This window comes from Nicotiana tabacum, chromosome 20 (assembly GCF_000715075.1).
Source record: "Nicotiana tabacum cultivar K326 chromosome 20, ASM71507v2, whole genome shotgun sequence".
Lineage (NCBI taxonomy): Eukaryota > Viridiplantae > Streptophyta > Magnoliopsida > Solanales > Solanaceae > Nicotiana > Nicotiana tabacum.
The window spans coordinates 165,876,489-165,948,577 of NC_134099.1; the positions used below are offsets into that span (position 1 = coordinate 165,876,489).

The window sequence follows — 72,089 nt, forward strand, 5'->3', positions numbered from 1 at the left end:
TCTCGGTTCTTACTCCCCAGCAGAGTCGCCAGAGCTGTCACACATCCTTTTTACCCGAAAGGGATTGGGGGTTTTTGCAATTAAAGTGACATTAATCGACATGAGATTATTTATTTAATTTCAGCGTCGCCACTTGGGATATTTGTTATGGTGTCCAAAGTCACTAGTTTATTTTAAATCTCAAATCGAGGAAATTGACTCTTATTTATGGTCCATGAATGCCGAAGACCGGGTAAGGAATTCTGTTAACTCGGGAGAAGGTGTTAGGCATTTCCTAGTTCCGTGGTATTAGCACGGTCGCTTAACTATGACCTAATTATCTAACTTCTTATGTGTTTTAAACCTATTGTGCATTTTTAACTTTATAACCGCTTTTATTTATTTATGGAATTATTTTCGGAACAAGTCACGATGTCGTACACTTGTCGTTTCGGTGCACATTGCAAACCGCATCACATGAAATGCACCCGCGATTTACAACATGTTTATTTTATTAGTATTTGAAGTTATGGTCGAGTCACGTGAAACGCACACTCGAATTTGAGGATTACGTATCATGACTATGCCACGGGAACCGTATACATAATCACGATGATTCATTTACGCGCCTAAAAATTTGCCTACCCAAGCGCGGGTGATGTAATATATAAAATGAAAGTAGTAAAATATTTATGGTCCTATTTCAATTTCAAGTTCGATTTCATCTCTCACTATCCGATATCCATCATTCATAATATAGCCAAATTAAACAAAATAACAACCCCCATACCACTGTAGCATCCAAGACTCATTGAGAAACGAAAAATAAAAAAAAATATTGAAATGAAATGACCTATTGAATTAAACTAATGTACTATTGGAAAGATGAATTAAAGCCTCGTAGTAAACCTATTGAAATTCCAAACAGTGTTATAGTCTTATAGGCTGTTTGTCAAGCTTTTCTCAAGATAAAAAAAGTATTTTTTTTTCAAAAGCACTTTTTCCCCTAATTTGAGGTGTTTGGCCAAGCTTAATTGGGAAAAAAAGTATTTTTGGGAAGAAGCAGAAACAGTTTTAGAGAAGCAGAAAAAAGTAGCTTCTTTCCAAAAGCAGAAGCAGTTTTGGCTTTTTTTCTTACCTAAAATACCCTTAACAAAATATAGTATATACCAAAATAACCCTTAAACCTAATACTTAGGATATTGTTTTATAAATATTTCTTCTTATTTTTAGGAAACTTTCTAATATATAGTGACTTTAGGGGTGAATGCTTTTATATTTGTTGAAAGAATTTTAATATATTTAACCTATATTAAAAGAATTAAGTACTTTTTAATTTTATTTTCATATTTTACTTAAATAAAATGATTTTTTTTAATTATTGCATGTAATAACAAAATTTTGATATTATTTATTTACTTATAATATTAATTATTAAGTAAATCTATTCATGTCCTTATTCGTAATTTGACACTTAAAAGCACTTTCTAAAAAGCTTGGCCAAACACAAATTATTTCTCAAAAGTGCTTTTCAGACTGACTAGCCAAACACAAACTGATTCTCTTCAAAAATATTTTTTTTAAAAGCACTTCTCAAAAGAAGTTGATTTCTCCGGCTTGGCCAAACGAGCTATTATTATCTTTATAGCATTCAATGAGTGAGCTTTAACCAATTTTTTGTTCAATAACAAGTTAAATCCAACATCCAAGAAATTAACCCCTTAGAGTAAAACTTAGTGAATAAATATTGACACTAACACATAGATGGCCAACTAAGATTTTGAGAGAGACATGTTGATATCTCAACTAAGGAAGATAAACACACACTAACAAGACACACAAATGGAAATAAAATCAAATAAACTAGGAGAACAAGCAAGTACCATATTTCAATCACACATAATCAGATATTAAAAGAAAGAGACAAATCGACCCTCCCCACTTAGACCGGAATACTCGATAAACTAGAACATCAACCCAAGCTTAAAATAAAATCGAGCCATTCACTAAAAATATTCGAACAACCACCCACATCGACTAAATCGACTAAAACTTATGGGCCATAATTTTTACTCTAGTAGCTACGATTCTACTTTTCAATTTACAAAAGGGAAACAAAAATGAAACTAGACAAAGTGAACTAAACATTTTTGGTGATTTTCTTGGTAAAGTATTTAGAGTAGTTTAATTTGGTAAAAGAAGATGAGAGCTTAAAGGTGAAAATGAGCAACGAGGTTATGGCTGAAGAGGAAGGTGAAGTGCGGCGGACATGGATTTTCGCCGGAAAAGATGGAGGGACTGATGGGTCTTTGGTGGAGCAGCTAGAATTAAGTGGAGAAGAGATTGAGTTTTTTTTTTCCTTTTGTATCAACCAAATAAAAATCTGATTTTTCAGAGCAAAGCTTGGCTCCAAGAATGACGAGAGAGAACGAGTCCAAGGTTAGGGTCTTCTGCAGGTTGTGAAAAATGAAGAAGAACGGGGGTGGGGGGGGGGGGGGGGGTCTCCTGTTTTGGGTTCTACGGCTGATCTCTCTCCTCTCGGTTAGGTTTTTTTTTTTAGGGTTATTTTGGGACGTTTCTCGGCGAAAACGACAGCAATTCGAGATGTTGTTTCTATGCGGAGAGGTGGCTGTTTTTTTGTGTTTTATCCAGAGGTGTTGTTTTGATCGTTTTTAGCTGATTTGGGGGCTGGATTGGACTGATTTTCGGAGTGTTTTTAGAGTGTTTTCAATGGTGATTAGCGGCTGGATTTTGGCCCTTTCTTCAGCTCGTTTTGGTCTGATTTTTGGGAAGTTCGGGGGCGGCAGTAGTGGTCGATTGTGCTCAAGGGTCTGTTGCTACGTTAGAGGATTTGCCGCTCTCCCTTAGCTTTTGGAATTTAGGTTATTTTGGGCTATCTAATGCGGATCTTTCCAACCTAAAATCTTAATTTTTTTCTACAAATAATGTAATATCTATACTATAAAATACATAACTAACTTTAATTAATTAAAACAAATAATATTATATTGTGAAACTATTTTTGATATTTTTCAAGATTATATAAAAATAAAAATAGATAAAAATAGGTGAAAATAGTATTACTACATTAAGTACTAATTAACCTTAAATTAAATAGACTTGAAATTCTTTTTGTGTTTTTGATTTTTTTAAATACTAAATAACAATAAAATTAGTATATTAGAATTCTAGAAAAATTCAAATAAATATATAAAATATGTGAAACTGCTAATATAGCTTGAAGACGTAGCAGGTCAAAAATTACATGTTTACAGCAATATCATACACGAGTGGATGTAAAGGAACTTAAGATATATGTTTCAAGCTGAATCGATGTCGCACGACAAAGAATGAAAGAAGTGGAATTTCCTAATAGTTTTCGTAGCCTCTGGAAGATAAGTACAGATATTTCCGTACCGATCCGCAAGACTCTACTAAACTTGCTTATGACTCGTAGCACCTATGAACCTAGGGCTCTGATACCAACTTGTCACAACCCAAATTTTTCCTCTGTTGGGTGTCGTGATGGAACCTAGTCTTAGGGACTAGGTAAGCTAACATTTATTGAGAACAACAATAATAAGTAAAATCTAACAGTCTCGAAAGAGGAATTTGTACAAAATTTACAATTTCTCAAAACCGGTAGTACAAGTCATAAGCCTTTCTAGAAGTAGTTATACATAATGAATATATCACTGTTTCAGAACAAAGGAAACAATGGAAATGAATACAATAGAAGGTGACTCTGAGGCCTGCAAACGCAGCAGCAGGTTTACCTTGAGTCTCCACGGCAATAATCCGCACAACTACTAATGACCGAATACCTGGATCTGTACAAAAAAAATACAGAAGTGTAGTATGAGCACACCACAGCGGTGCCAAGTAAGTATCAAGATTAACCTCGGTGGAGTAGTGACGAGGAACAGTCAAGATACCTACTGGTCTAATAAACTAATCAGGATATGACATACAATTACAAGATAAAGATAACAAAGTAATGCCAATAATAGAAAGAAATTAAATCACAAATAGTAGAGACGATAAGGGGAAAATACGGATGGTTACAAAAAAAAGAACCAAGCAATTACACACCAACACTGTTGGGATACGTGCAAGTAAAAATGTGCTCAAATATTGAAAGCGATGTTAATTCAACCAATCGCATCGTTTTTAATACACAAATTCCAACCATCCCAATCCTCATAACCTCATATCAAATCACATTTTCCAAACCTTTAATACACATGGCACCTTGTGTCCATATATTTCGATCTCACTTTGCACGACAAAATCCACGTGCTACTCAGTACATAATATCCGTAACAAACGCAAATTAAGATATTCAAGAGTCCCATTTATATATCATAAAGTAAATATATGGTTTCTAGGTCCAATGGGAAATCAACGAGAAAAGATGAAGTTATTTTTAGAAATCATTTGAGTGAAGAAAATAACCCTTTTAAATAAAAATACGACATCGAATAAGATATTACCTTTAATATTTATTAAGTTAAAACATAATAACATTCCTATTTAAATAAAATAGAAGAAAACCTTAGGCAAATGAAGAAGATGAAGCTGAGGAAGCAATTGAAATAAAATATAATGATTATTAGAAATAATAGATACTAAAATATACGAAGATTTCTAACTTAAAGGCACACAAGCAAGCATGATATTAATTCCTTCATTTTAAATCAAGATATTATGAACGACTCAGCATGGCAGGAGGAAATGACTCAACATAGTAAATTCACTTTAAAAATTAATTCACCAGAATAATAGTATTAGGAAAAGAACTCAGAAAATGACGGCAAGTCAATAAGTCAATGACAATAACTCGATCCTCAAAACTCAGTAAAAACCAAAAATACAAATTTTCAAAGTCCTGCACGAAGGAACTAAAGTCAATACAGCAAAATAGGGGATACCAAAATACAAGATATGGTGCGGCGGGCAACCCGATCCCACCATATAATATCAATTCACCTTTATTCCTACTCAATATATTACCCTTATTCCTCTTGTTGTGGCGTGCAACCCAATCCCACCATAAAATATCAATATCATAACAATAAACATAATACGTTGTGGCGCACAACCCGATCCCACCATATACTATCAATTCAACATTATTTCTCCTCAATATATCACCCTTATTCCTCCAGTTGCGGCGTGCAACCCGATCCCACCGTATATAATTTAAATCAACAACAACAACAAATCAATAACTCAATTACAAGAATTTCTACCACCAAGAGTATGGCACACGACGATAAGAGAATCACGTAAAAATCAAAAGAATAGAACAACCTTTACAAAAAAAAACAATACATGTCAGGCACGTGATAACTACACGGCCAACCACAACAATTTGGACATGTAGCATATATGCACAAAGTCACAAATGTAACGACCCGACTGGTCGTTTTGAAAAATTGAGCCCCGTTCGGCAGTATGAGGTCAAGAGAAGCTTCACATTATGTATATCGACTTGTGTGCATGGTTGGATTCAGTTTTCGGATGAATCGGAGTCGAATTGGAGAGAAGGAATATAGTTCTAGAAGCTTAAGCAGAGAGAATTTGACCGGAATTTGACTTTTGAGTAAACGACTCCGGAATGAGTTTTGGATGATGTCAGTAGCTTCTTATGGTGATTTTGGACTTGGGCGTGTGTTCGGATTTGGGTTTGGAGGCCCGTAGGGTCATTTGTGGCATTTTGGTGAAAGTTGGAAAAGTTGAAGTTTAGAAAATGGAGAGGTTTGACCCATAGTTGACTTTTATGTTATCAAGGTCAGAATACGATTTCGAAAGTTGAAACAACTTCGTCATGTCATTTGGGACTTGCCTGCAAAATTTGCTGTCGTTTGGAGTTGATTTGATATGGTTCGGACGCTTGGTTGCAATTATAGAGGTTCTTGAAGTTCATAGTGATGTTCATGCGTTTGGGCATCTGATTCGTGGTCTTAGCGATGTTTGAAGTGATTTGAGAGTGGGTCTAAGTTCGTATGATGTTATGGGATGTGTTGGTACATTTAGTTGAGGTTCTAGGGGCCTTGAATGAGTTTCGGGGTGAGCTTTGAGCGAGTTCGGACATTTCAGCACTCGAAAATTGTTACGGATTGTGGGGGGTGGGGGGTGGACAGCGTTAAATCATTACCCCAGTAGCCAGAAGGACCGCCGTCAGCAGTGATATTTCGCTGCAGCAGTGGAATTTTCGCTGTAGCGAAAATGGTCCGCGGTGAGGAAGGATTCGCAGGTTCAGTGGTCTGACTTCGGAAGCCTATATCTTTTGATATACAAGGAATTTTGAGATTATTCCTAAACGAGAGTTTTATTCCTTCGTGGCTAGTTTCTAGAAAGATAAAGAAATCACAATTTGGACATTCGTAGAGAAAGTTATGGCCAAAATACTAAAGCATGTCACTGTAGTCAATATTTTTTCCGCTGTAGCGGTGGATTTACTGCGGTCGGCGGTGGTTTTTCCGTGGTCATCAGTGAAGGAAATCTGGGAGGTGCACTATAAATATGAGGTTTAGGGTTTTATTTCATATTTTTACCTAGAGTGCTCGGATCTTGGCGATTTTTCGAAGGTTTTGGCTAGAATACATGAATATATCATTGAATTCATCATTTGATTCGTTATTTGGGAAAAATTTGTGAAATCTTTCAAAAATGTAAAATGATGATTTGAAGGATCAAATGGTATCGAAATTTGATAATTTTTGTATGAGTGAACTCATATCGGAATGAGTATTCAGTTTTTGTAAATTTTGTCAGGTTCCGATGTGTGGTCCTGGGGAGTTGACTTTTGTTTATTTTTTGCAAATTATATAAGAATCATAGTTTTGTTAATTGGAATTGTTTTCTCTTGCATTGTTAGATGTATTCAAGTCATTTTTGGCTAGATTGAGCCGAGCATTGATAAATTGGTATAGGAAAAGCTAAATTGAGTATTTAATTGGGTCGGATTGAGGTAAGTATCTTGACTAACCTTGTGTGGGGGACTTCCTCTTAGGATTTGAGTCTTCTATGCTAATTGTAGTCCGTGCATGCGAGGTGACGAGTGTGTTCTCGGACTTATTTGTGGGAAATTTGCCTCTAGGGTTCTTAGGTCCTTATGTTCATTATATGGGAAGTATTCTATTATTATTGAGTTATCTAATTGCATAATTTACCTCTATACGTTCCATACGATGTTGTTAGCCTTCCTCTAACTCTTACCAATAACCTGGCCTTATTTGCATTAATTGAATTAATTGTTCTCCTTGTTGTTTTGTTATATCTTAATTGTAAATTCCTCTATGACCCCATGTATATATGCTATGTGTCCAAAATGTTGTGATTGTCAGTGTAGTTAGCACGTGCTTCTTATGTCTTGTTATTTTGTTAAGGTTATTGTGCTTTTTGGTTTCTCCGTGATTCTCTTGTTGCTATGAAATCATACTCTTGGTGGTGGAATTTCCTTGTGATTGGATTGTTGGATTGTTGTGATTCCCTTGTGGGGATTTTATAGTTCATATTGTTGATTCCCTTGCCGGGATGTATTGTTTCTATTGTTTGGGTGAGGATACCAAGAGATCCTCGGGATACCAGGAGATTCCCAGCACATATATTAAGGATACTAAGAGATCTCTAGCACATATATTGAGGATACTAAGAGATTCTCGGGATACCAAGGGATCCCTAGCACATATATTGAGGATACCAAGAGATCCTCGGGATACCAGGAGATCCCCAGCACATATATTGAGGATACCAATAGATCCTCGGTATACTAGGAGATCCCCGGAACATATATTGAGGATACAAAGAGATCCTTGGGATACCAAGAGATCTCCAGCACATATATTGAAGATACCAAGAGATCCCTAGCTCCTATAATGAGGATACTGAGAGATCCCCGAGTATTTACGTTTGGGACTACGAGACAGGATCCCGGGAGATCTTCTGTCGATATTCTGTGAGTGTAAAAGCACGAAGTGTGATGTCGTGCACTTTCTATTTGTTGTGTTTATTTGTTGTTATCAATTCAAGTGTTTTAACGGTTTAGATTCCCTTACTGCTGTGATTCTTTGTGTTGGAACCCATAGTATTGTCAATACCTTGCCGTATATATATATATATTTCAGTACCTCAAACTTCATAATTTCTACATTTTTGGTTCAATTAGTTTTCAATTAAAATTTTCCTAAATCGTCGGAGGTTGTATTCTACTTATAAAGGAATTTCTACAAAGTTGTAATTTATTAAATCCCATGGTAAAGGTAATAATTCATTCGATGTTGTATTCTAATTGAAAATGGTACTTTTTCATTCGATGTTGTATTCTAATAGAAAATGGTACTTTATTTATTCAAATGATTTCTAAAAATAATTTCATCTTTTCTTGATGAGTTCCTAATTACCTTAGAAGTTGTAATCTACTTTATGTTACGTAAATGAGACTCCTTGAACATCTTAATTGCATTGGTTATAGAACCTATATACTGAGTAACAATGAGAACGTTGTTGTGCAAAGAGAGATAGAAATATGTGGGCACAAGGTGTCAGGTGTGCTAAAAGCTTGGTAATTGAGGTTATGATATGAGACATCGAGTTTGAGATGGCTGGAATTGTGCATCAGAAATGATATGATTTATTGAGCTGACACCGCCTTCCTTGTTTGAGTACATTTTTACTTGTCTGTGTTCCAGCTATGTTGGTGTTAATTTATTTGGTTATCTTTCGTTTTCATCCTTGTTTCTCTTTATTGTTTCTACTGATTGTAGTTTGTTCTTTCCCTACTGTTGAAATTACTTTGTTATTTTTAGGTTGATAGTTTATTATCAAATCCTGTTCAATTTATTTGACCAGTAGGTGCCTGGACTGTTCCTCGTCACTACCCCACCGAGGTTAGTCTTGATAATTACTAGGCACCGTTGTGGTGTGCTCATACTATACTTCTATATATTTTTGTGTACAGATCCAGGTATTTGGTCGGTAGTATCTGGGCGGGTCGTTGCGGTGGAGACTTAAGGTAAATCTACTACAGCGTTCGCAGGCCTCAGAGTCACCTTCATTTGTACTTAATTCCATTTGTTCCTTTTCTTTCGGAACAATGATGTATTTATTTTTGTATAACTACTCTTAGAAATGCTTATGACTTGTACTACCGGTTTTGGGAATTAGAATTTGTTAAGAGTTATTTAATTTAAAGTTAGCAAATATCACTGTTATCTTAGTTAATGTTAGGCTTACCTAGTTTAGAGACTAGGTGCTATCACGACTCCTTCGGAGAGATTTTCGGGTCGTGACAAGTTGGTATCAGAGCTCTAGGTTCATAGGTGCTACGAGTCATAAGCAAGTTTAGTAAAGTCTTGTGGATCGGTACGAAGACGTTTGTACTTATCTTCTAGATGCTACAGAACTATTAGGATAATCTCACATCCTTCATTCCTTATCGTGCGATATTGATTCAACTCGAAGCATAAAACTTATGTTCCTTTACATCCACTCATGTGTAATATTACGCTCTCGGTGTCCACTATGCGCTAGTGGTTTGTGATACTACAGACATGCTACGAGGGAGTCAGGGATGCTCAGACATTTTCTCAACGTGTCATCTAGACTGGAGGTACAAAGGTATTGAGAGACTATTCAGTTGTTTATATGGAGGCGCAGTGGAAGCATGGTGGGTGTTGACTGAGGATAGTTGGAGGTATTGGAGTAACTTGTGATTTGTGTTGTACGAGCTGTGAAGGTTAGCTCTACGGATCATCATACATTGTTTTCTATGGATTCACGCCAAGTGGATGAGTCCATCAGTGGCATTCAGATTGCATAGTCAGACTTACGTCAGTTTTGGCATGAGGTATATGTATGTGTGGTATTGGTAGGTTCCCGGAATTTGTATATGCCTAAGGTCTGAGATCTTGTGTGGGACGATGTTGGGACTTTGATTAAGATTACTGTATATCAACTATCCGAAGAAATGAGTCAGCTCAGTAGTGTTGGGTCAGCATAATAATGGACGTAATTGGTCCTTTTGAATGGAAATTCTCTACAAGCATTTGTGGCAGCACTCTGGTATTGGAAGGTTTGTGTGACTTGATTGAGTTGGGGAGATATGGTCCTAGTGGCTTAGTTACGTGCGGGTGGATCTCGGTGAGTTCTCAATGGTTTGGCAACGACTTGAGTTGGCTGTCTACTATGGACATAAGGAATATGTGGTACATTGTAGCTTTCCCCTGAATAGGTATCAGAAATTAATAGAGAGTTGACCTTTTTGTCTATCATATGTGAAGAATGTGCATTTTTTTAAAAGGACCTTAGTTTTGGTTTGCGGGTGCGTGGCTAGTAGCATGGTGATTACTAGGTTTCGAGGCTTTCGAGGTTCATATTTTGTTATGTGGCCAGAAATCCTATATGGGTGCCTCAGCAGAATGATAGGATGTGAGTGAGATATCGGCCATTTGATTTGGTTAGTTGAGTCGGGTATGAAAATTTTGGTATTCCTAAGGTTTGGGGTTAGATGCCCTCATATATGGACTATTTCCTGTTTGTGGATTTTGAAGAAATGTTGAGAATGGCATGATTAATAGCTTGTATTATTGACGAGTTGTTGTGGATCCTTTTGAAGCATATTTATCTAGTTAGGAAAGATCAAAATCTGGTTTAGACAATGTGAAAGCTCAATGAGAATATGTATCTTGTATCAGGTTAAGTTTGTTTGCTCCTGTGGAATTGCCATTTTGGTTATGTTATCGGGCAGAATGGATATTATTTGTGCCTCTAGCCTATGTTATGTGCTGCTCCCTTATGTTGTGATGAGTTGTGAGGCAGTATGATTATTCTCCACGGATGTTGTAATTCTGTTCAGGCCTTATGGCGATGTGAGTAAGATAGCCCTCGTGATGTTAATTGCTCATTGCACCTCAGCTGTGCCTATTTTTTATGTCTTATTACTTCTATTCACTTTTCCCATAGTCTTATTTGTGCACTCTATTGTACTTGATATCAATATTCATATGATCTGTGAGCCCGAGCATTTGCCTTGATGAGTATTTAGGAGCGGGCTGCACGCCGTAGCGGATGTTGTATGGGATACCCTTTCCTTGTGTTTATCTGGTGTTGTGTTTTCCCTTTGTGGGACGATTTACTTTTGTTGTCATACATGTTGTACTTGTTATATAATTCTTATACTATGCTTTTCTTTATTTGTGTTGTATGATTGAGTCATTACCGATTTGGTGTACAAATTGTGTAGTGTGAGAATCCGTGATGAGTTGTTAGTTGGGCTGATTGTATTGGCTGAGATGAGGTTCTGAAACCTGAGATTTGTACTATGGTATTGAGGGTGATGAATGTTTGGAAGTAAGAGGGTGTTTCTGCTAAGATTTGGGTAATTGCCCTTGGCGGGCGAGAGAAATTTCTTGTCTTGTTGACTTCATGGGCGACTATGAGTTTCCGTATGTTTCCTTATCATGGGCAGTGTTGTGGAAGTACGGAACAAGGTTGTTTTCAATGCGAAGTGTATTTCCGGCATCCAGGATGTCATTTGAGCAGCTATGTGGTCAGAGGTTATTGCTTCGAGTATGTGAGTTGTGTGGAACAACATATGATTGTATCCTGGATTGGAATTTTTGGCTCGATTCATCTTGTTCGGGTGTAATCAGTGTGATGATGTGGAATTTGGATTCTATGACGAATTTCAGATGTTGAGGTTTGGGTTCTGTTCTAAGGTTATGGACTAAGGAGGAGATGAGACCTTCAGTTAAGTGGCATTGTCAGTACTGCATAGGTTGGGTGATGGGGAAACACCCCCGGGTGTATGTATAAGGAGCTCATGCAGTGGTTCGATGGCTTTGGAACTACTCTGGGCACATTCGAAGATGAAAGTATGTTTAAGTGGAGGAGGATGTAAAGACCCGACTGGTCATTTTGAGAAATTGCGCTCGGTTGGACAGTTTGAGGTCAAGAGCAGCTTCACATTATGTATATCGACTTGTGTGCATGGTTGGATTCAGTTTTCAGATGAATCAGAGTCGAATTGGAAAGAAGGAATATAGTTCTGGAAGCTTAAGCGGAGAGAATTTGACCGAAATTTGACTTTTGAGTAAACGGCTCTAGGATGAGTTTTGGATGATGTCAGTAGCTTCGTATGGTGATTTTGGACTTGGGTGTTTGTTCGAATTTGGGTTTGGAGGACCGTAGGGTAATTTGTGGCATTTTGGTGAATGTTGGAAAAGTTGAAGTTTGAAAAATGGAGAGGTTTGACCCATAGTTGAATTTTATGTTATCAAGGTTGGAATGCGATTTCGAAAGTTGGAACAGGTCCGTCATGTCATTTGGGACTTGCCTGCAAAATTTGGTGTCGTTTGGAGTTGATTTGATATGGTTCGAACGCTTGGTTGCAATTCTAGAGGTTCTTGAAGTTCATAGAGATTTTCATGCGTTTGCGCATCTGATTCGTGGTCTTAGTGATGGTTGAATTGATTTGAGAGTGGGGATAAGTTCGTATGATATTATGGGATGTGTTGGTACATTTGGTTGAGGTTCTAGCGGCCTTAGATGAGTTTCGGGGTTAGTTTTGAGCAAGTTCGGACATTTCAGCACTCGAAAATCGTTATGGATCAAGGGGGGGGGGGGGGGGGACGGACAACAGTAAATCATCACCCCAGCAGCCAGAAGGACCGCTGTCAACGGTGATATTTCGCTGCAGTAGTGGAATTTTTGCTGTAGCGGAAAATAGTCTGCGGTCCGCGGTGAGGAAGGATCCGCAGGTTCACTGGTCTGACTTTGGAAGCCTATGTCTTTTGATCTACAAGGAATGTTGAACTAATTCAAAAAGTAAATTAGTAGTCCTTCGTGTCTAGTTTCCATAAAGGTAAAGAAATCACAATTTGGACATCTATAGAGAAAGTTATGGCCAAAATACTACAGCATGTCACTGCATTCAACATTTTTTTCGCTGTAGCGGTGGATTTACCGCGGTCAGCGGTGATTTTTCCGCGGTCAACAGTGAAGGAAATCTGGGAGGTGCACTATAAATATGAGGTTTAGGGTTTTATTTTATATTTTGACCTATAGAGCGCGGATCTTGGCGATTGTTCAAACGTTTTTCAAGAAATTCATCGGGGTAAGTGATTCTAACTCGGATTTGGATTGAATACATGAATCTATCATTGAATTCATCATTTGATTCGTGATTTGGGATAGAATTTAGGAAAAATTGTGAAATCTTTCAAAAATATAAATGATGATTTGAAGGACCAAATGGTATCGGAATTGGATAATTTTTGTATGGGTGAACTCATATCGGAATAGGTATTCGGTTTTTTAAAATTTTATCGGGTTCCGAGGTGCGGGCCTGGGGAGTTGACTTTTGTTGACTTTTTGTAAATTGTATAAGAATCATAGTTTTATTAATTGGAATTGTTTTCTCTTGCATTGTTATATGTATTCAAGTCGTTTTTGGCTATATTGAGTCGAGCGTTAATGAATTGGTAAAGGAAAAGCTAAATTGATTATTTAATTGGCCGGATTGAGGTAAGTATCTTGTCTAACCTTGTGTGGGGGTTTTTCCCTTAGGATTTGAGTCTTCTACGTTAATTGTAGTTCGTGCATGAGAGGTGACGAGTGTGTGCTCGGACTTATTTGTGGAAAATTTGCTTCTAAGGTTCTTAGGTCCTTATGTTCATTATATTGGAAGTATTCTGTTATGATTGGGTTATCTAATTGCATAATTTACCTCTATACGCTCCATACGATATTGTTAGCCTTCCTCTAACTCTTACCTGTTACTTGGCCTTATTTGCATTAATTGAATTAACTGTTCTCCTTGTTGTTTTGTTATCTCTTAATTGAAAATTCCTCTATGACCCCGTGTATATATGCTATGTGTCCAAAAAGTTGTGATTGTCGGTGTAGTTATCACGTACTTATTATGTCTTGTTATTTTGTTAAGGTTATTGTACTTCTTGGTTTCTCCGTGATTCTCTTGTTGCTATGTAATCATACTCCTGGGGGTCAAATTTCCTTGTGATTGGATTGTTGGATTTTTGTGATTCCCTTGCCAGGATGTTATTGTTCATATTGTTGATTCCCTTCCGGGGATGTATTGTTTCTTTTTTTTTGTGAGGATACCAAGAGATCCTCGGGATACAAGGAGATCCCCCAACACATATATTGAGGATACTAAGAGATCCCCATCACATATATTGAGGATACCAAGATATCCCCAACATATATATTGAGGATACCAAGAGATCCTCGGGATACCAAGGGATCACCAGCACATATATTGAGGATACCAAGAGACCCTCAGGGTACCAGGAGATCCCCAACACATATATTGAGGATACCAATAGATCCTCGGTATACTAGGAGATCCCCAGAACATATATTGAGGATACAAAGAGATCCTTGGGATACCAAGAGATCTCCAGCACATGTATTGAAGATACCAAGAGATCCCTAGCTCCTATAATGAGGATACTGAGAGATCCCCGAGTATTTACGTTTGGGACTACGGGACGGGATCTCGGGAGATCCCCTGTCTATATTTTGTGAGTGTAAAAGTCCGAAGTGTGATGCCGTGTACTTTCTGTTTGCTTTGTTTATTTGTTGTTATCAATTAAAGTGTTTTGACCGTTTAGATTCCCTTACTGCTGTGATTCTTTGTGTTGGAACCTGTTGTGTTGTCAATACCTCGCCGTATATATATATTTCAATACCTCAAATATCAATAATTTCTACATTTTTGATTTAATTAATTTCTCAATTAATATTTTCCTAAATCGTCGGAAGTTGTATTCTACTTAAAAAGGAATTTCTACTAAATTGTAATTTATTAAATCCCACGGTAAAGGTAATAATTCAGTCCACACTGTATTCTAATTAAAAATGATACTTTCTTTATTCAAATGATTTCTCAAAATAATTTCATCTTTTCTTGCTGAGTTCCTAATTAACTTAGAAGTTGTACTTTACTTTATGTTATGTAAACGAGACTCCTTGAACATCTTAATTGCATTGGTTATGGACCCTATTTACTGAGTAACAATGAGAACGTTGTTGTGCAAAGAGAGATAGAAATATGTGGGCACAAGGTTCCGGGTGTGCTAAAAGTTTGATAATTGAGGTTATGATATGAGACATCGAGTTTAAGATGGCTGGAATTGTGCATCAGAAATGATATGATTTATTGAGCTGACACCGCTTTCCTTATTTGAGTACATTTTTACTTGTCTGTCTTCCAGCTATGTTGGTGTTAATTTATTTGGTTATCTTTCATTTCCATCCGTGTTTCTCTTTATTATTTTTACTGATTGTAGTTTGTTATTTCCCTACTGTTGGTATTACTTTGTAATTTTTAGGTTGATAGTTTATTATCAAATCCTGTTTAATTTATTTGACCAGTAGGTATCTAGATTGTTCCTCGTCACTACCCCACCGAGGTTAGTCTTGATACTTACTGGGAACCATTGTGGTGTGCTCATACTACACTTCCGTACATTTTTGTATACAAATCCAGGTATTTGGTCAGTAGTAGCTGGGCGGGTCGTTGCAGTGGAGACTCAAGGTAAACCTGTTGCCGCGTTCGCAGGCCTCAGAGTCACCTTCATTTGTACTTAATTCCATTTGTTCCTTTTGTTTCGGAACATTGATGAATTTATTTTTGTATAACTACTCTTAGAAAGACTTATGACTTGTACCACCAGTTTTGGGAATTGGAATTTGTTAAGAGTTATTTAATTTAAAGTTAGCAAATATCACTATTATGTCAGTTAATGTTAGGCTTACCTAGTTTAGAGATTAGGTGTCATCACGACTCATTCGGAGGGATTTTCGGGTCGTGACAATAGAGGAACTCACAATTAAGAAGTAACAAAAACAATAAGGAAGGCAATCACTTTAATTAAGGCAAATAAGGGCCAAATAACAAGTAAGAGGTAAAGAAGTCCTAACAACATCGTATTGAGCATGTAGAGGTGAAACTAGTAAATAGGAAACTCAATCATATCAGAACAACTTCCCACTTAGTGAATATAAGGACCTAAGAACCCTAAGGCAAAATTTTCACAAATAAGCCCGAGCACGCACTCGTCACCTCGCGTACACGAACTACAATTAGCATAAAAGACTTAAATCCTAAGGGGAAGTCCCCCACACAAGGTTAGGCAAGATACTTACCTCAATTCGGCCAACTCAATACTCAATTTAGCTTTTTCTTTATCAATTCACCATCGCTCGACCCAATCTAGCTAAAAAAGACTTAAATACATAAAAAATGTAAGAAAAAATAATTTCAATTAAAAAAGCTATGATCCTTATACAATTTGTAAAAAGTCAACAAAAGTCAACTCCCCGAGCCCGCACCTCGAAACCCGACAAAATTTACAAAACCCAAACATCCATTCAATTACGATTCCAACCATACTAGTTTCACTCAAATCCGACTTCGAATCGATATTCAAAACTCAAAATTTACTTTATGAAATTATAAACAAAACCCTCAAATTTCACTTTGAAATCATCAATCAAATTCCTAAAACGAAAATAGATTTATGAAATATAACCAAAATAGAGTATAGAACACTTACCCCAACCCATATAGTGAAAATCACCTTCAAAAATAGTCCAAATCCGAGCTCCCTAACTCAAAATATGACCAAATGAACACACTTTCGATATTAAGTATTTCTGCCCAGCTATTCTTCCTCGTTTTGCTTGCCAAACGATTCCGAAACTCGCTTTTGATGCCTTCAATGGATTCCTTGTGAAATTTCAGACAAGTGAGACTTTTGAACCACTCCATTTTACCTTATCATAAAGGAAATATAGTGGTTTCAATATTTGGAAATAGTGCAGATTTTTAAATACGAGGTCAGTGGCAATTTCGTAATTAATCTGAAAAATCTGGCAGCCCAATTCTTAGTAAAATGACCATAAAATCCTTATGCGATGTCCAAATTTGACGATTCTTTTTTATATGGCTTCTTAATTACGATACAGATCTAATGGTTTAATCAAAGCAGTAATCGGAACTCATTTGTTTAATGTGGTACCATTTATGCTTGAAGAAACGACATCAAACATAAAAAAACGAGCGCAACACAACCCAAACCTATATCCGTCGGGACCCCGTACGAACATACCAACAAGTCCCATAACCTATCACGGAATCGCTCCAGGTCTCAAATCACATCAAACAACGCCGAAACAACGAATCACGCCATGAATCGAACTTATGAACTTTCCAAACTCCCAACTTCTAAAACTCGTGCCGAAACCTATCAAACCAATCCGAAATGACGTTAAATTTTGCAGGCAAGTACCAAATGAAATAACGGAGCTGTTCCAACTCTCGAAATCGTACTCCGACCCTGATATCACAAAATCCAACTATTGGTCAAACTCTTCCATCTTCCAAATTTCAACTTTTCCAACTTTCACCAAATTGCGTCAATTCAACCCACGGACCTCCAAATTCAAATTCAGACGTATTCCTAAGTCCAAAATCACAACCCGAGCCTATCGGAATTATCGAAACTCCAATCTGAGGTCAAATGCTCAAAAGTCAAATCTTGGTCAATTCTTCGACCTCAAGCTTCTCAAATGAAAGTCACACCTAAAAATCCTTTCCGAACTTCTCAAAAACCCGAACCGATAAGGCACGAAAGTCATAATACATGGTGTGAAGCTACTTGTGGCCTCAAACTGTCGAACCGGATGCAGTTGCTCAAAACGACCAGTCGAGTCATTACACTAAAAGGCAAACATAACCTGTGAATGCTAGGCAAAAATGTTAAGTTGATAGAGTATTTTAGGGAATAATCTAAAATTACTTGGTTTTGTTTTGTCAATTCACTTAAACCGGAAGTTCCTCCCGATTCCCATTTCTAATGGGTACTGATCACGCCCAACTTTAGTCCTAAAAAGGATAAGAGGTCGCTGCAAATATAATCCGAAGTCCGGAGTCGAATCCCACAAAGAATTAAGGCTTAGCTATATCTATTTAATATCACTAAAAGACAAGTTTGGACAATTTTCTAACTTATAGATATTAAGATTCTTGTGTTTAAATAACTAACTAACAAATTAAAATAATAAAAATACTAGAGGTTGGTGAAAAGATTAAGGAGGTCTAGAATTATGATTTCCCTAATTGTTGGAATCCTTCTAGACAATTTTGCCAATGTATTCTCTACTGATCGTGAGCACTTTAGGTGTCGTAATTATCTCTCGAGCAACTACAATAATTTACTAGACATATTCTCTCGAACTACGCTAATTGTCTTTATCTAACCGCTCATTATGACCATGTCAAGGCTTTGTTGTTTCTAAACCTGCCTTTAAACCCACGGAATTGATTTCTCACATACGCTAGGAGTGATGTTGTTCAACAACTACTTAAATATGTACTCTATCTCGAGAACTACACACTAAATAGGTACAGTCAATTGATGGCCATTCAATCAACAACAACAAATACGTAGATGAACAAGTAGAGAAATCCAACGGCTCAATTATATAAAAACATAACAAGAATTTATCCTACAAAAGGTTCTATCAAAACCCTAGATAACAAATTAGCTATTCATAATAGTATGTAAAACTACAATACTAAAAGTCATAACCAACAATGAAAAAATAGGAAGAGGAAGGAAAAACTCGTAGAAGAATTCTCCGCCTTGCTCCTATTGTGTCTCTGTCTCCTTAGGTCGAATCTGTGTCAAATATTGGTCTCTTCCGCCTCCTTAGGTCTAAATTATATATACCAAGTAGGGTCAGACCCAAATAATTATACCTTCTCCTATGCGAAAAAGGATAATTTTTCACGTCTGGGCGGCCGCGGCCGCGGTCAACCGCGGTACGGGCGCGGTACAGTGCAAGGCTACTGTTTCAGTCCGCGTCAAGTTCGCGGTCGCAGTTTCGACCGCGTTTTTCACCCTGTTCCATTTGGAATTTGGGAAATCGTAAAACATGCAAGTTGTATCCCTTTGAGTTAGCTTTCCAACTATATATTGTAGATCCCAAATGGAATTCTTACAAAAAGTTATGTGCATTTTACTAGACAGTGCGCAATATGCCTACTCGATTCTTCGTTTTGTTGCTCTATCATCCGTTGATCCCCGAATACGATCCCGTCTTAATTCCTTAGGCTTTTACTCAGACTTCAAAGCTCTAAATCACTTGAATTCATTCCATGACATCTATATAGCTTGGAATAACCCCTACAAGGCATAAAATACACCGTTAGTGCAAAACACTAGCGATTAAAGCACAAACTCAACTAAAGTGCAGTAAATTTGAGTATAATAAGCGACTAAAATACGTAATTATAGCCTATCATCATGTACTAATAAATAAAATAAGCTAATTAATATTGACTAACAGTCCAAAATTCTGGGAAATCTTACCCTTGACCACCTGGATGTTTTACATTGAAAAGTCCTAATGGATTGTAAACATGCATGTGTTTCAAGTGGAAACCGACATATAATGGATTTAGCTATTTCTATGTTCACTTTTAAGCTTTCTTTCATAAAACATGTTTCTCATTTTTCTTTACATTTGTTTTTCTTTCTTTCTTATTAGCTTGATATTTTTTCCTAAGTTCAAATTCTCAATTTTGAATGTCTCATTACATAATTCTAAAAAGAAGACAACAGCTCCAATTATTTTGTTCATAATTTCACACCAAACCGACAAGGATAAATCAAGGATAATTATGTGACTTGGCACGTATTGTCCGCTTTGGGTGTAGACCCTCACGAATTTGTCTTTCGGACTACGTCACATCGAGCCAAAATTAAAAGCGCGCATACCATATTAACTTGTGTTGTCATCACTTCTAAAGCATTACTTCACTTTTCTCTCCCATTTCGGCGTAGGATTTGCTATGGTGACACGTGCACCCGACACGAATAAATCAAGCAAATTTATCCCTTTTATGTGGCATTAAAGTATAAAATGTCAACTATCTTCCACTAATGTTTGTTGAAGTCCGTGTATGATTGTGTTTTCTGGAACTTTTGTGAGTGTGTAAAGAGTGACTGTGTGTGTCGTTATTGGGATGAGTGGTGTAGAATGCTCTTCAACAAAAATCTGAACATTCTGAATAGCAAAATGACAAATTATTAAACTTTTTGCTACGGTGTATTTAACGTCTATACCCTGCACCAAGTTCATCGATCAAAAACCAAAATAATCCAACTCAACATATATCTATCGTTTAGCAATATATGATAATGGTTCCCAAAAAATTTTCTCTTCTTCAGTTTTTCATTCTCTTATATCTCTTTACATTTACTTTTGCTGCTTCCTCTGAGGAAGCAATTGCTCTCCTAAAATGGAAAGCAACTTTCAAGAACCAGAATAATTCCTTATTGGCTTCATGGACAGACATTAGTTCTGATACATGCAGGGATTGGTATGGGGTTATATGCTTTAATGGTAGGGTAAATAGGTTGAATATTACAAATGCTAGTGTTATTGGTACGCTCTGTGATTTTCCGTTTTCATCTCTCCCTTTTCTTGAATATGTTGATCTTAGCATGAACAATCTCTCTGGCACCATCCCACCTGAAATTGGAAAACTCGCTAATCTTGTCTATCTTGACTTGTCGCTCAATCAGATTTCAGGGACAATCCCACCACAAATCGGTTCACTTGCCAAGCTTCAGACCCTCCACATAAGGAACAACTATTTAAATGGATCCATTCCAGGAGAAATAGGTCACCTAAGGTCTCTTACTGAGCTAGTTTTGTATACTAACTTTCTTGCTGGTTCTATTCCTGCTTCATTGGGGAATTTAAGCAGCTTGTCTTTTTGCTTCTTTATGAGAATCGCCTTTCCGGCCCCATTCCTGAAGAAATAGGTAACCTAAGGTCTCTTACTGTGTTAAATTTGAGTAATAACACTCTAAATGATTCTATTCCTGCTTCATTGGGGAATTTGACCAACTTGTCCCTTTTGTATCTTTATAAAAATCATCTTTTCGGCTCCATTCCTAAAGAAATAGGTAACTTAAGGTCTCTTACTGACCTAGAATTGGCTACTAACTTTCTTAATGGTTCTATTCCTGCTTCAATGGGGAATTTGGCCAACTTGTCCTTTTTGTCTCTTGATGACAACTATCTTTCCGGCCCCATTCCAGGAGAAATAGGTCACCTAAGGTCTCTTACTAAGTTAAATTTGAGTTATAATACTCTAGATGGTTCTATTCCTGCTTCATTAGGGAATTTGACCAACTTGTCTCATTTGTATCTTTATAGGAATCATTTTTCCGGCCCCATTCCTGAAGAAATAGGTAACCTAAGGTCTCTTACTGAGCTAGATTTGAGTAATAATACTCTAGATGGTTCTATTCCTGCTTCATTAGGGAATTTGACCAACTTGTCTCATTTGTATCTTTATAGGAATCATTTTTCCGGCCCCATTCCTGAAGAAATAGGTAACCTAAGGTCTCTTACTGAGCTAGATTTGAGTAATAATACTCTAGATGGTTCTATTCCTGCTTCATTGGGGAATTTGAACAACTTGACCTTGTTGTCTCTTTTTGATAATCACCTTTCTGGATCCATTCCTAAAGAAATAGGTTACCTAAGGTCTCTTACTGTACTAGCTTTGAGTACTAACTTTCTTAATGGTTCTATTCCTGCTTCGTTAGGGAATTTGAATAACTTGACCTTGTTGTCTCTTTTTGATAATCACCTTTCTGGCTCCATTTCTGAAGAAATAGGTAACTTAAGGTCTCTTACTTTGCTAGATTTGAGTAATAACACTCTAAGTGATTCAATTCCTACATCAATGGGGAATTTGATCAACTTGTCTGAGTTGTATTTTTATATGAATCACCTTTCTGGCTCCATCCCTTCAGAAATAGGTTACTTAAAGTCTCTTAATGAGATAGTTTTGCATTCTAACTTTCTTAATGGTTTTATTCCTGCTTCATTAGGGAATTTGAATAACTGACCTTTTTGTCTCTTGTTGGGAATTACCGTTCTGGCTCCATTCCTGAAGAAATAGGTTACTTATCGTCTCTTATACAACTAGATTTGGGTATTAACTTTCTTAATGGTTCTATTCCTACTTCATTGGGGATTTGAGAAACTTACAAACTCTATCTCTCCATAGCAACAATCTCACTGAGGAAATTCCTTCATCTATTTGTAATTTGACATTATTGAAAAATTTATATTTGGAGAGCAACAACCTGAAGGGAAAAATTCTACAATGTTTAAGTAATATCAGTAGCCTTTATGTTTTGATGATGTCACAAAATAATCTTAGTGGAGAGATTCCTTCGTCCATTTGCAATTTAACATCACTACAAATTCTAGATTTGGGTAGAAACAATCTGAAGGGAGAAATTTCACAATGTTTTAGCAACATGATTGGTTATCTTGAGGTTTTTGATATGCACTACAACAATCTTTCTGGGACTCTTCCAACAAGTTTTAGCACTAGAGGTGTACTCAGAAGCTTCAACTTGCATGGCAATGAACTAGAGGGAGAAATCCCTCGATCTTTGGCCAATTGCAAAGAGTTGCAAGTTCTTGATTTAGGAGATAATCACCTCAACGACACATTTCCGATGTGGTTGGGAACTTTGCCGAAGCTGCAAGTTTTAAGCTTGAGATCGAATAAACTACACGGACCCATCAAAACATCAAGAATAGACAATGTGTTTCCTAAGCTTTAAATCTTAGATCTCTCTTACAATGCCTTTACGGGTAACTTACCGGCGAGTCTATTTGAGCATCTGAAAGCCATGAGGACACTTGATCAAACAATGGAAGAACCAAGATATCTTGGAGACGTATATTACAAAGATTCCATAACAATTGCAACCAAGGGATTGGAGTTTGAACTTGTTAGAATTATGACAGTTTTCACCGCTATTGATTTTTCAACTAACAGATTTGAAGGACATATTCCAAGTATTATGGGAGATCTCATTGCACTTCGGGTTTTGAACTTATCTCATAATCGGTTGCAAGGTCATATACCAAATTCACTCGGAAATTTATCTGTAGTCGAATCAGTGGACATTTCATTTAATCAGCTTTCAGGAGCGATACCACAACAACTTGCTTCTCTTACGTATCTTGCATTCTTAAATCTATCCAACAATCATCTCTAAGGATGCATACCTCAAGGACCTCAATTTCAAACCTTTGAGAATAACTCATATGAACGTAATAATAGTTTACGTGGATTCCCACTTTCGAAAGGTTGTGAAAAAGATCGGGTGTCAGAGACAAATTATATTTTATCTGTAGTTGTTGCTTGGTCACCTTATGCTGTCCCCGACCTAGACGATTGGGTTCGAAAGCTGGCCGCGACCTCCTCGTATGATGAGCGCAAATGGCGTAATTTATCGAAGGGAAAATGGGATGCCAAGAATCATGGTAAGTGTTTTTCCCAAGTTTCGGGTACTTTTCATTTATTGGTGGTGTCAACTCATTCATATTTACATGTGCAGGCATCAGAGACGTCTTCAAAATGAGGCCAGCCCTGCCCGGGAAGAAGACTGCATCCTTGATCCCAAAATTGTGTAAGGACAGTAAAAAATAAAGGGCTTTAAAGCCTGAAGATTCACAGGATGATGGGACTCCAACTTGAAACCCGAGGAGGAAACTTGTACATGCGGATTTGGACTCCACTACCTCAATGTCTAGAAGATGAAGAGAATAAGGGTGAAGAAACGATGTTGGTACCCTGAACTAGGAAACCAGTCGAGGCCTCCAAGCCCTCTGAACCATATACTTCATCTTACGGTGGAGGAGCTCCGGAAAAGGACTTGGATAAGGCCTTTGAGTCCCTGGAGGTTGAGATTACTCCTCCTATTTCAATAAGTACGCATGAGGGGATAAATGATGAGAAGGCCTCAGCTAATTAGAGCGCCCCGGGTGAGGAGCCCGGGGCCATGACAATGGGTCATTCACCTCCTCTACCAGCTTACTCCGAGGAGACAATAAAGGGTGCTTGGGCTCTGCAAACATCCGACCCGAGCAAGGTCCTCGAAGAAGACCCTTTCCGGGAATATTTCAATAGGGTTGATGATGTCTTCGACCTTAACGATGCATCCACCCTATTCGAAGTGGCTCAACGTCTCCTCTCCCAGGTAATACTATCTTTCATTGTAATTTGTTCTTAAATTCCTTTCCTTTGACTAACATATCTTCATTTCATGTATAGGCCATCATCAAGTTTAGAGCTGAGCTGTGCTAGTGTGAGGCCAAGCTCAGGATGGTTTCGGGTGAAGAGAAGGCCCTGAGGCTCCTCTGTGGCCAAAAGGAGGAAGAGCTTAAGGACCTTTGGGATGAATTGGCCAAATCTTGGAAAAATGAGACTGAGCTAGATGAGCAATAACTATGATTTTAACAAAGTATGTCCTTCTTGGCCTTACTTCGGAGGCTAATACTTTGATGTCTCAGCTGCAGTAGAAGTTGGAGATGATTGGGCAGCTTCAGGGCGAGGTTGATCAAGTTAGGGCTGACTGACACAGATGGAAAAAGAACATGGATCAGCTCGCTGCCGATAAGAAAGTTGTTACATCCCAACTGACCTCAGCTGAATCTCAACTCCGAGGCCTTAAAGTAAAAGGTTTGGCCCAGGCCAAGAAGATCGAGAAGCTAGAGATAGAGCTTGCTAGAGCCTGGTCCGAAGCTGTACAGGTCAAGGCTGAAGTTGAGAAGACAAAGGCCACGACTGACAAGACCATTGTCGTGTACTTAAGAGATGTCGAGGCTGTTCAAGCGGAGCTGAGGGAGGCCTCTGACTAGGAAAAACGGAGTAATTATTTGGCCAAGTGCCAATCCCGGAGGGAGATTCTTGAAAAAATCCATGCCCGAGGATTTGACCTTGCTGAAGAGATAGCCAAAGCAAAGGCACGGGAAACCGAAGCTAGGTTTCTCTTCTTCTCCGATGACGAGGATACTGTGAGTAGCTTCGGGGATGGGGAAGGTGAAGAAAGTGCCTCCGAGGCAGAGGGGGTTCCCGAAGATAAATCTACTGAAGGTGCAATTCCTGAGGATGTCGCTTCTAGGGATGTATCTCCGAAATATATTAGGTTTTATTTTGTGTAAGGGCCGTTCGTGGGCGTCGTAAATGTACTTTGAAAATTATCTTTTGTGAATACAAAGAACTCATTTTCTTTATCTTCAGTTTGTGTTGAATTTCTTTCTGTCTTTACTTGTGGAAAAGTTTATTGTACAACTCTAATAATCAGTCCGAGTATCGGTTTGGACTCAGAACATAATAAACCCTTAGGTTTCTATTGATCAATATAACATACCTTAATGTTTTGTTAATCCTCGAGTTAAGTTTGAATTGATTCGATGCGAGCTCGGGATGTCGGGACTCTTGAGTCCGAATTGAGTGGGAGAAAGGTCTCGAACTCTACATATTTGGCCCTTAGGTTCTTATAGTTTAGCCCTTAGGCTCTTATATACCTGCCCTTAGGCACTTTTAGGTTGGCCCTTAGGCTCTTTAGGTTGGCCCTTAGGCTCTTTAAGTTGGGCCAATTCGTCCTCTAGAGTGGATATATAACTTTTCCCTCTTTTCGGCTAAAAGACCTAGTGAAAATTTGGTTATGCTTAGCATGTGTTTTTCGTACCCATTAGGTTTTTCAAAGGTTCGATGATCGGAACCTTATTAGTAATTTATTTGTGTAGACATAATCGAATACCTCTTGAGGTTTTTTTGAAGGTTGATGTTATCAAAGCCTTTAAATTATTCGAGGGCTGAATTTATCGAAGCCCTTTATACTTTGATTTTGCCGATGGTAGCCTGATTTAACTGGTTTTTTCAAAGTGTTTGAAGGCCTTTAATTTATAGCGGAAGTCGGACGTCTCCGAGCAATATTATTTTTGCCGTATCCTTTTTATATGACCGTAGTCTTTAATATGGCCGTAGCCTTCGGGTATGTCACTTGGATTTGTTTCCCAATATCCTTTCGAACTTGTCCGAAAAGTTAGTCCCCAAGCGTATTGGACTTGGCCTTTGTTTCGAGGGGATTCATCTTTGAGGTCTTATAAGTCCGAGTTTTTGATGACTCGGATGTGTTGACTGTCGATGATAGTCCCCGAGTATTCGGGGGAGGGGGGGGTGTTTACTTTCTGGCTCTTGAGCAGTTTCCCGTAGGATTGTCAGTGTAGAGCTCATATAATAGTAGATTACATTAAGACACAAAGTGTTTTTGATATAAACTGAGTACTTATTCAAATAATTGATACATGCGTACATGTTTTTCCGTCGGGGATCGACTACTATATGGACACGGTTCATCTGACCGTTTGGCCCATTACAAAGTTATACTATCGAGGCCCTCTTTGGCATAAAGTAAAGTATTTTCCTGAAAATATAACCTCTGAGGGTGATGCCCCCCAGTATTCGAGGTTGATTGAAAAGAAGCCTTGCTTACTGATGTTGGGCATATTTCTATATGTTATGATGTTACTTTACCCATGTTTTAATCGCTTTTTATTGCCATTTGGTGTTAAAAATGCCCAACATGGTTTAATTTTTGGTTTTATGACTGATTGAGTTGTGTGTGATGATTTAGGGTGTTTGGGGAGCAAAAATATGAAGAAAAGATGCTCCAACTAGAGGAGAAAAGGGTGGATGCATCGCATCCAACCTTGGAAAGAAGGTTACTTGGTGCACCCTTAGTAGTGAAGTTGGCCGATAGCATCCCCATAGCATCCGCACCTGGGCAAAGCTGAGATGAAGGAAAAAAGGGTGGATGCTAGCATGCGAAGCGGATGACAAGGTGGATGCGAAGTATCCACCCCAGCATCAATCCCTGAAGCTGAGTCGGACTAGCAATATGAGAACTTTGGCCCACGACGTTTATACGCAATATATAAGCCAAAAACACCTCTTTTAGGTCATCTAACACATTTTTTTGAAGGGAATTGAACCTAGGGAGAGCAAGGAGCCGCCGTAGAGGCCGGGTTTCATATTTCTTCCACCAAACTTTGTAATTTTTATGTTTCTTTGTATAATTTGTTGTTTAGCTACCATATCTATATGGAGCTAAACTTCACGTTTTAGGGTTGTAGTTCTTTCATGACTATTGCTATTCAGATATTGATTTTGCCTTATTGATTTATCATATTGGTTTATTTATTCAATCTTGCGCTTAATTATTTGATTTCTTGATCACCAATTGAATACTATCTATGAATCTAGAATTGAACTCGAAAGTGGGAATTCTAGATTGTATATAGGATTGAGTAGAGCAAGTTCTTGAACCTGGCATCGGGGAACGGATTCGCGGTTAGGATAGACATATACCTAATTATCTTACTTGGTTTATTTATAGGAAATATAAATGCATTCTTGTTGATTCTAACTCCATAGACATATAGGCATTAGGTTAGCAAGAATAGGCTAGTAAGAACTCGACAAATTTTTATGAGCAATATTAACCCTGTTGACCAATAAACTAGATAAATTAGTTAGTCAATTCAATTGAAGAATATAATAGGATTGTTAGATAACCCATAACCTTAGATCGTTTTCATTACATTGATAACATAAAAATCTGCTCTTCCTCTGTTCAAAGTTCATTATTTATATTTATTTATTTAATTAGTTTATAATCAAATACTTCTAGGTTTAATTCTTGTTTAGATAATTAGGATAGTCTAATTTAGTTAATAGTTAATCACAAGTCCTCATGGGATCAACATCCGACTTTTAGTCTCTTTATTATTTGACGACAGTGTATACTTGCGTGTGCGTTTGGCCGCAACAAGTTTTTGGCGTCGTTGTCGGGGACATAGAAATTAACTATTTTTCTTAATTAGACTTTTGCTTTTATCTTTACACTTTTTTTTCTTCTCTTTTTGTAAATATTTTTAATTTTATAACTATTTGACTTTTCTCTTAGTGTGTTTCTAGTTCTCTCAACATGACATCTAGGGATGAAATATACGGAGATAAGGTTATTGATGAAGACGCTTGGTTGACGAAGTATTTTTATGGCCCGACTTTTTGGGCTTGTCATGACTTGAACTCTGAATTTGAATATGGGAGTAAGGGTTGGTATTGGGACGTATATTCTCAATTAGTTGAATATGCGGAACGATGTTTGTAAGCACGTGATATTTGCCCTATATGAGAATTACTCCCAAAAAATTCAAAAATAAAATAATTTTTCTTGGTGTGCCATTTTTGTGATATTTTGTGATATTTTGAATAATTATTTGTATTTGTTTGTGCATGTTTATTTGCTAAATTAATAAAAAATACAAAAATATGTCGCCTTTCGCATGTAGGATTTAATTCTACAATTGTTAGTAATTAAATTTGTTTTACAAAAAATAAAAATTACAAAAATAGGCATCATTTGCATTTTTAGCATTTAATGTCCAAATATACAATTGCTTAATTATTATTTAATTGTGCGTTAATTGTTATTGGGAGTTAATTTGCGCTTTTATAACTTTATTTAGTTCTTAATAATAGTTTAAGTATTTTTATGATTTAGTTTTAGAAAAATAAAAGAAGAAAAAAGAAAACAAAAATATAAAGAAAGTCGGAATTGGGCCTCTTCTTCGATTTCAAGCCACAGGCCCGAAAAATGGCCCAATCTTCCCTACGACCCAGTCCATTTCGAACTGGGTCGACCCAGTCCATAACCCAAAAGACCCAAACCCCTTTGTCTTACATTTTACAAAACAAAAACAAAACAAAAAGAAGACAAAAACCCTAAAAGACCTAAACCATCCGCCCCCTCCTATCTTCTTCTTCTTCTTCTTCCTCAAGCCTCCTCAAGCACACATCAATGGCTGCCCCTCCATCCTCTTCACCCTCACTTCACACACACAGTGCACACAGCAGCCATTCATGGCTGCTACGATCCCGTTGCCTCCGTCTCCTTCAAACCAAGCGATGACCCCTTCGCCGAACACCTTCGTTATTTCTTCTTCGTCCAGCATCCATCGACTCCTCCACCTCGCTCCAGCTGCTACTGTCCGTCGATCTCCAGCAGCCCCACGCGGACACCACCCAAACTCAGTCGACAACCTTGTCGCCATCTTCTCCACGCTGCTGCGTCAACTACTCGCACTGCTGCGTCGACTGCTGCTGCTGTGTGGAGTCGCCGCTGCTGCTGCCTGTCACCGCCACTGCTTCTGCTTCTCGACGTCGTGCTGCTGCTGCTCGTCGCAGCAGGTGTTAGACGGACTGCTGCTGCTGCTCGTCGCGGCAGTAGCTGTGGGCTGCTTCTACTTCTTCTTCGTCTTCGTCGTTCTTCGTTCGAGCTTTGGTCGAGGCTCGGACAGATTTGTTTACAATCAAAGTTCGTCGTTGATTCATCTCCGGTTAGTTGTTTTGAATTTTATTTTGTCCATTTTCGTTTTTATATTTCTCAAAATTAAAATCGTTAAATATTTGATTCTTGTTTTGTTCGTTGTTCATCGTTGAAATCGTTTTTCTAGTTTGTTCATGTTCATGTGCTTTGTTAAAATTAATTTTCAGATTTCAAAATAGAAGTTTAATTAGTTGTTTTCATGTTTATTTCATGTTTGTATTATTGTTTAAGTGAATATTTGTTAGTTTAATATTAGTTAGATACAAATTGAAGTTTAATTAATTGTTTCTTCAATTTGTTTAATGTATTTTATGTATTTTCCGGAAATTGTTAATATTGTTAAGTTCAAGTTTAAATTCATAATTATTTATTCTTAGTTTTTGTTTTGTCATTTGCCTAAAAGAATTTAGTTGTAATAAGGGAAGTATGTTGGTTTTAGTCATTTGAATCCGTCGTTTTTATTTTTAGATTTAATTCATGTTCATATTATGTTTGTTTGATTTTGAATCCAAAATGTGTATAATTTGATTTCTTGTTTACCATTTGTGATTATTTCTTGAATTGGTCTCATAATCTTGTTTAAAGTTTAATATAAGAATTATTTGTTGTAATGTTGTTAGAGTGGATTTTAAGTTCAATATGATTGAATTTAGAAATCTAAATATACTTGTTTGTTGTTGTTGTTGAATCCGAAAATAGGATTGTTTGTTGCTAAAATATTGTTCAATCAAATTTTAGTTGTTCTTTGTTGTTCAATTTGTGTTCATGTGATTTGTTGTTGAAATGTTGAAGAAATCATGTTCATGTGATTTGTTGTTGAAATGTTGAAGAATTCATGTTCATGAAATTTGTTGTTTGAACATTGTTAGAAATTAATCATATTGTCTATATTTTGGTTAAGTTTGATTAATTGATGTGTTATAGCTGATGGGTAGTTTGGTAATTTATAGTACTTTCGGGGGTAAAATAGTAATTTGTAATAGGGTCGGAGGGGTAGTTTAGGAATTGTACATTTTGTAATTGTTTATTTGAAGCATGGGGGACAAAATGAAATGGGGTGGGTTGTGATATGGTTATTTAATATAAAGGGGGAACAAGACAAAATTTAGTGGGGGGAATCTTACATTATTTTATGTTAGGCATGTGGGACAAAATATAATGGGGTGGTGTGATATATTTATTTAATGTAATGGGGATGAGTGGGAAGATAATGGGTTTGGTAGAGAAAATGGGTTGATTTTAATTGATTAAAAGATTTATGGGATGTGATATAAGTAGAAGTCTTGAAATCAGATACAGAGACAGAAAAAAACGGGAGAGAGAAACAAATCTGAAAATAAGAGAGAGAAAAGGGCTGAACATTTAAGAGATAGAAAATTCCGAAAAATATTTAAGCTTTCAAATAAAAAAAACTAAAAAAATATTCTGCTTTCTTTTGTTGTTTGAAATCAGAATTAATTGTTGTTTCATCAAAGCTGGAAGCTTTTGTTTTTTTTGGGATTACTACTCCACCGGTCTATTATTGGGTTGTTACTGTTGCTGGGCTATTGTTGCTGTGTTGTACTGATTTTACTGCTGCTGCTGATTCTCATATTCATTTTCTTTTGCTTCCAATATCAGGTACACAACTGAAAAGCTGGTTATTGTAATCCGAAATATGAAGCATGAATACATATGAAGAATGAAAATTTGAAGTTTTAATTTCGTTTTTTTTGTTCCTTTTGTTGATTGTATTTAAGCTATTTCATGAATTACTAAATAATAGCTGGAATAAGAAAATAATATCATAAGTTAGTCTGTAATAAATCAGTTCGGCAAAACAGGTTAATTCACTAGTTATGAAGGCTTCAAGATTATAGGTTGATCATGAACAAGTAGCTAAATTTAGCTAAAACACGAATTTAAATTAAACATCGTAAATTAGGCATTAAGGCATGACTTGAGCTTAAGCAAGATTAGAAGAACGTTTAAGTCTAATAAACTTTCTAATAAGCTTTAGTAATTATGGTTAAATCTAGTTTCAAATGATTGTGAATAATTAATCTCAATAATATTTTTTTTTAAAAAAAATAACAATGCTGAGTTTTAATCTAGCTATATTTGTTTATTTGGAATATTAGTTGTTGAATTTTTATTTTATTTATAATTTCGAATTAAGAGTAAAATTCCTTTTTCATCAATATTTGTATTAATCAAGCAATTAGCATGTCATGTTTTCTTAAAATAATAAAAGCTAGTAATTAATTAGGATTTTCTTTCTTTATTTTAGAGACTAATTTTTATAGAAAAAATGTAGTCGCTTTAAGATTTGTCCATTTAAAATAAATGAGATGAGCCTCACTTAATGGAATGTATAGATTTCGGGGCCCTCAATAAATGTACAGTTAATTGCTTAGAATTAAGGAGGAGCCGTTTTAGCAAATTTCACGGCCCTACCCAAAATAATGACACGCTAGTCGCTCTAGGCGCATATTTAATAATGTTATTTCCTTAAATACGGGTGTGCATTTATGTAACCCAAATCTAAATCTCAACGGAGTCGAAATGTGTCGATAACCACGGGTGCATTGATTGCGACGTGATTTGAAATACGTTTTCACAATGTTGCAATTTTTCATAAAATAATAACAATAAATAAAAAGAATAATAAAAGTGACTAAGGGATAAAATTTGCACATAAGTTTATAATACGTATTATATTAGATAATCAAGCCGAATATAACAATTAAGCGACCGTGCTAGAACCACGGAACTCGGGAATGCCTAACACCTTCTCCCGGGTTAACAGAATTCCTTATCCGGATTTCTGGTGCGCAAACTGTAATAAAGAGTCATTCTTTTCCTCGATTCGGGATTAAAATAGGTGACTTGGGATACCCTAAATCTCCCAAGTGGAGACTCTGAAATAAAGAAATAAATCCCGTTTCGACTGTCCTTTAATTGGAAAAAACTCCTGTACCCCCGCGAGGGCGGAAAAAGGAGGTGTGACAGCTCTGGCGACTCTGCTGGGGAACTACTGCTTTAAACCCAGAACCACTGGTTCAGGGTTAGAAATTCGAGCTTAGATAAATTGTTATATTTGGCTTTATGTGATTTTTCCATGTTTGAGCCTAATGTGCTAAATGTTGCTTTTACCGCTTTGATATTATTTGACTATATATATAAATTGTGCCGAACCCTTCTCTCTTCACCTCCGGGGATGTGCTTACTGGTTGAGACTCCCTATTCTGTTAGTGTTATACCCTGAAATAAGAAAGAGGTCGAACAAGTTACGAAGCCGGATGGCCTTTTGGTTCCCGGTAAGTTGCCCCCTCCTCGACTCGAGTTGTCCGCTCGGGTACACAGTCTAGTACACTGACCCAGGTTTTGAATATAGAATAATGTGACTTCATACCGGATCCCTAGTAGGAACGCTTATTTGCATCACGTTGCATTTGACTTAGGGGACTCAACACAGGGGTTGAGTCCGTCTAGGACTAGCAACCTGAAATGAAAAGACCATTCTGATGCATCCTACTTGCTCTGTACATATATTTGTTTCGAACTAGCATGTTGACCGGTTTCTGAATCTCGGGAATGTTGGAGAATTGAAAAAAAAAGAGAAAAGAAAAAAGGGAAAAAGAATATATCAGTTAGGGAGTTAATTGATTATTTTAGAAAAAAAATCAATGACCAATTACTGGCGAAACTCTGGAAAAAAAAGGAAAATATTTTATTTTGTTTTATTAAAAAATAAAGAAAAAAAAGTGTCTTTTATTATTTTTCGGAAAAATAGATTGTTTTATTGTTTGTTGAAAATGGAAAAAAATCGTTATTTTGTCTTTTTAAAAAATAGAAAAGGAAAATAGATTGTCTTGCCAGGAAAAAATAAAAATGAAAAAGAGTCATGTTTTAAAATAGTTCGGTTAATTTGCCCGAACTACGCGAGTTTGATTCTCACCGGATGTGAGATACGTAGGCAACCCTCATCGGGTCCAACCCCCTTTTTGCTAAAAAAAAAAGCCAAAAAAACAAATAAAAAAAACATGTCAAGATTTTTAATTTTGTCATAAATAAGTCGGGTGATGTCCAACTTCCCCTTTTTAAAAAAAAAAATAATAATAGCAAAATATATATGTCAAATTTCTAAGAAGTCGGGTGGCGCTGTTTTATGAAGACATAGCCGAATGTTCCCGAAGGGGACGCCGGAAGGCTGACTTTGCATAAACAGTCACGTTTGGGTCATATTTAAGATTTGGTCCAGTTGACCCACACAGCCTTAAAAATCTTCGTCCCCGAGACGTTGAAAGGCCGTGTTTGCAATATTGAGTTTCCTAATTTGAAAAACGATAAAAAAAAAGAGTCATAAATAAGTCAGGTGATGTTGTTATGTCATAAATAGCCAAATATTCCCAAATGGGGCACCGGAGGGCTGACTTTGCATAAACAACCACCTTTGGTCGTATTTTGATTTTTGACCCTCATAGCCTTAAAATTTTTTCCCCTGAGGCGCAGGAAGGCCGTGTCGCAATATCGGGTTTTTTATCTAAAAATATTAGAATTAAGAATTGAGTTCTTCATTTAAAATATAGGGTTAATTTTGAGTCGATAATATAGATAGTAGTTTTTGGAGTTAAATAAAAGTTTTCTTTTGCTTAAACGCTTTAATAAATGTGCAGGATGAGCACAACAATAAATGAGCCTTTTTCAATAATGACCAAAATCCCTTTTGAGCTGCAATTGTGGTGGAATGATTTGGGCAAAGAAGGGCAAGACGAAGTGAGAAAATATTTGAAAGACCTTCCGGATTTATTAGACATTCAGCCTTAGGGGGATATCATCAGGGCATTGGTCGCCCATTGGGATTCGGCACATAATGTGTTTCATTTTTCAGACTTTGAACTCACCCCAACAATAGAAGAAATAGCGGGGTACATTGGAAGTGACCAAGCTCCATTGAGATTCAAATACTTGATTGCTCCTAGAGCCATTACCATACATCGATTCCTGGATTCCTTGAAAGTACCCCGGACAGTTCATCACTCAGATTTTGCAAAGGATTTCTATAGTTTCCGCTTCGTGTATGATAGATATGGCCATGTGGGCGGGTTCAATAATCCAGACTTTAAGCTTTGCAGCAGAAATAGCCGACAAAAATGGGAGGAACACATGCGAGTGTCATTTATGGTAGTTTTTTTTGGGTCTCGTAATATTCCCAAGGAAAGATGGTAATATTGATTTGAAAGTAGCAGGCGTCGTCAGTACTTTGCAAACCATGGGGAAAAGCACTTTAGAACCTATGATTGTGGCTGATATCTTCAGAGCTCTCACTGCGTGCAAAGCTGGGGGAAAATTCTTTGAGGGATGTAACTTATTGTTACAAATGTAGATGATTGAGCATTTGTGCCCGCGCTCTCAGTTATTGGGTTATGGCTCGGCTGAGAAAACTTGTATAGGGGAATTTTGTACGAGAATCAAAGGGGTTGGTCTACCTGAAGGAGTCACAGCTTGGGCATTATTATTTCGGAACCTCGAGGCTAGCCAGATACAGTGGGTGCTTGGATGGTTGTCTGTCAAGGAAGTCATATATATGCCAGCAGCCCGACCGCATTTTTTGTTAATGGGACTCAAAAGCATACAACCTTATGCACCATATCGGGTTCTGAGGCAACTCGGAAGATATCAAGTAATACCGAGAGATGAAGATTTAAGTACCCAAGTGGTCGAAATTAGTCCTGACGGTTGATTCCCCGAGGAAGAGGTTCGTCAAATTTGGAGTGAGTGTCAATATCTGATGGTAAACACTTGTGTGTCTGATAGGGTCAGAGGGGAAATTGCTCCAGGGTATCACGAATGGTTCAGAGGTGACGTGGCATATGGAAGACCGGCTAAAAGACCTCATCTCGAAGATTTCGCCAAGTCATCCCAAGAGCAGTGGGATTGGTTAGCAAAGGAAGAAAGCTATCGAGTTGAGATTGGTAAATTAAAGCAACAAGTCGAGAGTCTGAAATTCGAGAACAGTGTACAGGTTGCCGAGGATCAAGGTGAAAAGAATAGACTAGCCATAGAAAATGACGCTCTTAAGGCCCAAGTCCGACAGTTGAAGATAACCATCGATAAGCAACCAAGGAGCCGATCCGATGAACAATTGGTAAAAAGATTGGAAAGCGAAGTCAGAGAATGGCAGGATGAGCTAGTAAAAGCTGAAAATGTCATGGCAGAACTTAAAGCACAGTGGGCGACAAGAACCGAAGAGCGTCTCCAATACTTGAATCGGTTGAAAAAGGACCATGAGAAAATTGTTGCCAATTTAAAGAGAAAAGTAGTTGCCCTTGAAGGTAGAGCGGTTAGGCAGGTTAGAGACTTCGAAACTGAAAGCGGACATTATTACAACTTGTTAGCCCAAATGGAGGCAGAAGTGCTACAGCTGCAAGACCAGCACTTGCAAGACTCCCGAGCTTTAAAGACGTGCAGCGATCAGATAAGACGCTTGCTCATAGAAAAGAAGCAAACAAAAGACAGGATTAGAGCCATTGCTCATGCTATTGTCAGGAGATGCCGGGTTTGTGAAGACATGACCCGTACTACTTTTATCTCAGCAGTGATGATCTATGTGAAGCGAACCATGAATGAGTTAGAGCAGCTTGAAAGGGATTTGGATCCTAGACCCGCGGCAAGGCCGAACGACGCCCCGCAGATACCTAAGTTTGAAGCACTAGAATATGCATAGTCCGTGTCTGTGAGTGTCTACCATTTCGAGTCAGTCTTTTGTACGTCCGTTATCTTTCTGGAGTGAGTATGTTTGCAGCTTAGAGTTTTTGTTTGCTTTCAGATTGCGTTTGTTAGTTTCTTTCCAAAACAAAAGATGTCGAGTTTGTAAGAGTCTGTTTATTAATGAAAATTGAGAATTTTATTTCCACCCTTATTTTTACATTTATCTTCATGAACTACGCTTGGTTTGATTCGTTCGGGGTCATGATACGTAGGCAATCTCCATAAGATTCGACCATAACCGAAAAGGAAACAAAAAGAATGAAAAGGAAAATATAAGGAAAACCAAGAAAAATAGAAAAAAAGAAAAGAGCGGAAAAACAAGAGAGAGAAAAGAAAAAGCACAAGAGAGGGATAAGGCGAGGAGAAGAAAAATGAAACAAGAAATGAAATGCCGGGATGACGCATGCAATCGGGCAAACGCATAATAGAAAGGAATAACTGTATAAGTGCATTCATGCCAACGTGTGGTTGTTAAATATGTTGAGACCTAATCGCTAACAAAGTGGTTGTCTAAATGTGTGATATCAGGCAGGTGGTTAATTGATTGGCAATTCTGGAAACTCATCCCTACAACACCCGGTCGAAAGATCAAGTAAAAATGACCGGGCAGGATTCGGAAATCAGCATCGTAGACCCTTCGAATGAGGTTGAGGTAACAGATGTGGGTGCTATGAAAGAAGAGATGAGGAAATTAAAAGCACAAATGGCTGAAATGCATCAGGCATGGTCGCAGGGACACCCAGCACCACTATATCCTGCCAACCCGTCTTACATCCCACCCTTGGCTCAAGCTCAAGGGCCTACCACTTCCCACACATCTTCAGCTTTCCCTTATCAGGCCCAGGGTTATGGTACCACGTCATACGCTCCCCCAGCTCCACCCTCCAAACAAAACCCTCCACCACCTATGGTTTCCGTCTTTGGGGAACCTCCCCCAGCTCCACTACATAGATCATCCAGTGAGCCGCTATTCCAAGCTCACGACACCCAATATTACCCTCCCGAACCTACTTTCAAAGCGCCTGAGCCAGTCTACTCTCCCCATTTTGAAATCCCGGGAGAAGTTGAGAAACCGGTTAAGAATACAGAACAAGAGGAGGTGATTCGTAAAGTCAAAAGCCTGGAGCAATCCTTCAGGAACATGCATGGTTTAGGAAACCAAGTTAGTGTCGCATACAAAGATTTGTGCCATTTTCCTAATGTACAGTTGCCTGCGGGGTTTAAAATGCCGAAGTTTGACTTATATGAGGGGCACGGTGACCCAGTAGCCCATCTGCGTGGTTTCTGTAGCAAAATGAGAGGGGCCGGGGGAAAAGATGAGTTGTTGATAGCATATTTCGGGCAAAGCCTGAGCGGATCAGCACTAGAATGGTATACGAGGCAAGACCCCGGCCGATGGTATACATGGGATGATTTGGCCCAGGCATTCATTGGCCATTTCCAATATAACCTCGAGATAGTCCCTGATCGTCTGTCATTGTTGAAACTAGAAAAGAAGCCTGGGGAAAGTTTTAGAGAGTTTGGTTTCCGCTGGAGGGAACAAGCTGCAAGGGTTGATCCTCCCATGCGGGAGAGTGAGATGGTAGATTACTTCTTGCAAACATTGGAACCTACCTATTTTGGTCATCTAGTGACATCTGTCGGGAAGTCGTTTAATGAAGTGGTAAAGATGGGAGCCATGATTGAAGAAGGATTGAAATCTAACAAGATCTTGAGCTACTCGGTGTTGAAAGCAACCACCCAGGCCATCCAAAGCGGTACTGGTGGTGTGCTAGGGAAGAAGAAGAAAGAAGAAGTTGCTACAGTTGAAGCTAATATTTGGTCCAGGCACAATAATCGTCCACTCTACTACAACCAACCCAGACCCCACCACCCAAACTATCAATATGCCCCATATGGTCCACCACAACACTATTATCCACCACCAGAACCACACTTTTCTATTCACCACGCCCAAACCTACACTCAACCCCCAGTGCACTCGCAATGGCGTACGCCAAGTCCCCAAAATACACAGCCACACCCACAAAACACCTATCCACCTCCCAGGGCTAACAGACCAGGAACCAGCTTCCGCCCAAACCAAGATTTTAGAAATGAGAAGGCCCCAAACAAAAAAACATTTACTCCGCTGGGAGAATCTTACACTTCTCTCTTCCACAGATTGAAACAGTTGGGGATGCTGACTCCAGTTGAATCCAAAGCACCAAATCCTCTTCCCAGAAACCTGGACCACTCTGTTAGCTGCGAGTATTGCTCAGGGATGCCGGGGCACGATACTGAAAAATGTTGGAAGTTAAAAAATGCAATCCAAGAGCTCATTGATAATCGTCGTATTGAGGTACAGGCTCCAGAGGCCCCGAACATCAATCAAAATCCGTTACCAGCGCATTATGAGGCCAACATGATTGAACTGATACATAATGGGACAGAGCCTAAGAAACCTTCGCAGGTGGTTATGGTGATTCGTTCTACGGAAACCAAATAAAAGACAGTGAGTGCAAGGCCAGTGGTTTAGTTAAAAGCAATAGAAGACAAGCCAGTGCTAGTAATGGGAAAGGGACCGTTTGTGGCCGAGAAAAAGCAGGAGCCAGTCAAGATAGTGGTACCAAGGTCAGTATCCACGCCCGTGGTAGTTGTGAAGGGAGTCTATGTAGAACCGATTGTCATAAAACCGGTAGTCCAGTTACCCATGGTTGATAGCAAAGCCGTACCTTGGAAATATGACAAAGTAGTGGTGACATACAAAGGAAAGGAAATTGAGGAAGAAAGTTGTGAAGCACAGGGACTCACCCGGTCGGGACGTTGTTTCGCCCTAGAAGAGTTGAGAAAAGCTAAAGGCGCAAAAGACAATCTAGTGCCAGTTAAAAAAGCTATAACGGAAGAAGAGGCAGAAGAGTTTCTGAAAAAGATGAAAGGACAAGATTATTCCATTGTTGAGCAACTGAGAAAAACACCGGCCCGAATCTCGTTGTTGTCATTATTAATTCACTCTGATGAGAATTGCCGAGCTTTAATGAAGATATTGAATGAGGCTCATGTGCCTGACAAAATCTCAGTAAACCATTTAGAGACAATTGCCAACAAGATCTTTGAAGTGAACAGGATAGCATTTTCTGATGATGAATTGCCTATGGAAGGCACAGAACACAACAAGGCTCTCTATTTGACGGTCAAATGTGAAGGTTCAATGGTTACTCGGGCACTGATCGATAACGGGTCGAGCGCTAATATTTGCACGTTATCCACATTGAACAAGTTAAAGATTGATGAGGATAGAATCCGCAAAAATAGCATTTGTGTTCGAGGGTTCGATGTAGGGGGAACAAACACGGTAGGAGATATTGTACTCGAATTGACTATTGGCCCAGTCGAGTTCACGATGGAATTTCAGGTGTTGGATGCTACAGTATCCTATAATCTTTTGTTGGGTCGACCGTGGATTCATGCGGCAAAAGCCGTGCCCTCCATACTGCACCAAATGATCAAATTCGAGTGGGACAGACAAGAAATTGTGTTACATGGGGAAGATCCCACATGCGCCATGAATGATGCCATTGTACCTTTTATAGAGACCGAAGATGATAAGGGGCCATGGGTGTATCAGATCCTCGACACAGTTCCGGTGAGCAGGGTGCCTGAGGGTAAAAGCATGCCATGTCCCAGGGTGTCAGCTGCGACCGTCATGGTAGTGTCAGAAATGTTGAATAACGGGTTCGTGCCCGGGAAGGGTTTGGGGGTTGAACTGCAGGGCATTACTCAACCTGTGTCTTTGCCCAAAAATCTAGACACCTTCGGGATAGGGTTCAAACCAACAGTGGCAGATGTCAGAAAGGCCCGTAAATTGAAGAAGAAAGCTTGGGTGCTCCCTAAACCAATTCCTCGATTGTCCAGGTCCTTCGTCAGACCAAGTATTAAGAAACAGTCATTGGCAAAGATGTCAGGTTCGTTAATTGAGGCGGATGGGAATTTGGATAAGGTGTTTGAGAAAATATTTGCTGAAGTAAACATGGTTGAGGCCGGGGAAGGGTCAAGCAGAGCAGACATACAGTACATCGGACCACGTGCTAACATCAGCAATTGGGAAGCTACTCCTCTTCCAGTTCGGAGGGAGTCGTGGTAGTGGGTTTTGTTTTCCTTTTTGTCACCTGGATTATTCCAGGGTTTGTAATCCAGTTGTTATGTTCCGTCCATTTGGATGAGTTAAAACCTTGTTGTATTTACGTTTAATGAAATGCAATTTTCTTCGTCCCTAATTCTCTTTCCATTTTCTTTTCTTTTCTTCGTACAGTTCTTTTTATGCTGATATCAATGACATGACATGCATGAGGAATCTTTGGCCCAGTTTTAAAAGCCAATCTAGTTCATAAGTAATAATACAAGAGATCGAGTGTGATGATGGGGTGGATTGTAATAATGATGAAGCTTATGAGGAAATTAGTAAAGAATTAAGTCACTTTGAAGAAAAACCCAAACCTAACCTAAATGACACAGAAGCAGTTAATCTAGGGGACCTAGATGATGTACGGGAAACTAAAATAAGTGTTTATTTGGAGCCACAACTCAAGGAGGAGATAATTAAAGTATTTCATGAGTACAAAGACGTTTTTGCATGGTCATATGATGATATGCCGGGTCTAAGCACCAATTTGGTGGTTCATAAATTGCCCACTGATCCAGCACTCCTCCCTGTCAAGCAGAAGTTGAGAAAGTTCAAAACAGACATAAGTGTGAAGATCAAAGAAGAGATCTCCAAGCAGTTTGAGGCAAGGGTCATTCAGGTTACACGGTACCCCACTTGGTTAGCCAATGTCGTGCCTGTGCCAAAGAAAGATGGCAAGACCAGGGTGTGCGTCGATTATCGAGACCTTAACAAAGCAAGCCCAAAAGATAATTTCCCACTGCCCAACATCCATATACTGATCGACAATTGTGCCAAACATGATATTGGCTCTTTTGTGGATTGTTATGCGGGTTATCATCAGATTCTAATGGATAAAGAAGATGCAGAAAAACGGCATTCATCACGCCGTGGGGAACGTATTGTTATCGGGTCATGACATTTGGTTTGAAAAATGCTGGGGCAACTTATATGAGGGCCATGACAACTATCTTCCATGATATGATACATAAAGAAATTGAGGTATACGTGGATGTTGTGATCGTGAAGTCTAGACAACAATCTGACCATGTCAGAGATTTGAGAAAATTCTTTCAAAGGCTTCTCAGGTACAATCGTAAGCTCAATCCTGCAAAATGTGCTTTCGGGGTGCCATCTGGGAAGTTGTTGGGATTTATAGTTAGCCGGAGGGGTATTGAATTAGACCCGTCAAAAATCAAAGCTATTCAGGAGTTGCCACCTCCAAGAAACAAAACCGAGGTGATGAGTTTGTTGGGAAGACTGAACTATATCAGCAGGTTCATTGCTCAGCTCACGGCAACGTGTGAACCAGTTTTCAAATTGTTAAAGAAAGATGCTGCGGTCAAATGGACTGATGAATTCCAGGAGGCTTTTGATAAGATAAAGGGGTATTTGTCAAACCCACCCGTGTTGGTCCCACCAGAACCAGAGAGGCCTTTGATTCTGTATCTGACAGTTATGGACAGTTCATTCGGCTGTGTACTGGGGCAGCATGATGTTACGGGCAGAAAGGAGCAGGCTATCTACTATCTCAGTAAGAAGTTCACATCTTACGAGGTCAAGTATACTCATCTGGAAAGGACATGTTGTGCCCTAACTTGGGTGGCACAGAAATTGAAACATTACTTGTCATCTTACACCACTTACCTTATATCTCGCTTGGACCCATTGAAGTATATTTTCCAGAAACCCATGCCCACTCGAAGGCTTGCAAAGTGGCAGATCTTACTTACAGAGTTCGACATTGTCTATGTGACACGGACTGCCATGAAAGCACAGGCATTAGCCGATCACTTGGCTGAGAACCCCGTTGATGAAGATTATGAGCCTTTGAAAACTTATTTCCCTGATGAAGAGGTAATGCACATTGAAGAATTAGAACAAGCTGAGAAGTCGGGATGGAAACTTTTCTTTGATGGAGCTGCAAATATGAAGGGTGTGGGAATAGGAGCAGTACTTATTTCGGAAACAGGTCAGCATTTCCCCGTTACAGCTCGACTTCGTTTCTACTGTACAAACAACATGGGAAAATATGAGGCGTGTATATTAGGATTGATATTAGCTGTGGATATGGGTGTACGGGAAGTCTTGGTCATGGGTGACTCGGACTTACTGGTACACCAGATTCAAGGGGAGTGGGAAACACGGGACTTGAAGCTTATACCGTATCGACAGTGTCTGCATGAGCTTTGCCAGCGTTTTCAGGCCATAGAATTCAGACACATTCCAAGGATTCATAATGAGGTTGCTGACGCTTTGGCTACTTTGGCGTCAATGTTGCACCATCCAGATAAGGCCTATGTTGATCCATTGCAGATTCAAGTCCGTGATCAGCATGCTTACTGCAATGTGATAGAAGAGGAAATCGATGGAGAGCCGTGGTTCCATGATATCAAAGAGTACATCAAAGCGGGAGTGTATCCAACGCAGGCCACCGATGATCAGAAAAGAACAATTTAATGGTTGGCAAGTGGGTTTTTCCTTAGTGGAGGAGTACTGTACAAAAGAACACCAGAGCTCGGTTTGTTGAGATGTATAGATGCACGGCAGACCACAACTATCATGACTGAGGTGCATTCCGGAGTTTGCGGACCGCATATGAGTGGGTATGTTCTAGCAAAGAAGATTCTCCGAACAGGTTATTATTGGCTCACGATGGAGCGGGATTGTATCAGTTTTGTGCGTAAGTGTCATCAATGCCAAATACATGGAGATTTGATTCATGCTCCACCATCAGAATTACATACGATGTCCGCGCCATGGCCTTTTGTTGCATGGGGCATGGATGTTATTGGGCCAATTGATCCAGCAGCATCAAATGGGCACAGGTTTATCTTGGTAGCTATAGATTATTTTACCAAATGGGTGGAAGCGAAGACATTCAAGTCTGTGACCAAGAAGGCTATAGTTGACTTCGTGCATGCAAATATCATCTGTCGGTTTGGGATCCCAAAGGTAATCGTCACAGATAATGGGGCTAATCTTAATAGTCATTTGATGAAGGAGACATGTGAGCTGTTTAAGATTGCTCACAGGCACTCTACTCCGTACCGTCCCAAGGCAAATGGTGCGGTTGAAGCGGCCAATAAGAACATAAAGAAAATACTCTGGAAGATGGTTGAAGGATCTAGACAATGGCACGAGAAATTGCCTTTTGCATTGTTAGGATATCGCACCACCGTGCGTACCTCGGTAGGGGCAACTCCTTACTCATTGGTATACGGTACCGAGGCAGTAATACCCGCAGAAGTGGAAATCCCATCTCTGCGAATCATTGCAGAGGCTGAGATCGATGATGATGTATGGGTGAAAAGCCGTCTTGAGCAGTTGAGTTTGATCGATGAGAAAAGATTGGCATCAGTGTGTCATGGCCAACTGTACCAACGAAGAATGGCAAGAGCATACAACAAAAAAGTACGTCCAAGGAAATTTGAAGTCGGGCAATCAGTACTGAGGCGGATCTTGCCTCATTGGGCTGAGGCAAAAAGAAAATTTGCCCCAAACTGGCAGGGACCATTTGTAGTAACCAGAGTGTTGTCTAACGGAGCGTTGTATTTGACAGATATGGAAGGAGAATGTGTAGAAATGGCCATCAATTTCGATGCGGTGAAGAGATATTATGTATGATTTCTTTATTTTCTGAATGTATCTGTTCCTATTTGGCATATCTTAAAGATTGAAATGATGAAGGCATTTTGTTCTGCTATCCAAACACTCTTATCCCTTGTTATCCCCTTCGAGCCTTACTTATTTTTCATACACCTCTTTCGGAATCAGCGGCACCATAAGAGAACACATGTGACGAACATAAAGAAAAGAAGGAAAGAAAAGAAAAGAAAAAAAAAGAAGAAAAGAAAAAGAAAAAGAAAAGAAGAAAAGGAAAAGAAAGAAAAGTGAAAAAAGGGAAAGAAGAGAAACATAACAACGTAGTCTCTATAAAGTGAACTACGTTTGACTTGATCCCGAAAGGGTACGTAGGCAGCCTTACTCCGAGGTTCAGTCATACCAAATAGAAATCCAAAAATCCCCAAGCAAGAAACTGGGGCAGAAGTGGTGATTGTTATGAAAATTGGATTCCGAAAGTTGTAATTTGAACCCATTTGAATTGTTTTGAGCCTTTTATACCTTTCTTTCTAGCTTAATCCAAAAGCCTACATTACGGTCCAAAGAAAGACCTTATGATCAGTTTTGAGAAATGCCAAGATGAACAGGTAGGAATAACCCACGACAGGGGCAACACTCTGGTTCGAGCAATAAGAACAAAAATAAATGAGAGAGTCTTATGGGTGAAAACCCTCACGGGAACCGTAAGGCGACGGGAGCTGAGAGAAAAATAAATGAGAGAGTCTTGTTGGTGAAAACCTTTACGGGCACCTCAAGGCGAAGGTGAGATAAGAAATGGAAAACTGAGAAAGGTCTGTTGATAGAAACCGTTTCGCGGTACCGCAGGGAAACAAGGTTAAGGTCTGGATAAATCAAACAAGTGATGGAAGTTCTGGGCAATGAGGTACGACAATTGAGAGTTGTTTGGTTGGATAGATTGGGCTGATTAATCCAAAATGCATGTCTTGACCATTGGTACTAGTTGTCTCGCTCAGATAAGTTTCTTTTCCTTCTCTTTTCAAACAGTCATCTGGTTTTGGATTCTTCTTATCCTTAACTCAAAAATCATTGCATTTCATTTTCTTTTGAGGGTTTTATCTAGCTGAGATGTTTCAGTACCAGTTTTGTTCAATGCAAGCAGAAAGGACTTCAAAGTTCACTACCAGCTTCTAGAATTGTAAAGCACAACGTGGTCAGAGCATGTCAAAAACAACTTGATGTCAAGTGGAATATAGGGAATTAATAGAAGTTTCATCGGTGAAATGATTGGGAAATGTCGTGGGAAAAGCGAAAGCTCAAACAAAAAGGTCAGAAAAGTGAAATAACAGTAGAGGTGTAAAACATTTAGGTCGCCAGAGGTTGGGAAATTTAAAAGTTGGTCAGAAAGTCAAGCGGTTTAGGGTCAGTGCGTGGAAATTATTCAACACAAAGCAAGACAGTGGAAGGATTTTTCAGCAAGAATGCCATCAATTAACCACCGTTTTAAACTGACAAAATTTTCTTTGATTGAACAGGGGGAGAAAAGTTAGTTGTTGAAGAGGAATTCTCCAGGAGGGAAAAACAAGCACTAATAAGGATAAATGCAAGTTGTCAGGAGTCCGCCTGGAGAACAGAGACGTATTTTTCAAGTTTGACATCAGGAGTCCGCCTGAAGAACGGAGACATACAACTTAAATTTTAAAAGTCAGGAGTCCGCCTGGAGAACAGAGACATACTTTTCAAGATTGATGTTAGGAGAACGCCTGAAGAACAGAGACACATAGTTTAAATTTTAAAAGTCAGGAGTCCGCCTGGAGAACAAAGACATACTTTTCAAGATTTGAAGTTGGGAGCCCGCCCAGATAACAAAGGAATACATTTCAGTCTTTTCATTTCAAGCATTGAAGTTGGGAGCCCGCCCATAGAACAGAGGCATACATTCAGTCTTTACATTTCAAGAGTTGAAGTTGGGAGCCCGCCCAGATAACAGAGGAATACATTTCAGTCTTTTCATTTCAAGCATTGAAGTTGGGAGCCCGCCCAGATAACAGAGGCATACATTCAGTCTTTACATTTCAAGAGTTGAAGTTGGGAGCCCGCCCAGATAACAGAGGAATACATTTCAGTCTTTTCATTTCAAGCATTGAAGTTGGGAGCCCGCCCAGATAACAGAGGCATACATTTCAGTCTTTTCATTTCAAGTGTTGAAGTTGGGAGCCCGCCCAAATAACAGAGGCATACATTTCAGTCTTTACATTTCAGTTGTTGAAGTTGGGAGCCCGCCCAGATAACAGAGGCATACTTTCAGTCTTTACATTTCAAGCATTGAAGTTGGAAGCCCGTGCAGATAATAGAGGCATACATTTCAGTCTTTAATTTCAAGTATTGAAGTTGGGAGCCCGCCCATAGAACAGAGGCATACATTTCAAGATCAAGTCAGAGGACAATAAAACAGAGGGTTACAATAGGAATCCCCAGCAGGAAACAACAAAATTCCCCGGCACCGGGAAACAGAAGGTTGCAACAAGAGGTCACAGTACAAACTCAAGTACATGTGTCAAAAGAAGAAAAGCACCGGAAGAAATGCAAGCAGACAAGGAAGCAAGGCAACAAAAACAAATTGTACTCTAGCCTAGCTTCTTGTTTTCTTTTAAGCATGGTGTAACAAGGAGATCGGTAAGCAGTGGTAATAGCATGCAACAACAGTAACAATGCAGTCCCACGGTAGTCCCAGCTACCAAAACTTCCCGAACTACATTGACCTGATTCCTGTTTAGCCCAGGATATGTAGGAAACCTTTGAAGCAAAGGTTCAGTCAAATCTTTTTCAAAAAATGCTTCAACGGAGTACTCGGATGGGCAAAAATCGCTCGCTTTATCTTTGCACGAAAACCCTTCGTGTCTTCGGGCAAAGAGGGGCAGCTGTAAGCACGTGATTTTTGCCCTATATGAGAATTACTCCCAAAAAATTCAAAAATAAAATAATTTTTCTTGGTGTGCCATTTTTGTGATATTTTGTGATATTTTGAATAATTATTTGTATTTGTTTGTGCATGTTTATTTGCTAAATTAATAAAAAATACAAAAATATGTCGCCTTTCGCATGTAGGATTTAATTCTACAATTGTTAGTAATTAAATTTATTTTACAAAAAAATAAAAATTACAAAAATAGGCATCGTTTGCATTTTTAGCATTTAATGTCCAAATATACAATTTTATGCTTAATTATTACTTAATTGTGCGTTAATTGTTATTGAGAGTTAATTTGCGCTTTTATAACTTAATTTAGTTCTTAATAATAGTTTAAGTATTTTTATAATTTAGTTTTAGAAAAATAAAAGAAGAAAAAAGAAAACAAAAATATAAAGAAAGTCGGAATTGGGCCTCTTCTTCGATTTCAAGCCACAGGCCCGAAAAATGGCCCAATTTTCCCTACGACCCAGTCCATTTCGAACTGGGTCGACCCAGTCCATAACCCAAAAGACCCAAACCCCTTTGTCTTACATTTTACAAAACAAAAGCAAAACAAAAAGAAGACAAAAACCCTAAAAGACCTAAACCATCCGCCCCCTCCTATCTTCTTCTTCTTCTTCCTCAAGCCTCCTCAAGCACACATCAATGGCTGCCCCTCCATCCTCCTCACCCTCACTGCACACACACAGTGCACGCAGCAGCCATTCATGGCTGCTACGACCCCGTTGCCTCTGTCTCCTTCAAACCAAGCGATGACCCCTTCGCCGAACACCTTCGTTATTTCTTCTTCGTCCAGCATCCATCGACTCCTCCACCTTGCTCCAGCTGCTACGGTGCGTCGACCTCCAACAGCCCCACGCGGACACCACCCAAACTCAGTCGACAACCCCGTCGGCATCTTCTCCACGCTGTTGCGTCAACTGATCGCACTGTTGCATCGACTGCTGCTGCTGTGTGGAGTCGCCGCTGCTGCTGCCTGTCGCCGCCGCTGCTTCTGCTTCTCGACGTCGTGCTGCTGCTGCTCATCGTAGCAGGTGTTGGATGGACTGCTGCTGCTGCTCGTCGCGGCAGTAGCTGCGGGCTGCTTCTACTTCTTCTTCGTCTTCGTCGTTCTTCGTTCGAGCTTTGGTCGAGGCTCGGACAGATTTGTTTACAATCAAAGTTCGTCGTTGATTCATCTCCGGTTAGTTGTTTTGAATTTTATTTTGTCCATTTTCGTTTTTATATTTCTCAAAATTAAAATCGTTAAATATTTGATTCTTGTTTTGTTCGTTGTTCATCGTTGAAATCGTTTTTCTAGTTTGTTCATGTTCATGTGCTTTGTTAAAATTAATTTTCAGATTTCAAAATAGAAGTTTAATTAGTTTTTTTCATGTTTATTTCATGTTTGTATTATTGTTTAAGTGAATATTTGTTAGTTTAATATTAGTTAGATACAAATTGAAGTTTAATTAATTGTTTCTTCAATTTGTTTAATGTATTTTATGTATTTTCCGGAAATTGTTAATATTGTTAAGTTCAAGTTTAAATTCATAATTATTTCTTCTTAGTTTTTGTTTTGTCATTTGCCTAAAAGAATTTAGTTGTAATAAGGGAAGTATGTTGGTTTTAGTCATTTGAATCCGTCGTTTTTATTTTTAGATTTAATTCATGTTCATATTATGTTTGTTTGATTTTGAATCCAAAATGTGTATAGTTTGATTTCTTGTTTACCATTTGTGATTATTTCTTGAATTGGTCTCATAATCTTGTTTAAAGTTTAATATAAGAATTGTTTGTTGTAATGTTGTTAGAGTGGATTTTAAGTTCAATATGATTGAATTTAGAAATCTAAATATACTTGTTTGTCGTTGTTGTTGAATCCGAAAATAGGATTGTTTGTTGCTAAAATATTGTTCAATCAAATTTTAGTTGTTCTTTGTTGTTCAATTTGTGTTCATGTGATTTGTTGTTGAAATGTTGAAGAAATCATGTTCATATGATTTGTTGTTGAAATGTTGAAGAATTCATGTTCATGAAATTTGTTGTTTGAACATTGTTAGAAATTAATCATATTGTCTATATTTTGGTTAAGTTTGATTAATTGATGTGTTATAGCTGATGGGTAGTTTGGTAATTTATAGTACTTTCGGGGGTAAAATAGTAATTTGCAATAGGGTCGGAGGGGTAGTTTAGGAATTGTACATTTTGTAATTGTTTATTTGAAGCATGGGGGACAAAATGAAATGGGGTGGGTTGTGATATGGTTATTTAATATAAAGGGGGGACAAGACAAAATTTAGTGGGGGAATCTTGCATTATTTTATGTTAGGCATGGGGGACAAAATATAATGGGGTGGTGTGATATGTTTATTTAATGTAATGGGGATGAGTGGGAAGATAATGGGTTTGGTAGAGAAAATGAGTTGATTTTAATTGATTAAAAGATTTATGGGATGGGATATAAGTAGAAGTCTTGAAATCAGATACAGAGACAGAAAAAAACGGGAGAGAGAAACAAATCTGAAAATAAGAGAGAGAAAAGGGCTGAACATTTAAGAGATAGAAAATTCCGAAAAATATTTAAGCTTTCAAATAAAAAAAACTAAAAAAAATATTCTGCTTTCTTTTGTTGTTTGAAATCAGAATTAATTGTTGTTTCATAAAAGCGGGAAGCTTTTGTTTTTTTTTGGGATTACTACTCCACCGGTCTATTATTGGGTTGTTACTGTTGCTGGGCTATTGTTGCTGTGTTGTACTGATTTTACTGCTGCTGCTGATTCTCATATTCATTTTCTTTTGCTTCCAATATCAGGTACACAACTGAAAAGCTGGTTATTGTAATCCGAAATATGAAGCATGAATACATATGAAGAATGAAAATTTGAAGTTTTAATTTCGTTTTTTTTGTTCCTTTTGTTGATTGTATTTAAGCTATTTCATGAATTACTAAGTAATAGCTGGAATAAGAAAATAATATCATAAGTTAGTCTGTAATAAATCAGTTCGGCAAAACAGGTTAATTCACTAGTTATGAAGGCTTCAAGATTATAGGTTGATCATGAACAAGTAGCTAAATTTAGCTAAAACACGAATTTAAATTAAACATCGTAAATTAGGCATTAAGGCATGACTTGAGCTTAAGCAAGATTAGAAGAACGTTTAAGTCTAATAAACTTTCTAATAAGCTTTAGTAATTATGGTTAAATCTAGTTTCAAATGATTGTGAATAATTAATCTCAATAATATTTTTTTTAAAAAAATAACAATGCTGAGTTTTAATCTAGCTATATTTGTTTATTTTGAATATTAGTTGTTGAATTTTTATTTTATTTATAATTTCGAATTAAGAGTAAAATTCCTTTTTCATCAATATTTGTATTAATCAAGCAATTAGCATGTCATGTTTTCTTAAAATAATAAAAGCTAGTAATTAATTAGGATTTTCTTTCTTTATTTTAGAGACTAATTTTTATAGAAAAAATGTAGTCGCTTTAAGATTTGTCCATTTAAAATAAATGAGATGAGCCTCGCTTAATGAAATGTATAGATTTCGGGGCCCTCAATAAATGTACAGTTAATTGCTTAGAATTAGGGAGGAGCCGTTTTAGCAAATTTCACGGTCCTACCCAAAATAATGACACGCTAGTCGCTCTAGGCGCATATTTAATAATGTTATTTCCTTAAATACGGGTGTGCATTTATGTAACCCAAATCTAAATCTCAACGGAGTCGAAATGTGTCGATAACCACGGGTGCATTGATTGCGACGTGATTTGAAATAAGTTTTCACAATGTTGCAATTTTTCGTAAAATAATAACAATAAATAAAAAGAATAATAAAAGCGGCTAAGGGATAAAATTTGCACATAAGTTTATAATACGTATTATATTAGATAATCAAGCCGAATATAACAGTTAAGCGACCGTGCTAGAACCACGGAACTCGAGAATGCCTAACACCTTCTCCCGGGTTAACAGAATTCCTTATCCGGATTTCTGGTGCGCAGACTGTAATACAGAGTCATTCTTTTCCTCGATTCAGGATTAAAATAGGTGACTTGGGACACCCTAAATCTCCCAAGTGGCGACTCTGAAATAAAGAAATAAATCCCGTTTCGACTGTCCTTTAATTGGAAAAAACTCCTGTACCCCCGCGAGGGTGGAAAAAGGAGGTGTGACAATGTTGTCTTCTAACAATGTTGGTGAATGATTGGTCTAAGGAGAGAGATGAACTTGCACATAAAATTGATAATTTTGGCTTGGCTTTACATAACTTAGATGCAAATTTTAGTGCAAAGGTTGATGCATGTAACGCTCAACAATTTAATAATGAGTTGTGTGAAGTTGAGAAAAATCTTCTAGACTAAATTGAGGAGCTAAAACGAGAATACCAATCAGTAGACCATGTTTTTCTTGAGGATGCCAGTATTGAGAATAGTGTTCTGGAGTCATATGAGGGAGGAGATAACATTACTTTGGGAGACTTGAGTGTGTGTAAATATGGGGATGCAAATAGTAGTAAAATTCATCAGTTAGGGCCCATTAGACCTCATTCCAATCATTTTTCCACATTGTGTTTAGATAGCAAGATAGTAATCGAGCCATCTGAGCCTATGAGGGAGTCAAATGGTGAGTATGAGAGCGTCTATATTCTTAAATTTGTTGTGCCAAAAAGTAAAAATTACATTCCTCATCTAAAGGCCAAGAAGTGCAGAGTGAAAAATTTATTACTTGGCCTGGTTATCTTTGTAGCCCCACCAAAGGAGCATAGCCACAGACTGGATGTCATGTTAGGGGTACAATTCATAAGTTCGAGGTGGAGGAAAAAATGATTTATGTCGTGCCGCGACGCTAAATTAGGCGCTTGTCAGGAGGCAACCCAACTTTACCACTTTCTTTTATTTTTGTTTATTTTATTATTTTTATTATTTTTGGAGTGTTTTGATTTTGTAGGATTTTGGGCATAGGGAGCAAAGCCAGTGGAAGAGTGCAAAGGCGAGTTAGATGGTGAGAACTAAGTGTGGGGTGCCCACACAAAAGACCATGCATGGGGGAAGTTTGAGTACCTCGTGAGCCGCTATTGCTTCGGCTTTTGGCCTTTCAGGGAGTTTCTTGTTCACCATTGTTATTTTTGTTTTATTTGTGCATTGAGGACATTGCACTCTTTTAAGTGTGGGTGTGACAATTCCTTTAAATAATTAGTCAAATTTTGTTAGTAAAAATATTAACTCCTTATTTTTTATTTTAGCTTCTTATTTTTGTTTTTGTAGTTGTGTAGTAAATTAGTAGATTTTTTTTAAATGTGAAAAATCAGAAAAATCGGGAAAAAAGTTTATTTTTTTTGGGGACTTTTCCTGACGATGGATCTCCTAGACAATTTTCTTGAGGGATTAAAGTCTAACCAAAAATACAAAAAAAATAATATAAAAATAAATCCCCCGTGGGTTTTCTTTTTGCCTCGGTTCTTTTCCATGGAATGTAGTTTGAACCGGGTTGTAGTTTTATTTTTTAAGAGTAGATTAGAAATTTAGGGAATAATGGAGGAACAATGATGAACCTAAGCATTCTTGACTTGTTTGATAGTAGCATATTTAGACTTTGGCATGTGTAGTATCTTCCCTATGATTTGAAATTATTGACAATGCCTTGCATAGTTGGATGGCATGTCTTGTGACGCTTATGTCTCGTTCTTGACTTATGTTCACTTTGTTCTTAATGCTTAATATCTTGTGGCTCCGTGAATACTTGCATTAGTTGAGAGTCGAAATGGTCCGTCTAAACCTTGGTCAATTCTTTCAACTTCGAACTTCTCAATGAGAGTCATTCCTAAAAATCCTTTCCGAATTCCTCAAAAACCCGAACCGATGATGCATTCAAGTCATAATACACTGTGTAAAGCTACTCGTGACCTCAAACTGCTGAACCATATGCAATTGCTCAAAATAACCAGTCGGGTTGTTACTTCTTCCCTCACTTAAACATATGTTCTTCCTCGAATGTGCCAGGAGTCATTCCAAGATTATCAAATCACTGCATGAGCTCACAATACATACACCCGGGGGTGATTCCACATCAACCTAATCCAAGTAGGTCTGAAAACGCAACTTAACTGAAGATCTCACTTCATCTTTAGTCCATAACTTTAGGACAGAACCCAACCCTCAACATTTGAAGCTCATCATAGGATCTGAATTTCGCATCAATACTTTGTATAAACCTGAACATGACAAATCGAGTCACAATTCCAACCTATGGTATAATCACATGATGTTCCACAAAACTCAAATGCTCGTAGTAATAGCTTCCGACCACCATAGCTGTCCAATAATAATCTTGGTACTGGTAATACATTTCACATCAAATAAGACTTTGTTCTGGACCTCCGCAGCGCTGCTTATGATAAAGAAACATGTAGAAACTCATATCGTCAATGAAATCAACAAGTCAAGAAGCTCTCTTGTACGTACACCAAGCAAGCAACCCAAATGACAACTCATCAAGGAACCACACAGATTCTCACATAACATGGTCTGTACACCAAACCAGCAATAACTCAGTTATGCAGTACAAATAGAAGGAAAGTAAGGTATGAGGAAAATATAACAAATACAACAGGTATAACAACAAAAGTACAGTTTCATTAAATCATCCTACAGAGGGAAAACAAAATACCAAATAAACACAAGGAAAGGGTATCCTACATAACATCCGTTGCGGCGTGCAGCCCGGTCCTAGATACTCATCGAAGCTAAGTGCTTGGGTTCATTGATCACATGAATGCTGATATCGAGCACAATAGAGTGCACAAGTATAACTGTGGGAAATGAATAAAGATGATACAACATGGAGAAAAGCAAGCACAACTAAGGTGCAATGAGCAAATCAACATCACGAGGGTCATCTTGCCCACATCGCCATAAGGCCCGAACGGAATTACAACATGCGTGGAGAATAATCATACAACCTCACAGCCCATCATCGCATAAGACAGTAGAACATAACATAGGACAGGGGAACAAATAATGTCCATTCTGGCCGGTAACATAACCGTGATATAAACTTCATAAGAGTACCCAAACCTGATTCGATGTAAAGTACACATTCTCGTTGGGGTTTCAAACAGCCCCCAAACCAAATCCTAATCATTCCCAAATGGGTAAATATCCCTCCAAAATTCCATAGCAACCTATCGATAATTTATGGCATCAGTTATCCCATTCTCAACATTTCTTCATAATCCGCAAACAATGAATAGTCAGCATATTAGGTCGTCCAGCCCCAAAACCTCAGGAATACCAGAACTCCTATACCCGATCTCAAATATGCTACTCAAATGGAGGATACATCACTCACGCCGTGTCATCTTACGGAAACACCCACATAGATCTCCCACACCACGTAGCCAAAACCTGAACCTCAAAAGCTCCAAAACCGGGCATTCACCATACCGCTAGCCAAGTATTCGCAAACCAATACACAATGTTTCATCCTAAAATGCACGCTCTACATATATGATATACAATAATGCCAGCATTCTATTAAATTCTGGTATCCATCTAGGACAAAACCATAATGTACAATATATTCCTTAAGCCCGTAGCAGATAGCCGACTCAAGCTCTGGCTGACACCATCGAGAACTCTTGAGAACCGCCTGCACGTAACTAAGCCATCAGGACCACATCTACCCACCTCAACTGAGTTACACAAACTGTCCAACCCAAGGGTACTGCCACAAATGTCGGTAGGAATTCCCATTCAAAAAAGACTAATTACTTCCATTGTTGTACTGACCCAACACCACAGAGCTGGCCCATTTATTCGATACTCCTCATCTTTCCTCTAGGGTAACACTTCTTCCTGTCGATACACAACGACCCCAACCAAAACTCAATGCAGAAAGTCCTAGCACAAACTACGTAGCCCAGAAGCTCATAAACCACTGTATTTCCTCTGAAGCACCCCATAATTCCCCGACCAAGATGCCCATGCTGAATAGACCTTTTATGAATTTGAAGTTGCTTCTCCAACCCCCCTTTGATACTAAAATGTAGATTCATTAATGATGCAGAAATGTTGTAAGCCACAACATCATCCCATGCAAATCTCAAATCTTAGTCATATGCAAATTTTGGGTAACCTTTCAATACCGTATACATACATCCCAGGCCAAAACTGACATAACACCTTACTCTGCAAGCTGCTTGTCGATAGTGAACTTCCCTACTTGGAACGAAGCCATAGGACACAATATCCAATGATCCATAAACTCGTGATAGTCGAACTTGCTTTCTCCAGTGCTTCGAATGATAATATGTACCCTTCACTAAGTAGAAATCCCATTGAACCATATAGTCTCTAATGCTACCAACTATCCTCAATTAAAATCCACCTCGTGACCCTACCACGACCACGACAACTAGTCAACCAATTAAACCTTCCCAAGTTTGTACTTATCAACCAGATGCCAGAACTCGTTGCACCCCCATGTGAATAACTGAATAGTCTATCAATATCTCCGCATCCTCAGTCTGGATGACACATTGAGGCAACGTTTGAGAATACCTGGCTCCCTTATAGCGAATCCACAACATCATGAATAGTCGACGCATAGCTGATATCGAGTGCCCAATATGATACACAAGTGGATGCAACAGAACGTAAGATATATGCTTCGAGCTGAATCAATGTCGCACGATAAGGAATGAAAGAGGTGGAATTTCCTAGTAGTTTCTATAGCCTCTCGAATATAAGTACAAGCGTCTTCGTACTTATCCTCAAGACTCTATTAAACCTGCTTATGACTCATAGCACCTACAAACCTAGAGCTCTGATACCAACTTGTGACGACCCAAAATCCTTCTGAATGAGTCGTCATGGCACCTAGTCTCTAAAATCTAGGTATTACTAACACATACCGCAATGATGACAGGTTCTCCTAACAGCTATTAAACATGAACCAAAAGTTTCTAAATAAACCAATAGTCTCAACATGATACAACATCCCAAAATTGGTAGTACAAGTCCTATGCCCTTCTAGGAGTAATTATACATAATGAATATATCATTGTACCGGAATAGAAGGAAATAATGGAAATAAATACAATAGAGGGTGACTTCAAAGCCTGCGAATGCCCAGCAGGTGTACCTTGAAGTCTCTAGCCATACCAAGTGTAAGTCTCAAAACCGACTCGATCCAAAATACCTGATTCTGCACAAAAAATATGTAGAAGCATAGCATGAGTACAACACGGTGGTACCCAACAAGTATCAAGACTAACCTCAGTAGAATAGTGATGAGGCTAGGTCAAGACACTCACCAAAAATCTAAACTTGTGTAGGATATGACATAAATCTAAAAAGGAAGGAATATCAAAGTAATGGCAATAGTATAAGGAACCCAGATAACAAATAGTAGTAACGATAAGGGGAACACGAATGGCAACGAGAAATAACCAAGTTATTAAACAACAACATAGCTGGGGTATGGATGAAGTGTAAATATGCTCAAGTAGGGAAAATTTTTACAACCCATTTTTTTGTACCTGAAAGTACGTCGTGAGTCAATTGATGTAAGCTCAAAAAGGATGAAATCCTTTTACAAGGATAAGAAAGGTTTGCCGAAGTGTTAATCAAGTTAAGATGAATATGAGACATGTTAATCAAGATTTAAATGAATTTAAAGCCATTATATGACTATATATGATGTTTGGTTATGAAATATAAAGTTTGAGAAAAATCGGATTTAAGTTGCGGAAAAACCGACTAAGGATTTGCCTTGTAATGGAGCTTTTTGAGAAATAAATTTCATGAGCTATATATGGTCTTTTTGGGTCATATTATATATCAAATTTAAGGTCTTGGAATGTAGTTTTTAACGCTTTTAACCGTTTATTCATACGATATCCGGATAAAAAAACATAAGCATCTGAAGGAGAACCTATGCGAGGGTGCCAAGTGGTACCTTTTTGACTTTTGGAAAAACGGGATATTTACATCCCAATCTCATCTCCTTCCCCATTTTTCCAGAGATCACGACCAAATAACACACCTAACCTTCCCCTCAAGCTCTCCACAAGGGTTTCCAACAAGATTATCATTCGGGGCACGAAATCAAGTAGCGATAACATTAAAACGATCCCTACGACGTAAGTATCGCTATATTGTCTCTCTTTTTCTTTGTAGTTTGAGTTTTGGAAAATATTTAATATTTAATAAAATGCCTTATTTCTGTATTTAATCTTTCAAATATTAAGGAAGGTTGATAAATACATTTCGTAATAACTAGAACTCACGGGACGGTGATCGGAAGTCGTGAGTTCGAATTATTCGACTTGTTGTGGGCTGTTTTTGGGTTGTTTTGTGTAGCTTTTGGGCTGTATATTTTGATGATATTTAATGAATTGTTTTAGTATAAATTGTGTGGATAAATACCATGTAATGGCAAAATTATGGATTAATCATTCTTTGTAATATTTTTGGGGTGTTGGACACTACTATAGTCGTCGTTTTTGGTATGAATTGATTGGGGTGTGTTGGGACTGTTGTAAGCTAAATATAATATTGATTTCGACTTGCATCTACTGTATGGGGTAATTATATTGTGTTCCTATAGGTTATTACGGTTATCTTGGCATTGGTTAAGTTAAATGGATGAACTAGACATGAACTATTGAATAAAGTTGCTAATTAAGAATAATTGGAGTTGTGGATCATTTTCTTTGTTATGGATATATGGTATAAGGCTGGAATTATTGATGAATGACTTCATTATCATGTTAATGATACTATTAAGTTAAAGTAAAAAGTCTATAAGGGATGATATGGGGTATACGAATTCCAATTGGAGCTTGTCGCTCGTCGTAAAATAGTTATGACTTGTTGTTGTTTTATGGTGTCTTGTTATTGATAATTATGTATTGCTGGATTTCTCTGATAATTTTTGTTGGTATCTGATATTGGAGGAGGCTCTTGTTATTGGGAAGATGCTACCTGAATTTATATAAATGAGCTACAAGTTTAAGTTGCAGACTTGGCCTTTATTCAACACTGATTTTGAATCTCCTTATGCAATGGCAGATTGAGTTGAGTTGTTTGGAGAGTAGCTTGGGAGGTATTAAGGACTCACCATGGTTAAGGTATGTTAAGGCACTTCCCTCTTTCCTTGGCATGATCTAAAATGAAATGAATACGCTATTTCATAACGGATCTACTCCTAGATACTAAGGTTGCCCATGTTGTTCTTTCCTTATAAAGTTATTTTAAGCAAGTATGTATGATCCTTGAATCCTATAGAAGCTCATATTGATGGTATGATGTCCATAATGTTAATCAAAGGTGCCACGACCTTAAGTCACTCCATAAGGTTTAGAACGTGAGTCCATGGGTCTAGCATGCATTATATATAGCATCTATTTTACTCTATCGAGCCGCGCTATAGTAGACCGGGTACGACACCTATTGTGCAACAACTTATCAGTTGGATTTACCGAGCTCCACGTGGCCGAGTACGTTTTTACCGAGTCCTCTTTGAGGCTGGGTACGATATGATAATGATAATGATGCTTACAGAGGCGTATGTTTTTAAAAGTTTATGTATATATATGTATTATGCATTTCATGTCAGTAGCCCCCAGAGGCACGCAGATGTTACAGGTTGTATCTCCTCTATCTCTCTTTATATTACTGTTCTTGTTTATGCGTTCCTGCCCTACATACTCGGTACTTTATTCGTACTGAAGTCCATTTTTCTTGGGGACACTGCGTTTCATGCCCGCATGTCCCGATTGATAGGTTGACAATCTTCCTAGTAGGCTATCAGCTCAGCGGAGGTGTTGGTGCACTCCACTTGCTCCGGAGTTGCCCATTTGGTCAGTATGCTTTGGATATGTATTGATTGGTATGGCGGGCCCTGTCCCAACCTTTATAATTTTATGTACTCTTAGAGGCTTGTAGACAGATGTCATGAATATAAAAATTGTATGGCCTTATCGGCCTATGTTTAATGTACGAGTGATCACTTTGGTTTTATAGGCACGTATATCACATGTATAAGTTTCCATGTCATGTCAGGTCATCCAATATTTAGTATTCCCTTATATTTTATTCTTGTTATCTCATGACGGGTTTCTGGATCATTTACTCAAGATAGTATAATAAGAAAGATATGTTATGTTGGTACTCGGTTGAGTAAGGCACTGAGTGCCCGTCGTGGCCATTCGGTTTGGGTCGTGACAAAAATGATGTCAACTCAACCAATCAAATCATTTCTAATACACAATTTCAACAATACCACTTCTCTTAATCTCATATCATAAATCACAACTTCCAAACCTTTAACATACAAGGCAACCTGTGCCCACATCTTTCTATTTCACTTTGCACGGCAAAATCCATGTGCTACTCGATACATAATATCCGTGGCAAATGCTAAGTAGGATGTTCAAGAGAGTTATTTATATATTATAAACTAAAATTATAGTTTTTATACCATGTCGTGCCCCCTTTTCCTTGCAAAATTGGGTTTCGATATTTCTGGGACAACTCTTTTTTGAGATGAGTAAGGAATTGGAATTGGAAGAGTCTCCACCTAACGGATTAAGGTGCATTAGGTCACCTAGAGCAGATAACTCATATAACTAGTTTACATCATCAGAGGTCGGGTAAGGGCTCAAAATTACCTTGAAGGGAAGGTGTTAGGCACCCCTCGGGGTCTACAACTGTGGGTCCCGGCGTAACTTGAACTATGAATTAGTCTAATAAGAAGCGATGGATTATTAAATAGGGATGGGGGTCCTAAATTTATTAGACTAAAGGATCACCCCGTGCAACATAAATTATAATTCGTAACTCCCTCGAGTCGGGGTGTTACTCATATTAGTCAGTGGGCATAGACTAGCATCTCCTGCTACCCGATTACTATATTTAAGTTGTTACCTAAAATGCACTAGTTGATTCTAAACCGTACCTTAAGCGTGCACTACCCATCCCATACCTATGGACATGGAGGCATTGGGACCTCTATCTTGGATGGTTCTATACTCAACCTAATTTGCTTAAAGATGTGAAATCTAAGCGACAAACAAAACAAATAGGACTTTCGGATAAAGAACAAGTATGGGCATACATTGACCTACACATATAGGCAACAAAAGCATGCAATTGAATCGGAAAACTTTATTAACTTTGGAATCCTATAGGTAGGATATCTACGTGAGAAAAAAAATAGACTATAAAGGCAGTTTTATTAAGGCCAACATTGAGACCTATTTGTTTGCCTACTAGTTTGATTCATCATGAATCTGGGCACTTCACACACTAATGTGTCATAATTATAAACCCAAAATCATTATTAAGTCCTACAGATACGTTTCCTAAGTGATTGACAGTAGATGTTGAATTCAGAATCGATCAACAAGATCCTATAGGCATGATTTTTACAAGCTTATCAATTACAGACCTATAGACATGGTTTTCTGGGTGTAACACTGATTTTAACTCGTAAAGATAGATTTTTATATCCTATAGACATGCTTTCTAATTGCTGAATTGACTTAAACCTTGTAGGCATGATTTCTAAATTTGAAATTGACTTTAGTCCTATAGGTATAATATCTATTAGTTATGTACGAGCATAAATTAAACAAATTTCCAGGAAAGACTGTTAGCTCAAACAACAATGTCCTATAGGCATGATTGCTAATGCACATTTGTTGAAAACATGTATAGGTCCTATGAATAGGATTTCTAATATGCAGAATTGAACGAAAATCCTATAAGCAGGATATCTAGTATGGAAATGTAAAATGCAAAATCAAGATGATCATGAAAGTCCTATAGGCAGGATTTCTAAACACGGTATAGTACTCACACAATTCGATCAGCATAATTAAATCCTATAGACAGGAATTTTACCCAGTTTTTACAAAAAATATAAGAAAACCCCCCAGCTTTACTAAATATCCCTAAATATATTATTACATGGTTATTACATACCAGAATAGCCAAATGAATTACATAATGGTAGTAGCTACACTATAGGGAGCCTTCATAGGCCCAAATGAACCTGGGAACCAGGCCTTCCCATATAGCATCTTTGAAACATAACATTGATTCATCCACAACACATTAAAACCAGGCTTCCAGTGTGTCAAAGTTCCCAAAGAGTCTCAGGGACCCTGGGCAATGCTCACACCAGAACCACATATTCAGAAACGAGTTCACAAAAGATTAGAAAACCAGCCCCCCGGTGTGTCAGAGTTCAAAGGAGTCTCAAGGACCCTAGGAAGTGCTCACACTGGGGTGGTTGAGAACCTAAGGGACTAAGTGTATATAAAGAGAAAAGGGCCAGGTTTTTAAAAGATAGTTGGATTTCAGAAGAAACAAGATTCAAAACATAGAATTGCAGGCAGAACTGCACCAAGGAAACATACATGCTTAAACACATATTTCAAATAAGGTGAAGTCTAGTTAACCTAAATACTCATGCTAGTATTCAAAACAATTATGGTTTAATCACAGCAGCAATTAGGTAGAAACATTTGAGTTAAACAAACATGACACATGAGTTAAGCAACAAGCTAACTAATTACATGTTTATAGTGTGCAAAGTTCAAAATAGGTGCAAAATTAATGACAATGCATGAAACAGATTGAACCTTAAGCTAACTCAGGAGAAGATTCACATTATTAGAAAGCAATTAGTCCTAGGTTAACAGTGTTACTAAATGGAATCACACAATCAGGTGAAGGACAGAATCATGCTGAGAATTGAAACAAGCTAGTCAAGCAAATCATAGAGAATGGAATTTGCAAAGGTTAGGGCATACCAGTTAAATGAGAAAGCAAGTAAGTATACCACAACAATGAAGTTCCAGAATAATTTTGGCCTTGACTTTCAGCCGGCCAAAATCAAGAGACACTTAGCACAGAAATCAGAACAAGAGAGCAAGAGAGACCTTAAACTTTTTTTAGTGAGAACCAGAGAGTTCGAGTCTTGTTCTAAGGGGAGAAGGGAGAGGGGTTTAAATAGTACTCAACTAGGTATATAAACAAGGTATTGAATCAGTCTTGCACAAATAAGGAATGTGAATAACTCTAAAATCAATCAAAGTTGGAGTTTAATTAATTAGAAACATATAATCAGGCCAGTACTACTTACATTAGGGAAAGCATTATGCAGAATCAATCAGTAGTCAAGTACCAGATCAAATAAGGTAAGGACATAATGAGAACAGGTAAATCGAACAAGATAAGAAAATATCATAACCATACAAGAGAGGAAAGGCCGAAATCTTAGCGAAGATTGTAAAACCCTAATTTGGGGTGAATAAAATCAGTCAACCAGTTAATGGCAAGAGTTACAGGTGCATAGAGACAGATAGACAGAAACATTAGAGGAAAAATAACCAAATAATGAAAACCCTAAATTTAATGCAAGTAAAAATAGGCAGAAATACAAAAGAGCTTTAATAAAAATGCATAAAGACATATAGACAGAAATAATTAAAGTAAGTCAAATTAATTAGAGGTAATAAAGAAATTATAAGCACGGAGATAGATATACAGAAACATTAAATAAAAAATACTAGAAAAAAGTCATTTTAGATCTGGAAGGATCTTGAACCTTGGTTTTTAAGGTAAGTCAAAAGACACAACTAAAATAGACAAATTAATGAGTAATAGAGCAAATATAGATGGAGAATAACATAAAATAAACAAAAATCGGACCAAATCTAGTCTAAATCAAAATGTGAAACCCTAACTGAAAGATATGAAAATATTCGTACTTACAAAGGTTAGGATGAACACAGACGGAAACAACCAAAATATAAGAGATTTTGAACCAGATGTAGTTCGAATCTCTCGAGATTAACTTACCATATGAGGCAAGCCAGTCAAGTAATATAAAAAATGAGTAGTTGATAAAGAGGTAAGACCAGATATGGTAAGGAATCAAAGAATGATTCCATTTCTGGATAGGAATCATGGGAGAATGGTGACGGCGGATTAGGGTTTGAGAGGTGAGGGAGAGACAAGAGGATTCAATGACGGTGGGTGGTATAAAATAAATTAGGGTTAGGGGTGTTGGTTATTAAAAGGTTGTGGGTGATTGGGAGCCGTTGATCCTCTGAGATCAATGGTTAGGATTAGATTATGGCCGGGCGGGTTAATTTGGACGGGTTTGGGTCTGGGTTGGATGGGTATGGGGTATTGGGCTGGTGATTGTATTGGGCTGGGGTAATTGGGTTAGGCTAGGTCCGAAATTGGGATATTTCGGGGCTAGATTTAAATATCCAATTAAATCAGTAAAATAATTTATAAAAATAATAAATAAATAAGAAAAAATCATTTGTGCATGAAAATAGTTTGAAATAATTACTTAACATTATAAAAATATAAAAAGTTATTTTCTGTATAGATAATATAATTATACATATATATGGGTTGTTATTGCAAAATGTACAATTCTAGCCTTAAAAATACAAATGTAATTATAAAAATATAATTAAAATATTTAAGCACTATATGGGCATAAATGATAAATTTATATGATTAAATCATAATAAATATAATATGAGGGATAATTATTGTATATTTGTATAATAAAAAAGCAAGAAATAAATTGATTTAAAGCCTTTAAAATTATAGAAAAAAATATAAAAATACTTGTGCATGTTTGTAAATCTAATAATAATGCGTGTGCACTATTTTAAAAATATATATGCATATTTAAAATATATGAGGGAAAAATTGGGTATCAACAGATGTCCCTCTTTATCCGGGAAAGATGAAAGAGTTGTCGGGTAAAGAAATGATGACCGATTTTGACCGAATAGGGTGTTTTGAAAACTATAGGCCACACCCTGATCTCTGAGCTGTCTACATATTCCCGGTTTTACAGGAATCAGGCCGCATGTAGTTCTGGACCCAACGGTGAATAAAACCGATGGAATTGTTATAGGAATGGTCGTATGTTTTGGAAAGGGTTCCTTTTGGGAAGGATAGTATTGGATGGGTTTATGCAGAGTTATGAATATGAATCTGAAGCGTAACGGATGTATCACAGGGCATATATCTAAATGGTCATAGAGTAAGGCGAGTAATTGATGGAAATTAGTTACATTTGAAATAATGGCAGGGTATGAATGGTTTGAGCGGAAACCGGAGCAAAGGTTGCTCCTTTTTGAGGAACGGTTAACTCCTGAGCTACCTGCAAAAATGTAAAACACGATGCATGCAAGTATATAGATTACTTCGAGAATTTAAACATGGTGCAAGTTCCCTTCGGACCATGAAGGTTGTCTTTGGACAGTGAGGATGACATCCTTAGACTATGACGTCCCGGGCCATGAATCATGAGATAAGGGATTCGCAAGCCATGAAATGATGTTCTCGGGCCATGAGAATGATTCATTTGAACTATGAAGCCTTTGAATAATGATGTGCAGTATTGAGAGATCCCCAGGCCATGACATGGTATCTTCAGGCTATGAGGATGATGCCTTCGGACTATGACGCCTTTGGACAAGTTAGCTATACATGAGCCCATGAAGTGCAGAGATATGGTACCAAAGGTAATAATAAGACAAAGCTTCATCTTGTGCAAAGTTTGGGGGGCAGAGCTTAGCCCCAAGAGAAGAGCATAATGCAAGGTTTTAGAATAGAGCAACATTTGTGCAAAGGGAGACAATGCTTAGTCTCATGAGAAGGCAGTGCTTAGCCTTATGTAAATGGGGAGGCAGGGCCTAGCCTCCTGCAAGATTTGAGACAGGGCTTAGTCTCATGTAGAGAGAAGGCAATTCTTAGCCTTATGCAAATATGGAGGCAGGTCTTAGCCTCAAGCAAGAACTGAGACACGGCTTAGTCTCATGCAGAGAGAAGGAAATGCTTAGCCTTATGCAAATATGGAGGCAGGGCTTAGGCTCATGCAAGATTTGAGACAGGGCTTAGTCTCATGTAGAGAGAAGGCAATGCTTAGCCTTATGCAAATATGGAGGCAGAGCTTAGCCTCATGCAAGATTTGAGACAAGGCTTAGTCTCATGCAAAGAGAAGGCAATGCTTAGCCTTATGCAAATATGAAGGCAAGGCTTAGCCTCATGCAAGATTTAAGACAGGGATTAGTCTCATGCGAACATTCAAAGAAAAATCGTGAGTTTTGTAGGGGAGGTTGGTTCATGCCTTTGTCTGCTTGCTTTGCTTTGCTTTGCTCTGGAGATCCTGTTCGAGTTACCCTGGGTAACACCTGGCTATCACAGAAATAAAATTTTCAAAAAATGTGCACTTATTGGCGAAATAGAATTATTTTGGAAAACATAGTGGTATATAGTATCAAGTAAATTAGATGAACTAATGACTATGACAATTTTGGGGGACATTGCGGCTTTATTTGCGTTAGAATTTTTAGGGTCCTCCTCAAAATTGTGCCTTAGTTTATCGACTTGACTATCTTACACATGATGACATCGGCTGGACTTGCTCCAGAATTTTGAGGGTGCTCCTCAAAATTCTGCTCCAATTTCTGGTTCTGGGAAAATGAAGATTTTATTAAGATGTGACCGAACACACAAGGTTGCCTACGTATCCTCTCTTAAACAGGAATCAGGTCAAGCATAGTTCAGTTACATCAGATGAAGAAATGTAAACAATCTAAACATAATATCTTTTGACTGCGTCTGAATTGATGGGTTTTTGCCAAACTTCTCGTCCATTTCTGAAAGTATGAGTGCTCCTCCTGTTAGCACCCTTTGAACCATGTAGGTCCCTTGCCAATTGGGTGAAAACTTTCCTTTAGCTTTATCTTGATGTGGGAAGATTCGCTTCATCACCAGCTGCCCTGGTGCGAACTGTCTGGGTCTGACTCTTTTGTTGAAAGCTTTGGACATTCTGTTTTAATAAAGTTTACCATGACACAGCGCATTTATTCTTTTTCCATCTATGAGGGCTAGTTGCTTATAACGGCTCCTTATCCATTCTGCATCACTAAGTTCGGCTTCTTGTATGATTCTTAAAGAAGGAATTTTTACCTCGGCAGGAATGACACTTCGGTACCATAAACCAGCAAATCGGGAGTTGCCCCAGTTGATGTGCAGACTGTGGTACGGTATCCTAATAAGGCGAATGGTATCTTCTCATGCCATTGCTTGTGATTTTCTACCATTTTCCTTAGTATCTTCTGATGTTCTTGTTGGCATCTTCCACAGCTCTGTTCATTTGAGGCATGTATGCTGTGGATTTTTTGTGCATGATTTTGAAGGTTTCACAATCCGTTCAGTGATGATGGACTTTGGAACCCCAAATCGACAAAAAAAAAACGATCCCTAACAAAATCTGCGACGACTTTCTTGGTTACAGCTTTGTAAGATGCAGCCTCCACCCATTTTGTGACGTAATCGATGGCCACTAAAGTGAACCTATGCCAGTTTGAAGTAGTGGGCTCGATCGGATCGATGACATCCATTCCCCAGGCAACAAAAGGCCAAGTTGCAGTGAGTTCATTTGGTGGTACCCTTGTCATGTTTGCATGTATTTGGCATTGGTGGCATTTCTGGACATATCGGATGCAATTTGTTTCCATAGTAATCCAAAAATATCCAACTTTGAGTATCTTCTTGGCTAGAACAAAACCGTTTATATGTGGTCCGTAGATTCCGGCATGTATTTCCTCGAGCAATTTGGAAGCCTCTTTAGCGTCAACACACCTTAATAGTCCTAGATCAGGTGTTCTCCTATACAAAATTCCTTAGCTTTGGAAGAAATGATTGGACAATCTATGCAGTGTACGTTTCTTAGTATGGTTTGCCTACTCTAGGTATTCTCCTTTTGCGAAATATTCCTTGATGTCGTGGAACCATGGGATTCCGTCCATTTCTTCTTCAACGTGGGCACAATAAGTTGTCTGACTATGGATCCTTACTAGAATGGGATCGATGAAATTCTTATCTGGGTGTTGTATCATGGACGACAAAGTAGCCAGTGTGCCTGTGAACTCGTTATGGACTCTTGGAACATGTTTGAATTTTATCTTCGTGAACTTATTCATCAATTCTTGCACATGATACAAGTATGGTAGTATCTTGGTGTTTTTTGTAGCCCATTCTCTTTGAACCTGATGTAACAGAATATTCGAATCACCAATAACCAACAACTCTTGTATATTCATATCGATGGCCAAATTGAGCTCCACGATGCAAGCCTCATATTCTTCCATGTTGTTAGTGCATAGGAACCTAAGCTTTGCGGATACCGGATAATGTTGACTTGTCTCTGACACCAAGACTGCTCCAATACCACTCTTTTGAAGTTTACAGCTCCGTCGAAGAACATTCTCCAACCGTCATAGGCTTCAGCAATGTCCTCTCCTACGAATGACACTTCTTCATCATGAAAATATGTTTTACTGGTTCGTATTCTCCTCCCACGGTATTTTAAGAAAGATGGTTTGCCAATGGTTGTCCTTTGACTGCCTTCTGAGTTACATAGATAATATCGAACTCGCTCAACAATATCTGTCATTTGGCCAACTTCCCCGATAGGCATAGGCTTCTAAAAGATTTAATTTAGAGGATCCATTCTTGATATGAGGTATGTGGTATAGGCACAGAAGTAATGCCTCAATTTCTGAGTTGTCCATGTTAAAGCACAGCAAGTGCGTTCTAGCAGAGAGTATCGTGCTTCATAAGGTGTGAACTTCTTACTCAAGTAATATATGACTTACTCCTTTCTTCCTGTCTCGTCATGTTGTCCCAAAATACAGCCGAAAACCCTATCTCGTACAGACAAATAGAGTAGCAAAGAACTTCTAGGTTCTAGCAGGACTAGGACTGGTGGTGTGGACATGTAGTCCTTAATTTTGTCAAAATTCCTTTGACAATCTTCAGTCCAACTAGTTTCAACATCCTTCCTCAATATTTTGAAGATGGGTTGACATATTACTATGGATTGTGCTATAAAGCGGTTGATGTAATTGAGGCATCCCAAGAAGCTCATCATGTTCTTCTTGCTATTTGGTGGTAGTAACTCTTGGATAGCTTTAACTTTTAACAGGTCCAACTCAATTCCTCGATGGCTAATGATGAATCCCAACAATTTTTCTGCAGAAACCCCGAATGCACATTTTGCGGGATTCAGTTAAAAATTGTACTTTCGTAGCCTATCAAAGAACTTCCTCAAGTCTGCTATGTGATCGGTGACCCTCTTGGATTTGATGATGACGTCGTCAACGTATACCTCTATTTCCTTATGTATCATATTATGGAAGATGGTCATCATGGCTCTCATATAGGTGGCCCCAGCATCCTTCAGGCCGAATGGCATCATTTTGTAATAGTACACCCTCCATGGTGTAATGAAAGTTGTTTTCTCTGCGTCTTCTTCGTCCATCCAAATCTGATGATAACCCGCAAAGCAATCTACAAAGGATTGGAGTTCATGTTTGGTGCAATTGTCAATCAGAATGTGTATATTTGGAAGTGGGAAATCGTCCTTGGGACTTACTCTATTTAAATCCCGCTAGTCAATACACACACTGACTTTCCCATGTTTCTTCGGAACCGGTACGATGTTGACTAACCAAGTTGGGTATTCAACTACCCTGAGGACTTTGGCTTTGATCTACTTGGTGACTTCTTCCTTGATTTTAAAGCTCATGTCTAGTTTGAACTTTCTGAGTTTCTGCTTCACCGGCAGACACATTGAATTGGTAGGCAACTTATGGGCCACTATGGATGTGCTCAGGCTGGTCATGTCATTATATGACCATGCAAATATATCCTCATATTCTTTCGGGAAACGAGTGTATTCTTCCTTCTCTGATAGAGATAGGTGAACACTTATACGAGTCTCTTTGATGGTTTCAGAATCTCCCAAATTGATTTCCTCGATTTCGTCTAGGTTGGACTTAGGTTTGTTCTCAAAATTCTCAACTTCTCTAATAACTTCCTTAGGTATCTCATCCTCTTCTTCTGAGTCACTATCCTTATATTGCGTTGTCTCATTACATGTCACAGTCGTTGGTTCATCAAGGTAAGAAATAGTAATGCTCCTGATGGTTCCATTCGAACTTCACGGCCTGGTGTAACGTAGAAGTCGTAGCTCCAGTGGCATGTATCCAAGGTCGTCCTAGTAAAAGATTGTACGTAGTAGATATGTCTAATACTTGAAACTCAACATTGAACCAAGTCGGGACCATCTACAAACAAAGGTTAATTTCCCCAATTGTGGCCCTTTGAGACCCATGAAATGCCTTCACATTCATACTCCCTGCTCGTATCTCATGAAAATCCTTAACCAGCCTTTTCAGAGTAGTCAATGGACAAATGCTGAGGCTTGAACCCCATCTATTAAGACTCTGGCGATGAATTTGTCCTCAAACTGTACTGTGATGTGCAGTGCCCTGTTGTGACTTAATCGTTCAGGTGGTAGTTCTTCTTCGTGGAAGGTAATCTTATGGCTTTCCAGTACTTACCCTACCATGTTGGCCATCTCTCCACTGGTGATATTGTTGGGCTTATAAGCTTCGTTCAGCACCTTCATCAGAGCATTCTTATGCGCCTTAGAATTTTGCAGCAACGACAGGATGGATATTTGGGCGGGAGTCTTTTTCAGATGATCAACGACAGAGTATTCTCTTGCCTGTACTTTCCTCTAGAGATCATCTGGACTAGCTTCAATGATGAGTTATTTGGTAGCAACTTCCTTGCTTGTTCCTCCTAAATTTTCGGGTGTATAGATCTTTCAAATTCTGGTCATCTCTTGTGCGGCACCAGATTCTTCCATCTTTGCTTTTCCTTTTCTCCTAGCTTCGGTAACGTAATCCCAAGGTATGGCATTGGACTTGAAAAGTGGTGCGGATGCTACCATCACTAGTGAAGGGTGTGGATACTTCTACTTCAAATAGAGCAGGTGTAGTCGCAGGTCCTGTTACTTCAATTTCGAACAGGACTGATACGGCTACTTCAACTTGGACTGGTGGCTGTATCTGTACCACAATAAGAGTGAGTGTGATTGCAAGTTTAGGGTCATCTCCTTCCCTAATAAGTCCAGTCGACCCTTCAAGATCCCATTCTTCATTGGATTATCACATTTACTCCTTTACCCTTATGATCTGAGAGGGGATTGTTGCGGACATTTGGTGCGGCTTCCTTTGCTTGTATAACATTGCTATCAATCAGGGTCTGAATCTTGTCTTTTAGAGTGTGGCATTCATCAATAGTATTCCCTTTCATGCCAGAATGGTACGCACATGTTTTGTTTGGGTTAACCCATTGGGAGGAGTTTTCCGTGGCAATAGCAGGAATAAGGGTAACATATCTGGCAACCTTCAATCTTTTGTATAGTTGGTCGATGGTCTCAGCAATAAGGGTGTATTGTCTGGGCGGCCTTCGATCAAAATTGGGTCTGGGTTTTTGATAGTTTTGACGAGTTGAAGGTGAATAGTAATAGGTTGGCTGGGTGTTATAAGTGTGATAGGCTGTAGCAGGTTGAGAATATCTGGGAGTTGAAGGTTGTTATGTGAGTGGAGATTTTGGACCTTGGGCCACCATTACTGCCCATAGGGACTCCTGGTCATTCTGTCAATAGGGTTATTTCTTATATGAAGGCTCAGCGTATGGTCGAGAAGGGGTGTTTGGCTTACTTGGCATATGTTTATGATTCTAGTGCTGAGGTTCCTTCTATGGATTTCGTGTTAGTTGTTCGGGAGTTTCCAGAAGTATTTCCTGCAAACATGTCGGGGATGCCACCCGACAGGGATATCAACTTTTGCATTGATTTGGCTCCGGGTTCTCAGCTCATTTCTATCCCGCCATATCGTATGGCGCCGCCAGAGTTAAAAGAATTGAAGGAGAAACTGCAAGACTTACTTGATAAGGGCTTTATCAGACCTAGTGTCTCACCCTAGGGTGCGCCGGTGTTGTTTGTTAAAAAGAAGGATAGGCCGATGAGGATATGTATAGATTATCGGCAGTTGAACAAGGTCACCATCAATAAAAAGTATCCATTGCCGAGGATTGATGATTTGTTTGATCAGCTTCAGGGTGCCAAAGTGTTTTCAAAGATTGATTTGAGATCGGGCTACCACCAGTAGAGGATTAGGGTATCTGATGTCCCTAAGACATCTTTTCGCACTTGGTACGGGCATTACGAGTTTCCAGTGACTTCATTTGGGTTGACAAATGCTCCAGCAACATTCATAGATTTGATTAACCGATTGTTCATGTCGTATCTAGATTCCTTCATGATTGTCTTCATTGATGATATTTTGATCTACTCCCGCAGCCAAGAGGAGCATGAGAAGCATATTCGAGTCATTCTTCATACCCTGAGAGACAGTCAATTGTATGCTAAGTTTTCAAAGTGTGATTTTTGGTTGAGTTCAGTTTCCTTCTTGGGTCACGTTGTATCCGTAAAGGGTATTTGATGGATCCGAAGAAGATAGAGGCAGTCAAGGACTGGCCTAGACCCACATCAGCTACAGAGATCCGAAGTTTCTTGGGTTTGGTGGGTTATTACTGTCGGTTTGTGGAGGGGTTTCATCTATAGCAGCCTCGATGACTAGGTTGATCTAGAAGGGTGCCCAGTTTAGGTGGTCGTATGAGTGTGAGGTGAGCTTTCAGAAGCTCAAAACAGCTTTGACCACGACGTCGTTGTTGGTGTTGCCCACAGGTTCGGGGCCATATACAGTATATTGTGACGCATCTCGTATTTGGTTTGGTGCGGTGTTGATGCATGATGGCAAGGTTATTACTTATGCTTCACGACAGTTGAAGATTTACGAGAAGAATTATCCAGTTCATGATTTGGAGCTAGCAGTCATTGTTCACGCATTGAAGATTTGGAGGCACTATTTATATGGCATGTCATGTGAGGTGTTCACAGATCACAAGAGTCTATAAGACTTGTTCAAGCATAAGGAACTAAATTTGAGGTGGAGGAGGTGGTTGGAACTATTGAAAGACTATGACATTACCATATTGTATCACCCGGGGAAGGCCAATGTAGTGTCCAATGCTTTGAGTATGAAGTCAGTCAGTATAGGCAGCCTTGCGTATATTCCAGTTGGTGAGATACCGCTTGCTTTGGATGTTCAAGATTTAGCCAATAAGTTCATGAGGTTGGATGTTTCTAAGCCCAATCGTGTTCTAGCTTTCACAGTCACTCGGTCTTCATTATTTGAGCATATCAGGGATCGACAGTATGATGACCCTCACTTGATTGTCCTTAGGGACACAGTGCGGCACGGTGGTGCCAAGCAGGTTACAGTTAGAGATGATGGAGTTTTGAGGATGCAGGATCGAGTTTGTGTACCTAATGTGGAAGGACTTCGTGAGTTGATTCTAGAGGAGGCCCATAGTTCATGGTA

The 72,089-nt window shown here is 38.4% G+C and overlaps 1 pseudogene; it reads left to right on the forward strand.

Annotated features, from left to right (window-relative positions):
• Nucleotides 1-20,175: 20,175 nt before the first annotated feature.
• LOC107759656 (uncharacterized) lies at nucleotides 20,176-25,134 on the forward strand (annotated as a pseudogene).
• Nucleotides 25,135-72,089: the final 46,955 nt, after the last annotated feature.